This window comes from Populus nigra, chromosome 1, assembly GCF_951802175.1.
Source record: "Populus nigra chromosome 1, ddPopNigr1.1, whole genome shotgun sequence".
In the NCBI taxonomy this organism is placed as follows: Eukaryota; Viridiplantae; Streptophyta; class Magnoliopsida; order Malpighiales; family Salicaceae; genus Populus; species Populus nigra.
Genome location: NC_084852.1, coordinates 25,592,287 through 25,652,273, shown reverse-complemented (window position 1 = coordinate 25,652,273; position 59,987 = coordinate 25,592,287). Strand labels below are relative to the sequence as shown.

The 59,987-nt window shown below is 33.5% G+C and overlaps 4 protein-coding genes across 5 annotated transcripts; 2 read left to right on the top strand and 2 right to left on the bottom strand.

The window, feature by feature from the left end:
- Positions 1-17,410: 17,410 nt before the first annotated feature.
- LOC133697600 (homeobox-leucine zipper protein HOX11-like) lies at positions 17,411-19,254 on the top strand. The gene is made up of 4 exons (XM_062120263.1): positions 17,411-17,879; positions 18,135-18,448; positions 18,548-18,627; positions 18,720-19,254. The coding sequence occupies exons 1-4, from the start codon at positions 17,522-17,524 to the stop codon at positions 19,105-19,107; spliced, it is 1,140 nt and encodes a 379-aa protein (XP_061976247.1). The 5' UTR covers positions 17,411-17,521; the 3' UTR covers positions 19,108-19,254.
- Positions 19,255-26,227: 6,973 nt separating this feature from the next.
- LOC133690116 (uncharacterized) lies at positions 26,228-31,938 on the bottom strand. The gene is made up of 7 exons (XM_062110312.1): positions 31,300-31,938; positions 30,798-30,844; positions 30,642-30,687; positions 29,055-29,132; positions 27,855-27,941; positions 27,599-27,678; positions 26,228-26,780 (listed from the first exon to the last, which is right to left on the bottom strand). Exons 1-7 carry the CDS (start codon positions 31,873-31,875, stop codon positions 26,672-26,674), a joined length of 1,023 nt encoding a protein of 340 aa, XP_061966296.1. The 5' UTR covers positions 31,876-31,938; the 3' UTR covers positions 26,228-26,671.
- Positions 31,939-36,413: 4,475 nt separating this feature from the next.
- Positions 36,414-37,435, top strand: LOC133706254 (protein VACUOLELESS GAMETOPHYTES-like). Its single transcript, XM_062131749.1, has one exon. The coding sequence runs from the start codon at positions 36,467-36,469 to the stop codon at positions 37,277-37,279; it is 813 nt and encodes a 270-aa protein (XP_061987733.1). The 5' UTR covers positions 36,414-36,466; the 3' UTR covers positions 37,280-37,435.
- A 270-nt stretch (positions 37,436-37,705) lies between these two features.
- LOC133706239 (callose synthase 2-like) lies at positions 37,706-57,977 on the bottom strand. 2 transcript variants are annotated; one of them, XM_062131730.1, is made up of 43 exons: positions 57,605-57,977; positions 57,412-57,521; positions 55,937-56,166; positions 55,471-55,571; positions 54,939-55,060; positions 54,747-54,840; positions 54,479-54,589; positions 54,261-54,377; positions 54,092-54,184; positions 53,910-54,001; positions 53,546-53,672; positions 52,288-52,502; positions 52,111-52,204; positions 50,876-50,998; positions 50,648-50,765; positions 49,473-49,807; positions 49,314-49,366; positions 49,154-49,214; positions 47,001-47,082; positions 46,870-46,919; positions 46,701-46,787; positions 45,556-45,696; positions 45,366-45,460; positions 45,189-45,273; positions 44,955-45,115; positions 44,728-44,851; positions 44,548-44,645; positions 44,336-44,462; positions 43,913-44,064; positions 43,192-43,301; positions 42,952-43,077; positions 42,744-42,812; positions 42,467-42,656; positions 42,200-42,359; positions 41,360-41,479; positions 41,159-41,277; positions 40,971-41,054; positions 40,348-40,460; positions 40,028-40,257; positions 39,141-39,938; positions 38,975-39,025; positions 38,415-38,600; positions 37,706-38,310 (listed from the first exon to the last, which is right to left on the bottom strand). In XM_062131730.1, exons 3-43 carry the CDS (start codon positions 56,121-56,123, stop codon positions 38,062-38,064), a joined length of 5,850 nt encoding a protein of 1,949 aa, XP_061987714.1. In that variant the 5' UTR covers positions 56,124-56,166; positions 57,412-57,521; positions 57,605-57,977; the 3' UTR covers positions 37,706-38,061. The 2 variants fall into 2 exon arrangements, with proteins under 2 accessions (XP_061987714.1, XP_061987723.1); XM_062131739.1 differs by lacking the exon at positions 57,412-57,521.
- Between the last annotated feature and the right edge of the window lie 2,010 nt (positions 57,978-59,987).

The window sequence follows — 59,987 nt, the reverse complement described above, 5'->3', positions numbered from 1 at the left end:
TTTGGATTGTTTAAAAAAAACAAAAAAAAACAAAATTTAAGGTTGCTTTGCTAGGAACAATGCGTTATTTTGAATAGTGCAATCCATTAAGACTGTTACTTTTCTGAAAATTGTGATATTTTTCAAGTATGTTCTTGAAAAAGTGCTGGTTTGAAAGAAAGAAAAAAATTAGTCCCTTGTTAATTAAATTACAAGTCAAATCGGACAATTTTGTTAAATTACATTGCAACTCTTGTCTGCCTTAAATCAGACTCTGATTCATTGTGAAATATCCATGATTATCATTTCATGAGATCCTACACAGCTTGTGTGATTAATTTAAGATGTTCAATTCTTGCCGTGCGTTGTCTATAATGAACTATGTAAACCATGATGTGATACATATCATATTCAGCTGCTTGATTATGGTTTGATATTAATCAAGTACTCGTCATTTCGTGAAACCCTAGGCTAGGCTAGGCTAGGCTGCATAGCATGTATGGCTAGGCTGCATAGCAGGTTGCATTTTTGTCCGTGATAGAGCTAGTTTGGTAGTATAGTGGCGCTTTCTAACCGCAAATGTTAATTAATAAATATTTGCAAAAGCACTTTCTAACCGAAAAGAAGAAAGTCCTTGATAATTAATCAAAGGATGGGCTTGCTTACATGTGTAAAATACAATGATTTTGTACAGAAAAGATTAATATTTAGTTTAGACTCGCCATGAATGAGTTGTCTGGTCAAGGATGCCTCTCACTTTTCTTTCATCTTTTACACAAGCAAAAAGAAGGAACAGAACATGAACCCTACAAGCCCTGCCAGTAGGGGAACCACCTTATAATCACAAGAGTTCGAGGTTGCAGTTTCCTCATGAACCTTGTCTGCGTGTCTAGCAACTTGCATATGTGGAACCCAGTAAGAGGCCTCTGGTGACGAGGATGATGATGATGTTGATGATGATGATGTTGATGATGATGATGATGATATGATAGCAATAGCGATAGGGGTATGATAACGATTATAAAAGGAAAAAAAAAGGGGAAAAAAAAGGATTTATCTCCTAAATTCTTAATGATCATTGTACCAGTAAATGGCTATGATTGAACAACACTATAGAAACGTCTGTTTCTTTGAATACATCTCTCCTTGCATGAATAACCATTAAGCTATCACATCGTTACCTCCGTCCCATTTTACAATGTAGAGAAATTTATTTGTATTGATCTTCAGTGTGAACTCGTTTGTGTTTTTGTCCCTACTTGTGTCCAAGTCCTATATCCCTACCTCCTTTTTATATGGGACAGACAGTTCTTCTATTCTTGTTCAGGTCAGTTTACTCTTGTCTAATTTCATCCCCATGCCAGATCGATGCAGGTTATGAATCATAATTTCTTAGATAATTTGGTTATTTAAAGATAAAAGAGACGAGAATCATGTAGATAAAAGAACATGTTTTTCTTGTATTTTCTGTTTTAAAAGAATAAAAATTATAAAAACAGGATTATATTTATTTATATCTCTTCGATCAAAAACCTGTTTCATACATATATCTTAGAGATCTTTTGGGAAGCTAAGGCTCTTGGCTTCTTGTTCTTTTTCTTTTCTTGAATTTCTAGGGGTTTTTTTTTTTTTTTTGGCAAAAACTAGTGAAAAGGGTGGTTGGAAAAATTTAGAAAACTGTTTTGAAAGCCATTTGATAGCTAAAACTCAGAACCCATAAAATGAAGTGTTCGGCAAAGCCTGATCCCGGGCAGTGATTGGAGCAACCTCTCCAATTTATTATGACGAAATGGCTATATAAAATTGTCTTCCTCTTTACTAATTATGCTACAATCTTTAGCCATTTATCTGAATAAGGTTGTAAGTACCAAAAAGAACCAGGGAACGAGGCGGTACTAGGGCGAAAGGTCACCGTGTTCGATGCTTGAAAAGGGAACGTGAATCATGCTGGATCGAGAGCATGCACTCTTGATTAACCGGAGTAAAATTCAGGTGGATGAATATCAATTTTATTTTTTTTTAGTTTAACATGAGTGTCCGGATCAGTGTACATGCACCTCGACTAATCTCACGGGTCCTGAAGTTAATAACCATGTAAATCTCCAGTAGCCATCATATAAATAACTACATGGCTCGAACTTGAAACTATAGAAAAAACAAACATTTTAATCCCAAATTTTTACCAATTAATCACCACCGAAATGGTTATATATCTAGATTCTTATTAAAAAAAACAAGATAATATTATTTTAATTAAAAAAATATAAAGTTAGATTGACAACTCAATTACAACTGCCAAGAACAGGAAATAGCCCCAGCCCAACAAAAATCAACAGCTCTAAAAGCCACATGGATTTTAACGAATGTATCATAGCAACGTTGAAAAAGTGGAGCAAGCAAGATTGAAGATTTCAATGCTATAATGTTCAATGTTTTTGTGCCCCTTTACGAGCTTTGACAAAGCAAGGGAAATGGGTTTTTTTTTCTCTCAAGTCATACCTCATGGATTCTTCAAATTCAAGGGAGTGGAGATTTTCGTTGAGAAATTAATGATTGGTTGGATTCGGAGGTGCACATGCATGCTGAGACCATTTTTTTTCTTTATCGTTTTTCCCTCCCCATGACGCTTTGTACAAACTTTAGTGGAAGAGGTCACATGTTGAAGCTTTTATCTTCCTGACTCTTCAAAGCTTTAATGAGTGGAAAATATAGTTGAGAAATCAATGATTGGTACTTGTTGTTTATCATAAAGTTTATTATGTGACCGTGATGCAAGATTTCAATGTACATAATGAACAATCATGTTATGGTACGGTATATATTTCTTTTTATTATTATTAAGTGATAATCTCTTGATTAAATTACTGATCTTGTTTGTTTCCCAAGTGTGTTTGATTGCTGTTTTAAGAATAAAATATTAACCAAATATGATTTTATTTACTGTGTATCGATCCATCATTCACCCGGTTTTTATACTCTATCCAGTAAAAATACTAGCTAGCTCGGTTATAATTGCCCAGTAATCGTTGTCAAATGAATTTCTTTCTTTCTTTCTTTCTTTCATCAAATATTATATCTGAATTTAGTATAGATTAAATTAAACACAGTGAGCTTATGTTCTGTGCAATTTTTATTTCTTATTTTTTCAGGAATTAGCTCTGCAACCAACAAAGCTAAAAGGAGAGCAGGAGAAATAATGAAAGTGAGAGAAGGGAACGCAATCATGCAGCGATAAGGATTTGACTATGAGCCACATATGCACGCGTTGTAACAGCTGATGGCTGATGCTGACATTGTAAGAAGACCTAACTATTTTATAGACTTTTTTTTCTTTTTTTTATAGCCCTTTCTACCATCTGCGTCAGCCCCAAATGTAGACAGGAAGGTCCCCAGTCCCCACTGCTAGTATTCAAACTGATCACCCAACATTTCTCTCGTCTCTTCATCAAACTGTCACACAGCATAAAAGCATACATGCTGTGTACAATAATATGCTGTTTCTAGATGAGCAAAAGAGATTAAAAAGGGTCCAAGGAAATGTTACTGAGACTATGTGGAGCATAGTTAAGTGTAATACTTGATCTATCCTAGCGGATTGACTCGCACGGGATCAGAATCTAGTGGGGTTCATGAAAAAACCTAGATTTATAAAAAGAAAATATCATTCTAGTTTTTTTTAACGTTGTTTTAAAAGGTTTTTTTTTAATAAAAAAATCCAAATTAACCTAAATCGAGCATGAATTATCAAATTTATTAAATATAACAATGGAGTTGGGATAAAAATTTCATATGTTTTGATGAAGTTTCTCATGAACAAGTGTAACATGTGCATTATTAAGATCAATAGATGGTATTTATATCTTTATATTTGGAGGTATCGTGTTTTAACATCTTTTGTAAAAGAAAACATATACCAAGTTAAGAATGTTTTCTAAATATAGTTGGAAGGAGGAGGAGGATGTTTTCTAAATATAGTTGGGAGGAGGAGGAGGAGGAGAAGGTGACAAGTAATGAGGAGAGGGTAATAAAAGAGGAGGAGAAGGTGACAAGTAATGAGGAGAGGGTAATAAAAGAGGAGGAGAAAGTGACAAGTAATGAGGAGAGGGTAGTAAAAGAGGAGGAGATGATGGTGGTAGATTTCAGAAAAGGATGTAGTCCTCCTACCCAAAACAGGAACAAGGAGGGAGGGAGACAAGGCCAACACCATCACCGTCTTCCATTTATATTTCATACTTGGGATGATCAGTCACATCCAATAATTGTATACTTTAGGGTCCACAAATTATATGATCAAAACAAATAGTAATTCATCATTCAATCCAGCAAGAAAAATACTCTTTCTTTCTTTCTTTCTTTCTTTCTTTCTTTCAATGTGATGCATATTGTTCTCCCATTTTCAAATTAAGGAATTAATGTTAAAATTATAAATCCAAAAAAAAAAAACACTTCAGAAAACTGAATATGTTAGAAAAGAAATCGATATATCCATGAGGATGCGAGTCCTTCTCATTAAAACTATTAATTCATTAATAAAAAAATCAAAATAAATAAATAGTAGTGTCGTTTCTGTATAAAATAAAGGAAAAATCACTTGGAGAGTGGATATAAAATAGGTTATAGGAGGAAGGGAGTGAGAGATATGAAATGTGATGCAGTAGCAGTACTAATGATTGGAAATGTTGGTACTTGTCTCCTTCACATGGGGCACCTGTCCCCTCTCCTTTTGCCGCAAACCCAACCCTCTATAATTGGCCCCATAAACACACAAAATTCATACTATATAAATCTCATCTTTCCATCAATCAAATTAATCTTAGATTTTTTCTTATAAACTCAAGTTTGATTACTGTGATGAATTAACGAAGATTTATATAATTGTTAATTTTAAAATAGATAAGATTAATTAAGATATATATAAACTAACTTGAACATTCATATTAATAATAATAATAAAATAATCTTGATTTGAATGAATAATTAAATTGAGTTCATCGATCTAATTTGATTTTGTACTTATAAAAAAAACTGAACAAGTTTATTTTAATTTATGGGTCTTTTAATTGTGCTTTTTTAATAAGCATTGATTTAATGATTCTTTGATATATAATGAGTTTTTTTCTATCCGTTTTGGTAAACTCAGTACTTATTGATATATACGCTAATGAGTACCAAGGCATATGATTTCAAATGATAGTCTTTAACGATAGATATTTGATTTGGGCTGGTATTTTTTATTTCCCATGTCCGATGCAAACAAAAGCGAATGATTAAGGGATTTATATCAAAACTCTTAAAGACAGATAAAACACCACAAGTATAGAAAGACTTGTTTTTATTTATCCTGTTTTTATTTGCTGAAAGGCTATTATAATTTTTTATATATAAAAAAAAGAATAGAAAACCCTAATAATACTGAATATGAAAAAAAAACTAGAAAAACACTCCTTTCAAAGAGAAAAGAGACTAGAAAAGCATAATAAAAAAAAATAGATAAATATCTATTTTCTAAAAAAATTTCTTGCACCAGTTTAGTTTTCAATTTAAAATTATCTTCTATCAAGAATTTTTTTTTGTGTGTGGAGCACCCCATCATGCATCTTTAATATAATATTTTTATGCTAGTCACCCCATTATTGGTTATTAACATAACACCCTTGTGTAGTTGTCTTATCGTAGGTCTCACCACAAGGATTTCAACTAAAAGCAGCTAACATAAATAGAAACAACACACTGGTTCCTACATGTTTTTTTTCCCGAGAGGAAACCTTCCCATTCATTTCTAAAAAAACATGTTCTATTCTGCAACCTCTTCTAACCATGGTTGTTCTGCAGCACATAATAAAGGTCGTGAAACTCTAGACTTAGGCTCAATTAAGAAACTTAATTCCCAACAAATAAAATGTTGAATGATGAAATTAAAAAAATCAATTTAAAAAAACTTGTCTAGCAAACCCAAACGAACCTCCTAAACATGGGTTAACTTCCCAAACTTGCTACCATAAAATTCTTGATCAAGGCTTAATCAAGAAATTCAATCAATCAATTTAATATTAAATGATGAAATTAAAAAAAAATATCAATTTAAAAAATTTGTCAAAGTAAGAAAAATAACAATAAAAAAATTAAGATCAAATCCGATAGGAAACAAATAGAAGAAGGATGAAATCGTAAAAACATCAAATTTAAAAACCATCTCAAATAAAAAAAAATAGTTATTAAAAGAACAAGAATCAAATGTGACGGATGGAAAAAAAATCAATGGAGGATGAAATTGAAAAGGAATTCCAATTTTATAAATTACTTAAAATAAAACGAATAGTAATAAAAAAAAATGGACCAAATTGAAGGAAAAATAAATGAAATGGTTGCTTTAAAAATTTGAAGGGTCAAATGCATAAATTAAGGAGGGAAGATAAAAGAAAGGGAAAAAAACGAAAAATGTCACATGAGCTAAACCAGAAGTCTGTTGGTCACACTCGCTGCCTAAAGATGGAGGGGTAGCCAAGGCGATTCGAATATCATCTTGGAAGCTACCGTTTGGCGGTCGCAAGCCCTCTTATGCGCCGCTCGAAGGGTGCAGGCTTATCCTACTCACTAACGTGTTCATTACAAATGCCAACCACTTTTTATTTTTTAAATAATATCTTGCATTTATTAAATTATCAAATTGTTTACTAGCCAACTTGATTATAATAAAATAAAAAAAACATGACAATAACACGAAAGAATCCTTGTACTCCAAATAAATAAATTTTACTTTAAAAGGTAAATGAGTCATTTTCTTTTACATCAAAAATAAAAAATACAAAAAAACATCTAGATGTTAATTAATTTATTTTTATTTTTAAAGGTAGTTAAGTTATTTTAATGTACGGATAATTTTATATAATAAGATTATAAGATTTGAAATGAAAATCAAATACGGAATTTTATTGAAAGTCCGAGAGTAGTGGAATATCCTTGATGGAAATAAAATCGGATATAAGAGTTAAAAAAGAAACAGAGGAGGAGAATCCATCTACGAGGACACAACTAATAGCGACAGCCATATTGTATAAAAGGAAGAAAATCACAAATAAAATTACCAAAGGGAGGCTATAAACGGAAGGCTCGGAGTCCCCATCATCCCATGCCTGGTTCACGTGATTGACCCCACCCCCACCCCCACCCCCACCTCTCCCTTTTCTTTGACTTTTTTTTTATTTTATTTTTATGGCACTCGACTTGTCACGTGAACTCCTTGTACGTTCGTGGGAGGGAAATAAAGGCAGACTTTGACAACAAATATTATTTCATTTGAATTACAAAAACCAAAGAAAAATAATAATATATATATATATATATATATATATATATTAAGACAAAAAATAATACATAGTCTATACCATACAGAAAGCCCATTCGAGCGTGTAAAAATATGTGTATATACACACACATATAAGCCACTCTTTTAAAGTTATTAAAAGGTTGTTTTTAGCTATTTGTTAAGGTGTTGTTTTTAGAAAGCTATTAAAATAATATTTTTTTATTAATTTAAATTTTTTAATAAAAAATAAATTGAAACTCTTTCCCAAACTATATCTAAATTTGGTGTGTTTCCAAGTCATAAGTCAATTCAAACTAAAATAATTTCGTTTGAAGATTTTTTTAAAAGTTAAGCTGAATTTGAAATCATGAGTGGATTATATCTTAAGCAAAGTAAATTTGCACTAAATTTATTAAAAAAGAGAAGGGTCTCCTGAGTATTATTGATGCATTAATTGGGAAAACAATTGAAAAAAGGGGACAAAGTCACAGTGATTAAAGGATGATTAGTCAGTCCATGTGGGTTTTGTACCATGTCTAGTCTACTCTACGAATTTAAGTCTTGTAGTTATCTTCCCTCCTTCACCGGTCATTTCTCTTCATCAATCAATTAATTAATTAATAATTCGGTCTTTTCAAAGACTCCCTAGTCCCTCCCTCTACTGGGAAACGCATGCCCTGACATCACACTTGTGCCTTCGCTAGGATTTTACATTGGAGCCCCCTCCCTCCCTCCCTCCTCGAGACTTTTATTTGTGTACAGTTGAAAGGGAAAACTGTGGCAGCTTCGAGCATTGGACGTTAACCTCGATCAAGATTCGCAGAGATACTCTGATTTTGATCTCTTAAATTTAGGTCATCATCGCTTTTAAATCAAGTTGTACAGCTCCCTTTCGTGCAGTTTTCCTGGGTGGCCTTTATAGCTGCACCTGACTCTGTCGGAGTTTATAAAAATATATATAAAAAAATCAGTCCTCCCTTGTTAATTCAAATAGTTATTGATTCTTTTAGACAATTACTTGACCTCTTCATTTTTTCTTCCCTGGAGTGGTGATTAAATTAAAGAGATTAGTTAGGGTGTCTTGTGGAAGAGCAATCACAATAATTAACCCGGGTTGAAAATGAATTAATTTAAAAAAAAAGATTAAAATCAACACATTACATTCAATGACGGTCAAATTGAGATTGATTTTTTTAAAACACGGCGGCTCGAGCGAGTAGCAGGTAAGTTGGAACCAATGCCAGCCCTCCTGGTGGCGGGGCTGGATATAATAGCAGTGTTTTTGTGGCTGAAGTGCTCTCGAAGGTCCCTTTCTTTTCTTTACAGAATACAATCTTCAGACTTCAGAATTCATTCTGGTTCTCTCCTGCACTTGGAAAAATAGAGCTTCGACGTTGGTATAAAATCATTAAAGGCTGTTGCATGAGTTTCAATTATTGCAATGATCCCAAAAGCATGACAAATGTATCCATGCCACCCATATCTACCGTGTAATGCCGGTCATCACCTTTCAATGCTTATCATTAAAGTCTACGTCCTCTGCCCACTGCCTGGCCAGCATGACTTCAATTATTGCTAAGACCCCCCTAAAGCTATCACCTCCTCTCCCTTTTCCACTGTATGCTGCTGCCTCACCTCCATGCCTCATCCACATCAGGAGGTACCTCACCTGACAAGTCTTGTTTGATTCTGCTTTCACACAGTACCCATCTCTCCAAACAATTATTTACGCTTCTTGTATCTTTGGAAGATGCAAGGAGGTTAATGTTTGTCGACACGAGAAGGAAAGACGAGGTCGATGTCGAAGTTTAGTTTTTCATTCAATTAACAGGAAAAAAAAAAAACTCTCTGTTTTCTTAACAACAATAAGCGTATTCCCAACTAGTTTTCATGCATCAAAAGAATTCTTCTTCGTTCAAGTCTTGAACAAATCATCTACGGGATAAACCTGAAAAAAAATATCGAGAGATTTTTCAGATGGCTGTATGAGCACTGTTTGATATCTGTGCGCGCGCGCGCGTTGATTATAGGGTAGCACTAAAACATGTTTAGAACAAAGATTAATACTCAATTAAAAAAAAAAAAAAGGAGATTACTACTGAACGAAAAGGATAACATCAATTACTTTGACTGGGTAGTTGATATATGTATAAGAAATGTCATAGGGGGGGGAGGGGGGCTAAGGAAAGCCAAAGGATTTCTTGGATATGGAAAAAGGGCAAAACCACAGCTTCAAAATCTAGTGGATTTGACAAATGCATGGAGCTGGCCAAGAGGGACCCCGCCATTTGTTCTCAAAACTCCCTCTACCTCTCTTTTTCTCTTGCTCCTGCATTTTCTTCAATGTGCTATAAAGAGACCAGTCCAATCATCTCTTTTCCTTTTTCTTCAACCCGCTAGATTTCAAAACGGACACCCCCTTTTCACCCAACTGATTCACGAAATGTGTCCCTTAGAGGCGAAGGGTGCGTTTTATTAGTTGGCGAGTCAATCTCTCCTTAATCACACTTCAACTCCCTCCTGTATAGTAATTAATCGCTGCGGTTGTGCAGGTATTGGCGCTTGATCATCGTTAAAGACTGTTTAGTTAGTGTTAAATATGAAGAAAATATGATAAAGAATTTAAAAATATATCAATACATAGTATGGTTCTAAGCTTAAGAATTCAAAATATGATAAATATAAATATATTCTTTTTAATACTTAACATTATTGTGTGATGATGGGTTAAGATCTTGATATTTCATTTTCAAAAAAAGGAGAGGGGTATCAAATGCTATCTTCTTTAATTATCAGGCGGTCTCATGAACAATTATGGGGCATTGTTGTGCTGCTAGTGTTCACAAAACATATTTGGTGATGGGTAGTCCTGGCTAGGAGTACTTGGATTATTTACTAATTTTTGTAAAATCATTACTAAATTTTGTAAAATCATAATAATTATGCATTCCACCCTCCAAAATCAGCATGTTTTATCTCAAATCCTGTTTTAATTAGACCTGGCTTTGGATTTATTAATGGAGCTTTTATGATGACATTCTTGTTTAAGAATTTATAATTCATGCATATCCTGCTTCATACGTATTTACCTTTGCTGAAGATATATATATATATATATATATATATATATATATATATATATATATATATATATATATATATATATATATATATATATATATAAACACACACACACACACGTACATCTATCACCAAATTAAGGAGTGTGAATCATATCACTCGCTCTGATTTTGCTTTAAACATTTTACATATTTTCCAGGGGATGAATTGGACAATTAATTTAAACCATATAGGCATGATCCTCGTGAACAAATTTTATAATTTAAATGGATTTTGTACGGGTGTTCAACATGGAAAAAATGAAAAAAAAAAAAACAACCAATTCTCTAAGTCTTGTGGAAGAAAAAACACCCAATTAAGGTCAACTGCATGCATGTAGGGATGATATATGATGGGTATACAGAGGTCAGTTCGATAATATTAATGCTTTATTTATTATTATTTAAGTAAGATTATAATTTAAAAAATATTTATTCATCCGAGTTATATCAAGTTCGAATTTATCAAATTTTAATTAAATTATAATATTTAACAAATGGTTTCTTAACATAGTATCAGAGTCTTGATGACCAAGTGATCACGAGTTCGAATCTCATCATTCCTATTTATTTGATAAAAATTAAGCACAAGGTAATGTGAGCCTGTGCAAGTTTCAAGTTCAAAGGGCTTTCACTTGAGGGATGTGTTACAGAATAATATAAATCATATCTTGAGACCTCACATAATAGCTTAAACTATTAGGTTGAGATGATTTCTTAACATTTATTAAGTTTTAATTAAATTATCATAATTATTTAAAATGTCATAGGCATTGTAAACCATCAACAAAAGTACACCTACAAATTCTTTCAATGTTTAAAATATGATTGGAGAAAATATACTCTCCATAAGTGAGAGCTTGATCAGTTGATCACAATCTACCCTCATTCAAAGAAAAATCAGAATATACAAACCTCGAAAACCTTTTTATTAAAGATGGTTATATATATATATGGTCACGATGATTTCATGTAGGGCACAGGGGGCATGGACATCATGCAACGATCATCGAAATAAGAATAAATAATGGGTAATTATTATGGTAATTAACTATTTGCCATTATATTTTATTGAAGGGGAACAGAATGATTACAGGGAGACATACTGTTTAAATATTATGTAATTATTTCCATGTCGCATCGCATGGCAAAAGGAAAGAAAAACTCTTATAAACCTCATCTTGTGACCAAAAAAATAAAAATAAAAAATCTCTGGAGCAATTCACAAGCTGTATCCAAGCAGAGAGATTTACTGAGAACAGTCAATGAGTTAGGACATCTATGATGGTCCCAATCATGTATGTTTCACGAGGATGCATTGATGATAAAAGCATGATTTAATTAATCATGTTTATCACTAAGCTAAGTGTAATTAATATTACTGTCAGCTTCCATTCTCTAATTAAAATTAAAAAAATGGTGCTAGGATGTGTCTATTGCACTAGCTAGAGCTAATTATACGCCTTAATTCCTCATGATTGCAGAGTGTGATATTGCAATGCTACATGTGTATATTAATTAATTTTCACACCACATGATAGCGTTTGTGATTATAATGCCAAAAGATAGAAGCAAGTGTTGTTATGCTTGTCATTATGTTAATCAAGCCCTGACTGTGGGCTTCCGCAATAATGCCTTTTGAATCAGAAATCCGGAGAAAATGAATTACATTAATGTATGTATTAGGCTGAATATTACCACGGGCTCTACTTGGCTCTCCAGAAAAAAGAAAACTTCATGTACTTGCCTTGGAATACAAACCACACCCGTCGATTTTTCTTATTTATTTTCATGATTCGAATGTATTTATGTATGTATTGTTTGTATTTTGTTTTGTATGTATTTTCTACCATTTTTTACACGAGATGGGTGTCATGTCACGTATAATATAGGATAAATTACAATAACTTTCTCAAAGTATAATATAAAAAATATAATCCAAAGGTTTTAAAATACGACAAAACCCCTCTATGCTTAAGAAAATATTTTTTTTTAAAAAAAAAAGTCCTGTTGAGGTGACAATAGCAGCATAGGGTACTCCGTAATTAATTTAACGAGGTGACAAAACTAACACACACTGGCTTTTTTTTTGTTGTATTTAAATTTCATGATATGTCAACATCATACATATCTATTACAATTTTTGACGAAAATGATATTCAATAAAATAAAAAATTGTTAATATGTTAGTGATATGGATAGGGTCTTGTAAGAAAATTGATATAGAATATTATTAATATCAAGAAATCAGTAATTAATGATGAAAATGATTTAATAACCCATTTGGTTATTAAACATCAATTTAATTATCTACAAAATCAAGACTTAACCAGCCATGTCAAATTTGATATACAATTTTAAGTTTAATGTTTCTTTTATTTTCTGATTAGGTTTAAAAACTTTTTAGGTATGGTTATCCTTATACTTCAATTAAAAGAAAATACAAAAGATTAAACAAGGTTAATATAGTAACTTCATCAAGTCAAAGAATGAAAATAACAGTAGGAGTAGATGATATTTTTTTGCCAGTAATTCCCTTGTCAAAAAAAAAAAAAATCGTATGTAATCCTGTCGGTGAGTTGCAGTAGCATTTGCTGTAATTCCTTTTCAATTTTCTAAAATATACCGATGAAATATGTCCATCGGTAATCTCGTCAGTAATAATTTAAAAATATATTTTTAAAAAAATCTATTGAGCAGAAATGAAAAATAATTAAAAATAAGTAAATTAATATAAAATTTAAATATTTAAAAATCAATTATCTTAATATAAAAATCAAATATTTATTATAAATTTATATGTTCACATACAATGACATTAGAATAGATGCAGCGCTGAAGGAGGAGGAGGCTAGTCGTCCCCAAGACCGTATGGCCAATGAAAGGGTACACATGTACCACCCATCTGTAATTTTATATCTATGACCATTCGACGGAGTTCTTCATAATTCACAGAGAGTCGTTCATGTTTTTCATTAAGATGGGTTGTAAGTTCTTGTATCTAACAAGGCCACGAACTCTAGAAACTGAGTGCTCGGGACCGATTGTGAGCATCAAATGGTTGAAATACTACGAGCAGTTCATAAGTTCTCAGTCGTAGTGTTAAAGAGTCCGTATACCTAATTTTTATCAAGTCCATTGGACAATCCTGCCTCCAACCACAAATTCAGATTAATAAGGAGCGGCAAATAACTCGAATGAATTGAATCCGTCTCTACATAACTCGATTAGGTTCTTCATCTTCGATTGAACATTAACTGACATGACCTTGATTCATTCTCATCACATCCATAACCATATTCCTATAAGGATTATTATTGTCATCCACAACTTCATGGACGTTGCTAGCACTAAAAGTTAACCCAACCATCTTTTCTACCATAATCTCGTGAGGAATATATGGTTCTCCATGTGCATATCAACAAATGTATTGCTTCATGAACCTTTTTCTATGGAAGATGCATCGTTACAACATCTGGACTGAGAAACTTGTTATTTTTACACCTTTTGTATAGATATCTAATATCATCTCTACTAATATTTCTCAGATTAGATATTGCATAATTAATAAAATCTTGAACTCCATTACAATAATTCATCCTCTGCAACTCTTGATGTGAATCTTGATACATTCATGAACGATCATCCATTACTTTATTGAACTTATATAAAATAATTATGACAACATGTATTAATTAACTACGTTAACTAAATAAATTTGCAAAAATATTGGTTTAGCTCAATCTTATTCAATTTATTTTAATACTTCTCTTAATTCATTATCAATTATCGATATAAATACAAATTTGTACACATTTACCGAAAATTACAATTCAGAAATAAAATTGACAAAATATAAAATGGACTAATTAAATAAGCTATTATTTATTTTATTACAAAACACCCAAGTCGGTAATTCGATATAAGTTTCATCAATTTATAAACAAATACAGTTTTACAAAATCTAAAACAAACCTAACATGTATAAATCATAAATCCATACAACAAATTTGTTTGAGGAAAAACTATAAAACAAGTAAACACCCAAACAAAATACATGTACTACAAAAATATGTAAAAAAAATTAACATTTTAAAACTGTGCTCAAATAAAAAAAAAGATAGATTTACATACTTAAGATGGAGAATCTTCAATAAAATTTGAATCGGAACACAGATGCTGACAAACCGAATATTGTGGTGGCTGAAAAAGTTGTGTGAAGTCGAGTTGTGTTGAGATTCAAGAGGGAAGAGGTGGCTATTTTTTGCAGAAAAAAATAAACAAGAAAGATGTTGAAATGAGAGAAGGGAAGAGGAGGGTCGAACGTCATGTCATAAATTAAAATTATCGATAGATTGACCGACAAACATATTCCAATGGTAACTCCGTCGGTAATTCTGTCAATAGAAATGTCACATCACAATACGATTCACCTTCTTGAATTTCACTATAATACCATCCGTAATATTGTTGTTATATAACGATGCAAGTTTTCCTTCGAGATATTCACGGATAACTTTTACCGTCGAGCTTATTCCATCAGTAATGTTGTATATAAAACTTACATGTTATCGTATTGTTTGATTTTTTTTATAAAAAATTTTCACTATAGTACATATTTAGTACATATTGTAAGAATATTTTAATCGATATTTATCAATATATTTATTAACTGAAAAATTTTATCACTGTTTCTATTTGAATATACTAATTTTCTAATTATTACCCCCTCCATGAAAGAGGCTATGCCGCCGTGTGATATATGGCATGGCATGTAAAACACGGATGGCCCGAAACCTTTGGGTACCATCAAATTCAAAATATTTGGATGCCTATGAACATAGTAATTAATCCCGGCTTGTCACGGTAAGTTAATCTAAGCATTTTGGTTGTTAATTAGTAATTTAGTTGACTCCAACAAACTCAATTCAAGCTTGTTTGAGTTAACTCCAACGAGTTTTTTTAAATAAATAAAATAATATTATTTTAATTAAAATAATTATCAGAATCAACCCAACAAAATATGAATTAACATAATCGAGTTTTACATGTTCTAACCTGGAAGTCCAGATATTAGCCTCAAATTCTTTTAATAGTATATCCATCATTCTTAAATTTATAATTATACCAATCACCTCACAATTCTATATAGATTTTACTAATATGATAAGATTAAAAATATATCAGTAATTATTTATTTTTGATATAATAACTAAAAGACAAACAGATAGGACAGTGCTCTACACTATAAATAATATATTACAAATCCTAAGAGCAGCTCAATTGGTTATATATTGAGTTTATTTTTTAATGATTATGAGTTCGAGTTCTTTTAGAATCACTGAAAACTTACATGATCATTAATTTTAGAATTTGTGGGATTAATTAAGATAAACACAAGCTGGTCCGAACATTCATATTAATTTAAAAAATAAATAAAATAATAAATTATACAATACCGTTTAAAATATAACATTGAGCACGAAGATCCACAGTCTTTGCAATTGAAACCAACCGCTTGATGATATGATTTAATTAAAGAACATATAATTTCTTTTGATACTGAAATAATTCTTAAAATCTGTAATGGCCGGATTGATTCATATGATAAAAAAAAGGAGGCTTTTTGAATACGAGGTTTCATATTAAAATCTTGGTATGGGCTATTTAGTCAAGTATGATTAATCCATTTATGGAGATATTGTGAGCTTTAATCCTAACATAAATAAGTGGGGTTCTTTCAAGTATACAAGAGGTTTTGAACTAATTTTATACACTTTAATTTAATTAATAAATAAATTAATCAAGATAAAATTCAATTTATTTTATTTTTTATATCATTCCATCACCTTTATCTTGTTTCTTCAAATATCTATAAATTAAAAACATTGGTAGATAAGTTTTTTTTTAAAACTAATTTTAATATTAATTATTTTTTGAATTGCAAATCAGTAAGGCAAATCTCTAATTTACTTTTTATCATTCGCATTTTTTATATATATAATAATCAAGAGAATATATTAATAAAGCTAGTGTCGGTAAATAGATGCCAATCCAACACTTTTTACCATTTTTTAAATAAATTAAACTTCACTTGAAGTTTAATTTTTAATATTTAAAATAATTTTAAACATAACATTTATTAAAATATCTAAATTAAATTCATTTCAGACAGTTACAAACATGCTATAAATATTTATAAGAAATTTGCCAATCCATTTCTCCTCTTGAAAAGAAAATTATTAATTACATAATGTTAAAAAATCAGTTTAATCCAATAACTTAAGTTGTTAGGTGAGATCCTAAGATATGATTTATATTATTCTCTAACACCCCCTCAAGTGAAAGTTTTTTGGACTTGAAATTTACACAGGTTCACATTACCTTATACTTAATTTTTATCAAATAAATGAGGATGATGAGATTCGATCTCATGCCCGTCTGGTCATCAAGTTTCTGATATCATGTCACAAAATCAATTCAACCTAATAGTTTCAACTATTAGGTGAGGTCTCAAGATATAATTTATATTATTTTCTAACATATAATTTTAAAAGAGAGAAAAAAATGAAATATATTTATAACTTAATTTACAAATTTTACCTGAATGGAATTGATATCACATTCTGAAAGATAAGAAATTATAAAATAGATCTAGAATATTACATCATTCATAGATTAAATTAATAAATATAAAATTACATAAGATGTATACATCATTTTTATTTATAATTTATTAGTGATGTGATATATCAAGTATATCCAAGGATTTCTTGCAATCGAGTGAGGGTGGGGTAGCCCATGGCAAAATGATAAAGAAACTCTCTCATAGTCTCTTTCCCACAGGGTTTTCCACAAGTAATTGTCAACCTGGGATTGTCGGTCAATATGGTTTCTCAATTCTTAAAAGACAGAAAAAATAAATAAAATAAAAACTACTAAATAGTGTTAATTAAAAAAAATAAAAAAACTGTTGGGTCTGCGCTTAAATTATTAAGACAGACGAGGAGGGTAGGAAGACAGAATCTCTCTCTCTCTATAAAGACTCTCACAAGAGCTTTTACTCCCAAGACTTCCCTCTCTCTTCTTCTTCTCCCCTCGTTTTCTCTTCCCTTACATGCAAAATAGAATAGACATGGAGCTTGGATTAAGCTTGGGAGATGCAGCTACTGCTTCAAAGCCATTTGGGTTCATGGAGAAATCTACAAAGCTCACCAACAAAGCCAGTTTAGGGTTTTGCATGGGCTTATCAATTGGTCAAAATCACACACCACAAGAAGATGAAGATAAAGAGAAACACGGCAATAATGATCATAAATCTGACAATACAAACACAACAACAGCAGCAGAAGCCAATAAGAGAAAAAGTCTGACAGTAGACACCACCGATTCACCTATCCAGCTCGATCTTCTCCCTAACACTCCTGTCCCTCGTAACCGAAACAGCTCCCCCACTTATGTGGTCTATGATAATGGTACCAAAACCCCTTCTTTTCTCTGAATATTTGAGATTTTATGTTCATGGTAACATCTCTTAAACCTGTTTTTCAACCCCTCCAAAAAGAGGTCCCCAAACCTTTTGTTTTCTATCTTATTATCTGGTTTTTGAGCCAGACATCCCAACAAACTATCTTATCCACATGACTCTTACTTTCTTTATATAGATGCGTGTATGTGTGTGCTGGTTTTTTAATTTTTTTGTAGGACTAATTGTGAGTTTGGCTCTACAGGTAACATGTCAAGAGGTTTTGATGTGAATAGATTCCCTGCTGTGATGGTTCATGAAGATCAGGCTGATCAAGATGTGGCTGCCCTTTCATCTTCACCACCGAACAGTGCAACCTCTTCTTTTCAAATGGATTTTTGCATGTACAGTAGTAAAGGTAGAAGTGAATCACATAATGAAGCTGATCAAGCTGAAAGAGCTTCTTCAAGAGCCAGTGATGAAGATGAAAATGGTAGCGCTAGAAAGAAACTCAGGCTCTCTAAAGATCAGTCTGCTTTTCTTGAAGAAAGCTTCAAAGAGCACAATACGCTTACTCCTGTAAGAGAATCATGTCTAAAGATTACCCTTTATGGTTAACTTGCTTCTCGATCTTGATTAATTTGCTAATCTTTTTCTCTAATTTATATGATGATGTAGAAACAAAAGCTTGCACTTGCTAAAGAGCTTAATCTCCGTCCTCGCCAAGTAGAAGTCTGGTTTCAAAATAGAAGAGCAAGGTAATTAATTTTTGTTAATTAATGGTTGGCTTGGATTTAATCGAGTAATAAATTGTTTGTTTTAATCCTATATTTAATCTTCAAATTCGCAGGACCAAATTGAAGCAAACTGAAGTGGATTGTGAGTACTTGAAGAGATGTTGTGAGACATTAACAGAAGAGAATAGAAGATTACATAAGGAGCTTCAAGAATTAAGAGCTTTAAAGACTTCAAATCCATTTTACATGCAACTTCCAGCCACAACTCTCACCATGTGCCCCTCTTGTGAGCGAGTTGCCACCACTTCCACCTCCACCGCAGCCACCACCGCCACCGCCACTCCCACAGCAACCACTGCAACCACCACCACCACAACCAATAACCAGAACAACACCGCTGACCCCACATCTAAAACCACAGGGTTGTCGCTTGGTAGTACAAGACCAAGGTTCTATCCATTTTCTCACACACAGACTCACCCCCACCAGCACACAGCATGATTAACGGGGAGAATATTATAGGAAGGCCTTTGTTTTGATATGTACATATATACAAGGCTTCTTGACAGAATCTTGATAGGTTAATTTTGTCTCTTGATTGGATTGTTTTTTCTTCCTTCCTTCTTTCAATTACACTGCGTTTTTTTCTCTGCTTTCTTTCTTGATTTAGTTGTGACGGAATCAGAGAAAAAAGAATACAAGAAAAAAAAGAAAGAAATACATATCTTAGGAGAAGGGTGTTTATCTCTATTTTCTTAGTATAATTAATACTAAAGTAAATTTTGTTTAATTAGCATATATTCCTTTCTTGTTAATTTATTTAATTAAGTGTGTGCTTAGTTGATTGCTTAAATAAGGTATATGGGCGTGGATTAAGGCATGCTTTAAGAAAGGGGAGATTTTGTGTCTGCTACTTTTGATGATTTGATTCAAATCACGTTGATTATTTAGGGGAGGCGTGGGGGGTTGATTGAAAACAAATAAATAAATGTAGGACCAAATTATGATGAGCACAGGGGTGTCTTATTGATGGACATGTCTCTTAAAGTAGGGTACCCTTTTGGAGTCCCAATTATGAGAAGGGAGGGAAGTGTACTCCTTTCCTTCTCATCTGGCTTGCGTATATTTTAATTTCGGAGTGTTTTGGTGTGTTATTTTGAAGTTGTAATATATATATAATTTAAATTTAAAGATAAATTAATTTAAAATTATATAATTTAAATTTTAAATGTAACTAAAAAAATAAGGGTTGAATTTAACTCTAAAAAAATTCAACATAACATTTTTTTAAAAAAATATTTAGATGAAAATATATAAGATCGATTCAGGTCCTGAGTTAGTTTTTTAAATTTGTCATAAGAATATTATAATTCTAAATAAAACAAATTAATAAATTATGAAGTTTAATCTAAAAAAACAATAAAATAACTTAAGGCTATTGGGGTCAATTCATGAAATTCATGATTCCAGTCATGAGACTAAGATAAATTCATAGAAAATAAATCAGAACAAGTGACAGTTTAATTCATAATCAACCAGATGCTGAATATGTTGAATGATTAAACTAAAAAAAAAATGAGTCAATTAAAATAATAACTCGAGTTAGCTAGGTTAGCTCGTGAAACCTGTAACATATATCATAAGATTGAGATAACAACAAAAAAAACCACAATAAATTATAAAGTTACTATTAACCAAGTGTCAGATGATAAAATTAAAAAAAACATAATTTTTTTTTAAAAAAATAAAAGAAAAAAAATCTATTTGACTGGAAAGAAATGACCGGAATAGAACCAGAATGTTCTAGACAGAATTTGGGCTGAATTTTCAAAACAGATGAAATATGTTTCAGTTTGTTCTGTTTTTTAAAATTGAAAGGGATATACCGATTATTTTAAGCAGAACATAACGGAATTAACAACCTTAAATATTAGTACTCATTTTTTTATTTACGCATTAGAAGTCACGTGACTTATCATGAGACGAAACTGTTCTATTTATTACTGTTTTATGCTTATAATAATAACAACAACAGTAATAATTATAATAATTTGATTTTATAGGAAGAGATCGATTAATAGATTAATAGAACAATGAATTATTTCATGTTACTTTTTAATAGAAACTAGGTTTGATTTAGATACGTAAAATTAGAATGTGATGGATTTAATAATTCAATAATTTCATATTACTGTTTAAACATCAATACATAGAACGTGATGAATTTAAGTTATGCCGATGGATAATTAGTACCGTGAGGAAGGGTTGCATGCATCGCACCTGAGATTCTTGAAAAAGAAGGCAAATCCCATAAATATTAAATATCATCCCTTTTCATCTCTATTGATTTTCCACTCGCTTAATATATAGTTTGTATACAAGGAAGTCATAGAATTAAATAAAAAAAAACAATTACATTAAAAAGAAGTACTTGGATTGTTTAGGTGTGGAATTAATGAGTATATATATATATATATATATATATATATATATATATATATATATATATAACTCTCAATCAATAAATACTAAATTAATTCTCACCTATAAATTGTTCATCCATATGATCATTATGCAATTGTTTTTTATTTGACTTTTTCTTACGAGGTCCATCTAATTCCTTAACCACAAAGCAATGTCCAAAACTAATGACTAGGATTCCCCGGTACCTACAAAAAAGTACTCCAATGATAGCGTAGTTTCACTGAATATGGGCACATATTCTTCCTCCCTTCTAATTATCAGGGCATAAAAATAACAAGGGAAATTAAATAGTTTCTTCCCCTGGTTTATGCCATGTCCGACCGCCGGTCCTCTTCTCTCCTCTCCGGTCGCTTTCCTAGCTTTCTTTTTGGTGCTTCATGTTTTGAGCAATATATATATATATATATATATATATATATATATATATATATATATATATGTATGTATGTATGTATGTATGTATATTCCGAAATAGTTTCGATATTATTTTGAAGAATCACACAAAAATCCGGGATGAGTGCTTGAATTTGTCATAGAAAGTGTTTAGTTTTACTGGCCATGCATGAGTACTTTTGTTTTACAATTGATTTAATTAGTCGGCGAGCATCATATGTATGACCAGATGTGTATATTAATTTCATGCATGCCCATGGATAGATAATCGAATGTTGAATTAATTGTGTCTCCCTTGCTTTTGAAGGCAAATTAAGGCATGCCTCCATATATTTAAGAATTAAATAACATAAACAAACAGATGTCTTGTCTATGATTAGGGCAACACAGAATCTAAACAAAACAAGAATTCAATCATCATGCATGCAGGCGAGACACGCCCTGGCTCTACACCCTACGGGAAGTCACGGAACACACCAGCACAGCACAAGAAAACAAAAAACAAAATGCTAAGCAAAGATTATGGGTTTAATTATAGTGTTAAGTAGCCGACCAAGGACCCACTGCCAAATCCTTATTGGGAATTAATTATAGGGCTGAAAAAAAGGACATGACCTAGTCACCTAAATAGAAAGCTCAGGTTCAATTATTATATGTCCTCCAATGATTTGAGCTACGTTTTGTGTCTATCGATCTCACTGATGATTTCATAAGCAATCCCTTGAGAAGAAATTAAAATATATACGTGAAAATGACTAATTATTTTTTCTTCTTTTTTTTTTACCTCCATTCATTTCCATCGGAAACACCCATGATGTATCTTGAAGAGATAACATCCACTCCCATGTCATATTAATCAGCTTTTCGTGGGTGTGATTACTTTATAGACATTTCAAAGATTGCGATTGACCGTTCATCGAAAAAGAAAAAGAAAAAGAAAAGATTGTGATCGACCTACAACTAATGTTGGAGTAGATATGGAGAATATGGTTAGGGTTATGGTTGATCTTTTATATATATATATATATATATATATATATATATATATATACATATATATATATATATATGTATATGTATGTATGTATGTATGTATGGTGGAGGAGGTGAGTAATTTCCTAGGTAAAGTTGCATGAGTGGGGCACTATCTTTTCTTCAACCATTTCAAAGATTAGTATTATGAATTGAAAGGGAAGGAAAACACTGATCACTGGTCTCATCATGTGGGAAACAAACTTAATGAACAAAAACGACTCGGTCATCATGTAGGGTTTGTACGTTCCCCGATAACCACTTGATTTGTGCCCTATCCATGTGATGCATGATATAAAATTAGAGAAGAACTAGCTAGGATGTTAAAAAAATAATTTTAGAATTTGTACCAAGTCGATCTTGTTTCAAGGTCAGTAACTGTCTTTTTTTTAGCAGATTATTTGGTGTCAAATAATTAATTCAATAAAAAAAATTAAGTTTTAGGTGGATTTCAAGATATAATTTGTATTATTTTCTAACATACTTCTTAAAATAAAAGCCTTTCTGTCTTGAAATTTGTACATGTTCATATTATTTTGTGCTTAATTTTTATTAAATAAATAAAGATGATGAGATTTGAATTCGTGACTGCTTAGTAATCAAAACTTTGATATTATATTAAATAATCAATTCAACCCAAAAACTTAAACTTTTAGATGAGATGAGATCCTAAAATATAATTTATATTATTTTTTAATATCTGCTAAGTTAATTTGATCAATGCATTTTTATTCATAAAAACAAAATAACAAAGAAACTAGGAGGTTAAAAAAAACATCAAAACAATATTTGTTAGACACAAGTTATTTTTTTTAAAAAAATTTGATTGAGTTTTATCTTGAATTGATTGGGACGACTCGCTGGCCCATTTTGAATTTAATAATTAGCTAGGTTAATAATCATATCTTACATTAAATAAATAAATTATAGAAAAAATAATATATAAAGTGGAGCATGACCTACCACCATTTAAATGAAACTCAATAATAAAAACTTACCAATTAACAAGTATTCAATTTCACACCCAACAATTTCTCCAAGTATAATTTGCATTTGCTGATTAAAAGAGAGAGAAAGAGAAGCATATTGCTGAATCAATTTTCTTTTTATTTCCATGTTTTTTATGTTCATGAAATGTGAAAACCATGCTCACTCGTGGATGTTCAAAATTTCTTTTCTATCCTATACATTTTAGAATTTCTAAAAGACCAATGATTTATTTCAAGGAGAAATTAAATTAAAATGGAACAGCGGTAGTGCCACCAGAGGCCGCCGCAGGGGCTGGCGCAATGCTTCCATGTTCCATGTTGGACACGCAAAAGGCAATGATATGCGGAATGTTAAAGGCGAAACATGCAAGGCGTTGAAATTTGCAAAAAAGAAAATACTTTTTGACTCTGTGAATCCTTTCAAACCCCTCATTCTTATCCGTCGAACCCCTTCACTTGAAATAAGAATGATTATCTTAAAAGTAATTAAGGTGAAGTAAGAACATAGGTCATTAAAGACTAAACCAATCTTAAGAAAAGATTAATTAATGGTAGTAGTTGGGTGAAGTCATTGTAAGTATGATGATTATTGTTATGATAAGTTTATAATTATTATATTTCATGAAAAGATTGATGGAATTGTCTCGTAGGAATTTTGGTGCGTTTTGTGCTCTGCCTTTTAGGATGGCTCTTGGTGTGGGTTAGTGACTTTTTACCAACTTTGATTCCCATTTGCTTGTTTATCAAAGTTTTCGGGATGGTTCGAGTTAATTAAGGTTGAATAAGGTAAATTAAAATTGATATTATTTTATATATATTAAAAAAATTGAATCGATCAAGTTTTTTAAATTAATTTTTACCTGATTTAATTTAAATTTAATTTTAAAATCACTGATTTAAAAGGATTTTGTGTGTGTATTATATTAAAAAAACTGAATCAATCAGGTTGAATCATGTTTTTTTTACTTAATTTGTTTTTTTTTCGAGTTTTAAAATCTCTAGAATTTTTTCAACACCTTAATAGAATTATTAAAGAAAAAGTTGAATACATAAAACATCTAGAAAGCCATAAATTCAATGACCTTTCAGCCAAAAATACAAAATAAAGATTCGCGAGGGTATTTGTAAACATGAAAAATCCCAAGTTACTCTAGTTGTTAAACAATATTCTGTAATTAATAGCTATATAAACAACCTTAATTTTGAAACTGGTAGATTTTTAATCAACAGTACTCACAGAAAATCTTCCAACCAGCTAAAGTGGCTGATGCTATAGCATCGTCGGTAATGGTTTTAGACCGTGGCTGGATTCCATAAATAATTAAAACAACTAATTAAACCATGAATGGATCGGATTCCATGCTAAAACACTCAGTATCTATGAAAAAAGTGGTGCCTTCAGATTTTTCCAACGATCCATTGAGCCACCTAGTTGCCTAGTTTTTCTTTTTTTAATCAATTAATTTCTCTATGGCTGACGGAGTCTTGAGAGTCAGATTTTTAGTAAAAAGAAATATATCAAGAGTCCAAATGATAGTTTGGTCGGCTAGCTAGTTATGACTCCACAAGACCAAGTTGTAAGAAAATTCAATGGACCGTTCAAATTAGAAAAATACTCATAATCCTTCGAATGACAAAGGAGTAATGACAACAAACAACATGTACATAATTAACTCCTAGCTACTAAGGTCATAATTGCAACGCTATAATGGGAGAGGCCAGAGGGCAGTCGATGATGTTAGTTTCTAGATTTATTCAAAGGGCCAATTACCATGAGATTTGATTATCAAGGTTGGACCAAAATGAGAAGAAATAATGTTTTTAGTTTCAATAATGGAGGTATAACATGTTTGATACACCATGTGTAATGCTCCCCAAGATTCAAAACTTTGGCTATTGACTTGAATTCATGTGGGTTGAATCGTGTTGATTCATCTTTCTTACATGTATTGCATGTAATCATGTTGATTTTGTCAAAACTAATTATGTTCATACAAAATAATTGCAACAAGTCAATTCTTGAGTGCTTAATCTCATGGCCACGAGATCTTTTCTTCTTCCTAGCAATCTGTGTTATTATCTCGTGCAAACATCTTTAAACATGGCTTAAATACAAAAACACACGTTATGATTGTGTGCAAAAAAACATACATGATATTTGTGGTCGACGGCATTAAAATAGCACTTGGAATTATGGTAATTGTTGTATTTTAAAGTATGTTTTTCTTAAAAATATATTAAAATAATATATTTTTTATTTTAAAATTTATTTTTGAGCAATTTAAAAAAAATTAAAAAAAATCAAATTTTTGTGAAATGGGCCACGTTCTTAGGGGATTTCAATGCTATATAATAGTAGTATGATGGCCAATGTATGGGATTTCAATGCTTAGTATATACATACATGCATAGATTTGATTTTGAAAAGTACATACCTCAATGCTTCTACATATTATTAACATATCTTGGATTATCACTTCAAGCGAATTTAACAGCTCCTTTTATGTTACCAGGCCACAGCCACTAATTTTTCGTGGGGGTAGGAGTGCTTGTAGAGGCCCATCGTCCGTCAATGGCTGCGAGACCGAAGGGAACTCAATATTCAACATGGTACTTTTAGTTTTCAGGAGAACAGAGTTTTTGCTAATACAAAACATCAAGAAAAAACACAAGAAAATTTTCAAAATATACACACAAGCCATTATATTTAGTGAAGCATCCCGTATCAAAATCACGATCTCATAGCTTGCAATATTCTTCCAAGTTTTTTCTCTTACAAGGCACAGAGAGATTCATATAGTTCATCAGAAAACTCGTAAGACAGTTGAAGAATATGTTTGTTTTCGTGAAACAAACCACCAAACGCAATTTACAACGATCGATTGGAAATGAGGCAACAATGAATATAACCATTCAGGGGAAATATTACATTTCTGATAACTCTTTCCAGCCCAAGGAGAAATAAAATCCATGTCTTTTTATCTGTCCCAAGGGGATATTGCGTTTCTAAGCTTTTGATATGGCCTTTGCTGGGATCTGGGTCACCGCTCTCCACCACTAAAGTGCTTCAATTTTCCCTTCTCTCAAGAAAACTGTTGTGTATTTACTGAGATTCAATGGGAGGGTGCAATAATATGTAAAATGTCTCGTTGTGCAGTGTGGGTCGGTCAGTTCTCCGCAGGAGTATCGTTTCTAAACTGTTCTACATGTGGAGGGAGGAGTAGAGCAAGCCTACTTTTGTATCTTGCAATTCGTTTTAATCGCCCTTCCCTTAACCTACAACGCAAAAACAGCAAGTGTTTGTCATCATTTGCATAGTATGCTTAAGCAACCACACTGAAAACCTGCTTGCTTGGGAGGATCAGGAAATCCTGAACCATCTTGGAGGAACTAATATACAAAAGGATCCTTCTTAGGGAATATAAAATGCCATAAACGTTGAAATGCTGATTAAACAATTAAAGAAAATGGCAGCCAATGGATGGTATTGGCCAACTTCTGAGAATCTAACCATGGTAAACCAAAGAATATTAAAACTTCCTAGAGAGCAGTCAACTAAAAGATCACTTAAGCCTTTGTTGAGAAAGTTTTAAGTGTTTTTCTTTTCTTCCATCCCTTTTCATATAACTTGCTAAGCAATATAAATGGAAGGGATAATTACAAAAACCCTCTTGTAGTTTGATCTGAATTTCACTTTCCCTATATACTTTTATAAATTACATTTTCCATCTTGTAGTTTACACTTTCAATAACATTTTACATCCTCAACAATGCATTTTGTTTGATCCAGGATATAAAGTGTAATTTATAAAGGCATAGAGGGAAAATGAAATTCCGATCAAACTATAGGAAGTATTTTGTAATTATCCCTAAATGGAACTAAAACTAGGACCCAGCAACCATAATTATTGGTCCATGAACTTAGGATCAAGACAACTTTATTTGGTCGATGTATTAAACAGCTCAAGCTATCAATTTATTTTGGAAGATACGATTTTTCTTTTCAAGCAATGGCATCCTCAGCCTCATACAATAAAAGAATCCAGCAATTCAACAAAGATCAAAGATGGAACAATAAGTTCAGAGGAACTTACCGTGCTCTAACTTTTTTAGCATGCTTAATATGTCTCTTTAGGAGTTCTGCTGCTGATAAATGATCAACAGGTTCCTCATCCTGAAAGTAAACATGGGAAAAAGGAGGAGAAAATAAATGCAAAGATGTCTTGTTTAATGGCCAACTTGATACTATATATTGATAGCAGTGCACAGAAGCCAGTATGACTACAAAAAAACAGCAAGTGAGTAATTAAATGATGTAGTAGATGAGAGATGAGTAATCAGAAGACCAACCTTCTTCTCCTTTTCAACTTCTTCTTCACTTTCCTCCTTTGGCAAAAGAGGTCTTGGAAGAGGCTTTACACTATCTCCATAGTGAACCTACCCAATTCATAACAGAAATAAGAGAAGAATAATCTAAGTCTTCCAGTATAGAATGAAGGGTTTTTATGTAATTATTAGTAATTTAGCTTTTTATATTTAATTAGGAAATTTTATTAGTTTTATAACAAAAAATGATATTTTATTAGGATTCTTGTTTTCTATTTGATTTAGACTGCTAGGGTTTCCTACTGTCTATATCTAAACCTCCTATTGCAATGTATTCAGACTTGGAAGTTGAGTACTGTTTCATTCTACTTTCTTCCAGCTCTCCTCGGTGTTTTCTTTCATATTAGCCCGCTTTGTAGGGATTTACTCTCTTCTATAGGGTTTCCTTTTTCTTTTTTCAATTAATCCCTCTTCTATAGGGAATTCTTCAACTTCTATCAATTATTAAACCCTTGTCCTACATCAGTAAGCATGCACGTGGTCTATGCTTTATAAGACCGACATGGTTCACAAAGTGATAAACAACCACAAGTATGTTTTGAGCATGTATATCAGTATCCTGATTTTGTTTGCAGAGAGAAAAAGACACAAATGAGGATAAAAAACAATTTTGGAATGTGAAGTGCAGAATTTTTAGTCCAACCAGTCATTAGGGTTCATAATTTAAACATCTTCCCATGTCTTCTGTTCTATGTATACCAATGTGGAGTACTATTCATGAGAAACAAATGTCTATACGTGACACATGCTTAAGAAAGAAACTCTTATCAACCAAAAAGAAAGTGATAAGAGAACTGCAAAACTAGCTTCTATCCAGCTCAAAATGGCTTCCATGCAACCAGGTGGTGATAGTTGATGCCACATAAAACTGATTTTGAGGTTCTAACATATAAGACTAGTGAATTTTATTTGACTGTGGATATTATGTATTGTTCTTCATGGTGAAGACCAGGCATAAAGTAAAAGACACACCTAAAGGCACAAAAATAAACGATACACCTACAGCAGCAAAGGAGTTTCTCTTGTCACTGACTCGCAGTAAAACAGCATATTAAAAGTTGTTGGGAATTAATTAACTAAGAGTGTGCTGGAAAAATACTTTAAAAATATGGCATTTTCTCAGCACATGCAAAATGGTAATCCCAACAAAAGTGTAATGCAAACCTCGCTTTCCTCAGGAAATCCATTTCTCAACCATGATCGGCAAAGAGCATAAAGAGGAGCTCCATCAGATATTCTTACCTACAGACAAAACACATCAGTAAGTAACAGCAATATGATATCATTACAAAGATTCGACTTTAGTAGCATAGCACTAATCTACAGAATCTCCACAGACATTCCATAAAGGAAACTACCCTGTCTTGTTAAATAATAATGATCAGTTAAATAATAATGATCAGTTAATATAATTTTCTATTAGTCTGAGGAGCAGGGAGCACCTCCTATTTTGTATAGCAGTAGGAGGTCTAAGCATACCAATTAACATAAAGAATTCATTGTGTACCTAGGACATCTCTAACTCAACAAAGGGAGGTAGAAAAAATTACATTGAGAGAAGGAACTCTGTCAAGAGAACAGGGCCAAGGGCCACCTTGGCAATTCAGAATCATTTTAATGCTGTCTCCTGTATTATATTGGCACCCACTACCTCTAAATGATGGTCCGTGGACCAAATAGTTTTCAAAAATCATTATAGCAAGAAAAACTGATGACTTGTCTTGATGAAAATCCTTATTTTGCTCCATTTTGTATCACAAATATATAGAACCTTACACAAGCAGACAAACTAAAGCTACACTATGATACTTCTACATGTTCTTATGGCCCTCAAATTCAACTTGCAGAAGCTGATGATGCAGGACTAGTTCTATGGGACAGTTTGTAATAGGCAGAAACTAGAGTTTAAGGCTTATAATAGGTGTTTCAGGGCTTTAGACAGGTCTGAAAGAAACAGAAAGTGAAAGAAAAACAGAATATAAACTACTAACCTCAAACCAGTAGGAATCATTCCTTGAATATGAACCTAAGCCTCATCCCTAGGGTTTAACTAATCACTCCTCAATGAAAGGATCACACTCTCCATACATCAAGCAAAAAGGCAGCACTTCCTTCATAATAAATCTGCCATACTGAGATTGAAAGACTACAAGTTTATGTAGGATTGAGTTATTACTAATCCTAAATGGGACTTCGATTCAGATGCCTAAGAAAGACAAACAAGTTCCAGCAATCAGAAAAATTACATAGTTGTCAACTAGAAGCAGCCTCTTCTGAAACTAAAAACAACCTGAAAAACTTAAACCAACTCTCATAACAAATAGTCTAAGCCTTTATTCTACCAAATACAGCTTGGATTGAATATCTCCTTTTGTCCCTTGCTTAAGCATGCACCCAAAGTCAAGTTTAGATCACTAGACTGCATCAGCTAACCCTCAGGTGTGTTCTATAAATAATCAACAATCATTAAATATCTAAAAAATTGCAGCAATTTTAAGGCAATTGCTTTAGGTAATCTAACATTATGAACTTCGAAAAGTAACAAGAACCATGATGTTGATATATGCATTACTTGCTTAACAAACATGCAAATCGTGCTCAGCTAAGAATCAACTAGACTATTTGGAGATGAGAGTGACCTCTCAAATCAATATATGTATATTTGCAAAATATTTATCTGAATTTACACATACAGTAAAGTATTTGTAACAAATGCTCCAAGTTCCATGAAAAGAAATGAGGTTTTCTTACTTTTCGATCTCTAACCACCATAAGATTGTCATCTCTGCTTCTATCCCTGCAAACACAAGAAAAAACTTTAAATGTTACTGCTTGCCCATATGTGCTGTGAAGGGCAAAATGACATAAAGCATAACCCAATAACATTAACTTCACAAAAAGAATCACCTCAAATTTTTATAGCCATTTGAATCGGAAACCGGAGATGGAGCAACCTAAAAGAAATAAAACAAGCAATAAACTAAAGATGCACGATACAATCAATAAGGACAATATCAGGGGAAGCTAAATTTTGGGTCTATACAAGAATAATTTTGACAATCAATAAGTTTCTAGCAAGACATAAATGCAGCAGTTATGCATAAAATCACTCAACACTGCTGTTACGCAAGAAACATAAACAAAAAGATACCAGTCATTCAATTGCATCAAAATCTCGACTCGACGCTTACAAGGTAAAATCCTTCCATTCAAAATTAACCAATTATTGAAATCCCACGTTCTATATCAACAATAATAATCCTACATGTTCACATTAGTGCAAACAATTCGAATTCGAGACCCAGATTAAACTTAAATCTTTAATAATTCTGCAAACGGTGAGCATAAAAATCCAAATAATAGAGAACCCACATCGTTTTTTACCAAACAAAAACATATAAATATAAACCTTGAGTTGGCCGGTGACCGGAATTCCCTTAATAGGAGCAGCAACAGAGCCGACACCGAGACCAAAACCAACATAATTGTGATGCTGCAAGTGAGTAGGGTGCTGCCTGCTCATCATCAAATGCTGCTGCTGCACATTATGAAGATGATGAAGATCCCCCAATTGTTGAGGATTTGGATGAGAACGTGAACTCGGGGACCCAACGACTGTAGTAGGAGTATGGGGCCTGTAAGCAACCCCAGCTCCGCGTGGATGGTACGCGCCTTGGTTTGCAGGGGTCTGATCTTGTTGGGGGCGAACAGGTCTGGGAATGAACCCACGACCGGAGGAGGCAACTGGGTAGAGAACACCTTGATGATTGGGAGGTATTATTGGATTTGGGGTTTGGGTTTGAGGTCTGATTACTGGGTAGATGTGTTGGTGGTGGATTTGGAATGGAGATTGGGGCCTCGGTGGGGTTGTTGTGGTGGGGGTGAAGGGGCGGGTTGTGGCGGCGGCGGCGGCTGAGTTAGGAGTGGTTGTGGCCATGGTGGCGGGGAAATTGGAGGGTTTCTCTGTGTTTTTGGTTGTCGTCATTTTTTTGAAAATTGAAATTGAAAAGGAACGGTGCGCTTCGTTTATTTGTTTAAATTTTAATGAAGAGTTATAGTGTTGGAGAAAAAGAGACTATTCTAATCTTGATTGGTTACTGTGTTTATCTCTATTTTATATTATAATTATCTAATAATTACAGTTTGAACACCATTAAATTTCCTAGAGAGTTATCACTTAGATCTGGGTCTAGAAGCAGGCCCAAATTCCCATATCTTTTTTTTAACCCATATTCATCTGGGCCTAGAGGTCTTTTATAGGGTTTTTGTTTTTTTAATGATGGATTTAAATGCATAAATGTGATTGGAAGGCTAAAATACATTACGATTTATATATATCTAGTGATTATTTTTTAAAATGTATTTTATTTAAAAAGATATATATAAACACTCTTCTGGTATTTATATTTTAATTTATTTTATGAAATCTTATATGATTTGTTTATCTTTTTCACTGAACTTATAAAATGAGTCTTATTTACAGCTTTTTAATTAAGCTTGCACTAATTCACAAGCTTAATTGAGTCATCTGATGGACCCTAATGAGTTAAAGCTTAGCAAAGCTCAAACTCAACTCGTTTAAGCAGCAAGCTTTAAAACAGACTCACAAAACCTCTTTATATTTTAACAAATGAGTTCGATCCGAGCTTTTTGGCGAGCAAGGCTTAGCCGCTACGTTTGCAGCCCTGAACAGAGCTACGAAGATGGAAGAACTTGATGACATGAGCTGCTCGTTTTAAAAGAGAAATCTCTCTTTTTCATTCCACACAATTTGGAAGTAGCTAGAGATCCTTATTTTCTAGCTAGAAATTAAGTGACTTGTTGTTTGTTCTGATATACGAATCAAGATTATACGTGTTCGGATTTAAACTTGATGAGAAATTGTTTCCCTGTTCTGCACTCCATTCACAAATGAAGAAACAACTTCAGAAGCATGCGTGTTCTGTGCACCCAAAAGGCACTTGAATACAGTAATGTTGCAGGTTTTTGGAAAGGATGCAGATATGAAAATACTGCTGTAACCTGAATCTTGCAGTAGAAGCCATAGGAGCAATACATATAACCAGGTGTGCTTGTTAAAGCATTCAAGCAGTACCGTTCCCCACATCAAAATGCGCTGCCAAGATCAATGCCATCAAACTTGCACTCACAGATGGCAATGTCTTCTTCCTTCTCTACGTTATTATTTACTTATTGATGAAAAGCAATAAGAGATCAAATCAACAGAATTCAGTCAACATTTACAAATTCACAATACCATATTTCCAACCTGACTATTCAAAACATGCAAGCAAAGAACTACTGGAAAAGAATCCGGCATGCACCAGAATTCATCTCTCTGTGAACACGAGCTTTCCTTATTGCCTTAGCTGGGATCTGGATCCTTCAATTTTCCCTTCCCTTGAGAAAACTGTCGTGTGTTTACGGAGACTCAACGGGAAAGAAGAGGAACGGTGGAAGATCAGATTCATGTCAAGTACAGTTATAGTGGTACAAGGTGCGTGAGCATGCTGACCCTGTACCCTTCTGAAACTCATTTGAAGTACCAACCAACACCTTGACATTAACGTAGCATCAATTTATAACTTGAGCATAGGATATGTTTCGTCGAAGATGATCAGAGAGAAGTGAAACAAAGAAAGACAACAAAGCTTTTCAAAACAAGGATAAATCAATATACGTGTTTGCAAGAGGCAGCATCTTGCTGCGATGCTTGAAGCTTTACCACCACAAAATTAAGAAACACACCTCCTTACGAATGACAAATTCAAATCCTAAACAGAGTATGAGGCAGCCATCCCAGCCAGTAGACATGCAGAGCATCAGCAACAGAGACTTTGAACAAACTCTAAGATCAGGAACACGAAAAGACTACTCCTTTCTTCTGTGATACACATACGCACAACCAACCCGGACTTGATGCAGTTTTAGATAGTGAAGGAATACAGTATTAAACTTTCAATGGCGCTATGGTAATGCTGTGCTCAATGTCACCGATTTAGCGGGTTGGTTCAGGTTTTATTTTATTTTTAAAATTTTTAGTTTTAATATTAGATTGTTTGATAATTAATTTTATAATTTTATTCAAATTGTTTTTGTTAATGATTTTTTTGATCTTTTAATTTGTTTTTGTTAACGATTGTTTTTACCTTTTATTAGCAAAAATAATTATTTGATTAAACAAAATATCTATTTTAAAAAACAAAATTACTATATATAACCGAGTACAAGACTTGTGTTGCGAAATTTAATGTCTTAATCTTAGTTATATTTTTATTAAATATTAATTTATTTAATTAAATATGTGTATAAGCATTCAGGTTATGATAGAAAACATTTTATAACCAAAAACATATTGAAAAAACATGTATATTTATATTTTTTTCACTGAAAAAATATATAATCTGTAGCAAAGCACGACTCAAATAGCTAGTTAACAAAAAATTAAAAGAGGTGGTGATTTTACCATGCAACATCTCATAAAATACTATTTATTACAATAATATTTTTTTAATCTATATTTTTTAAAAAATTTAATCATTCAACATTTAATTTATTGAAGATCAGCCTTTATGGTTTGTTGCAGTTTGCCTTCCAAGTGGTTATTTCATTCTCATAAACCTTGTTACGGGTTTAGTAGATTGACTCAATTTTTTTTCTTTGTTTTTTATTGGTTTTTTTTTTAACTTCATTCTTCAACATTTTATCGATTAGGAATTAGACTTTATGATTTGTTTTAATTTATTTTCTAAGAGGTTATTTCGATCTCATGATCCGGATCATAAGTTTTGCAAGTTAACAGGGTAGACCCATGACCTGGTTAGAATGAGCTCTTTTATTGTGTCCTTTTTCTATATTGATTTTTTTTCAATTTTATTTTTAAAAAACAAGCTTATTTGGAATTAGGCTTTATAATGTACTTCGATTTGCTTTATATAGAATTATATCAGTTTCATAATTTGGGTTGTGGGTTTGGTAGGTCAGCCGGGGTTGACTTGGATCATTTTTTTACTTACTTTCTATGAGGTTATTCTGGTCTCATGAGTTTCACTTGTTAACCCGAGTTGACTCAAGTCGTTCTTTTGTGTTTTTTTTAATTGATTTTTTTTCAATTCCAACCTCCAATATTGAGTTGTTTGGAAATTAGAATTCATAATTTATTTTAATTTATTTTTTATGCGGTTATCTTGGTCTCACAACCCAAGTTATGAATTTTAGCAGGTTAACTTGGGTTGACTCGCGTTTTTTTTGTTTCAATTACATGCTTCAACATTTGGTTAATTAGGAACTGGACTTCATAATTTGTTTTAGTTTTTCTTTATATGAGATTATCATGATCTCATAGCTCGGGTCGCAAATTTGGCAAGTTATCACGGATGACCTGAGTTAATCCAATACTTTATTGTTTCAATATTAAAAAGAAAATATATCGTCGTGAATTTCTTAGTCAAACTATATTTTTAATAATTATCCAGATTGTCTTAGAACCCGTCAAATTAAATTAATAGGATCAATTGTCAAACAATTTAATTTTTTTTTTTTGCAAGAAAACTTTTAACAACACCTTAATATTTCTTTACATTAAAATCTTTATTGTTTCATTATTAAAAAAAAAATATCATCGTGAATTTTTTAATCAAACTATATTTTTAATAATCATCTAGTTTGTCTTAGAATCTGGCAAGTTAATAAGATTAATTTTTATGTGATTTAATTTTTTTTATATATAAAAACCATTAACAACATTTTAATATTTTTTTACATTAAAAAAAAATATCTGACCTAAAACATAGCACAACGATATAGTTTATACACTAAGAGAAACTTGAATGAAACATATGCGTATCCACTTGAAGAATAATATTGATACTTTCCTCTACTTAGAGAGTCCAAGTAAAATTCTTTATATTTTTTTTGCCTAAGCCTAGGTGTTTTGATTCCTTTCTTGGTCGGTGATCTATAGGAATTAACTTCATTTCTGATCGATTACGCTCTCTTTATTCTCTCATTTGTCAATCTTTGCTCTCTTTTCTCTTTCTCCTTTTCCTTTTGCTTTGTTGGCGCCATATAAATTTCTTGATATTCAATACTAAGTGAAAAGGTGATATATTGGTGTTGCTAAAGAGTTAAATCATTTTAAACATCACTTAATAGATTTTTAAATTAAAATATAATATAGTATGAATTTATGCAAATTTAATTATATCTGGAAACAGTTCTACACAATTAATTATGTAGAGAGGGCAAACATGTTTTTATCCCCCCCTGCGAGATTACTGGATTTAATACATTCTATTTGTTCTCATATGAAGAGAGAGAGAGAGAGAGAGAGAGAGAGAGATGGGATTGCATCAATCTTACTTCCTTTACAAGCAAAAAAGCTGGATTGCAGATCAATACATTGTTCTTTTGAAATAATGGCAGTATTCCAAGATTTCATGATCTTGCATGCATTAAGTTTTGGTCAGATATTCTTGAAGGAACGTGTCTACTGTAAAGGTGCAAGCTCAATTTCAGGGGAGTCAACTCAAAGAAAAATGAAAGCCAGCTAAGAACTTACAAGTTATTATAAACTAATGTTTGAGCCTCAAATTGCTTGGCTTCAAATGGTGGCAGACCTAAAAGGAAAAGGAAAAAAGAAGACTTGGAAATTAAAAAAAGGTGCATCCATTAAAGGGATCTTAAATGTTTGCCTAGAGATCAACAAAGTAAACCGAGAAAGAAATAACTTGCTTACTCTCCTCCAACTACCATATATACATAGGTTTGTGAATGATGGATCATCAGAAGGTAACCTTCAGAAAAGAGGAGATATAATGGCAGCAAAACCATTGATCAGTCGCAAGAATTCTCTGCGTCCATGTGTGAAGCATTTCAGCCATTCACATCCATTACGTCCAGTTGATGTGAGAGAAGAAGAGGAAATTATATGTTCAGGTTGTGAGCTAGACCTTTCAGGTTCTGCTTACAAGTGCACAAAGTCCACATGCGATTTCTTCCTTCACAAGTCCTGCTTTGAATTGCCGCGAGAGCTCGAACACACCTCTCACCCTCAACATTTACTTGCCCTTCTTTCTTCCCCTCCTGGTGATGATTCCAAGTTCACTTGTAATGCTTGTGGTGATTATGGTACTTCTTTTGCTTATCATTGCGCTACTTGCCAATTCAACCTCCATGTTGGGTGTGCTTTCTTGCCCAAAACCATGAAGCATGTAGACCACAATCACCCACTTACTCTTTTGTATTCCACTAATTTTCTGGACAAGGAGGGCCTAGTCTTCACCTGTGATGTCTGCAGGAAAGAAGTTTCTCAGACCAGCTGGGTCTACTATTGTCTAGATTGCGATTATGGTACTGACCTACATTGCACAACTCCGGCTGAGTGTTGAAGAGAAGCCAACAGGAAGCTCTAGATCATGCTTGAAAACTAGAAGCTGCTGCTGCCTCAGCATTTTTGTTGATGTGCTTGGATTGTTCTGTGCTTATCTTTATTAACCCTTTACATATTTGGCTTGATTTATTTTATTTGATTGTTTTTTTCCTTATTTTCTGGCTTCGAATGATGATTTACATTTTGTGGCTTATAATCCAAAGATACACAAAAACCATGTAAAATAAAAATATCCATCCCACAGTCCGCTGATGCCAGTTTAAATTACACTATTACCAGGTACGACTTCCATGACGAATGCATCAATACACTTCTCATCCTCCAGGACCTTCACGCCAGCCCTTATCTAGAGCAGCGGATCTCATATGTGCCATCTGTCCCTCAACCTATGTTGACCATTGCAATGTAATAGTTGAAGAGTAGATTGGGTAACGAAATTTAACAAATGCAATTCACATTATGTTTCAATAATCTTCGTGGTAGGATTTACAACTTTTGACAGAACAAATATAACACTTTTACTACATCTCATGAAAGCTCTATCAGCTCCAAAAGACCCTACGAACAAGACACAAAACACTATAGGCATAATTCTGTACTGTCTTGGTATCTAGCCACACTGATACATACTGCGTATTAATATTTAACAACCATTTCTGATCTACAGTAGAAATGCTAGACAAGACCTATTTGAAATGTAGCATATTTTCTCTTAGATGTGATCATGCAAGTAGTATGGAGATGTAGATACACGTCCGCTGATGAGATCTTAGAGATGCATTACTCCTTGTTTCTAGAAGTGCGGTCTTTTCTCGGCCCACCAAGAATACGGGAGATCTGAAGACCTCGACTGAAAGCTTGGTTGAACAGCATTCGAGTTTGGAACTCGGAAACAAATGGGAACCAAGCCAAGAATGCAACGGGTGTGAATAGAAGCAAACCCATGACTATTTCATAACCACGAGCAAGTGTCCGGACCGATCCCCAAAAGCCAGCGTGCTGTATAAGTGGCTTGCAGGCCTGTGCAATCTGAAATAAAATGATCGACCAAAAAAAGCTGTGAAAAATAAATATCTTTTCCAGAACAGTATCCAACTAAAGCGATTTCTTACAAGGCACCATGATTTACTAACCAGCAGCAGTCCCCATCCAGAAGGCAAGAATGCAAGAATGCAGACTATAACATCCCGTATTGTCATGTGAGGGAGTGCTATCAAGGTGATGAATACGGAAATAAAAGTTATGAATATGAGACCCTTAATGAGCCGAAACAAGAGTTGGAAGTTTGCACTGAGCTGTCTTCTTCCTACAGCTACAGCCTGTAAAATAATTCAACAGAATTATCAGTACTAGCCAGCTCGGGGAATTTAATTTGCTTAATTTTATAGTTAAATGTGAAGCCCTAAACAGAGCCAGTAAAATTGGGGTGCAGTAAATAGAAAAACAAAATCTTTGAATAACCAACGTCCAGCAAACCAACTTTACAATCAACTGCACAACTTATGACGTGCAATTATGATTAGCATCAGGATATTTGGTTCTAACACTGCAGATATTCAAGGCAGAGGATTTGCGCAGACAGGTACCATAGGAAAATGATCCAAGTGAGAAAAAGGACATAATAATAATAATAAAAAAAAAAAAAAGCTATTCTGAGATGCATAATAGCAGGCTGAAGATCTTTGTGACTAACCTTCATTAAAAACAATACTAGAATGATCACAATCCATGAAACACCATAAACCTGTAAGCCAGAGGAAATTTAAGTTCAGAATAATTTTAATTCTTTCTTCTTAAACATCATAATTATATTGAGAACACAGAGACATGAAGAAGAAAAATGATGATAAACAGTATACCAGAAAACTTTTGGTCTTGTCAACAATACTGAGATGGTACACAAGGCCATACTGAAAGATGAAAAAGCGCAGTGACAACAGTATCTCCACAATGATGCCTCGCTTCCCAGAAAAGCGGAGATGCTCCTGCTCCTTTTCCCACCAGGATTCCCAACTTTTATCTGGATGAACACCAATCCCTCCACGGTTATTTATCCACTTATTCCAATCTGTATAGTCATCAAGAATCTTTTGCCACTCAAACCCTGATGGATTGAAAAGGAAAGGAGCAAAAAGCCATGTCCCCACCATGAACCACATTGATATAGTGATTAAAACATATGCAACTACACCTCTGTATGAACGCCCAAATATATGGAATACAAGAAGCAGAATCATCAATTCAATCCCTTTGACGAAATGGCTGCGAGAATACAACCTGTAGTTATCAGCAAACTTAGCATGGAACACTACAAAGCCACGGCCAGTAGCTCTGTATGCTGAACCTCCATGCAGCAATGTCCTTCCATAATAGTGAGTCTTTGTTCCAAGAGAAAATGTGAAAAATACAGGGGCCAATTGTAACTGCATCAATATGAAATCACTTAATGCATTACGAAATCCTTTCTCCAGACCAATTTCCATCATCATAGGCAAAGCCATCAAAAATCCAATTTGCACAAAAGACTGAGAAGCAAGAGCTACTTGAAGAGCCTTGTTGTCTCTAATAGCTCGCTGAGTACTTAAGCCTTTTTCGAGTCCACTGAGAACGAGATATAGGCGGCCATATAGAAACACATAGACAGTGAGTACAGTTAACTGCCAAAGAAGAATCGAGGACTTTTGGATTAGTATAGAGAATGGTAATGCATATACCTAGTGCGAAAGAATGTGCATTTCAGACATACCATAGTACTAAAATAGAAACCAATTGTGGTGAAGTAGCATGACAGCATTCGGAAAAAATCAAATCGATGTCCAAGCCTATATATGTCGCGACTCAATGTCTGCTCACCATTCCCATTGGCTATCTTTGCCTCGAACATAGATATCTGGTTAAGGCCCACATCCCTCCCTTTACCAACTTGGATATATTCATGATGAGTAACATTGCCTTCACGTAATGTAGAATTGAAACCTGATGACAATTGAAAAAAGAAAATAATGGGTTGCAAAGCCAAAAAAACCATATACTCATCAGTGTAAAGTACATAAAATATCACAATGCCTGCAAATATGTCCTCGCTTAAATTGATGACTTTAGAAGCTTTGCTGACACCCCCTCTCGTCAAGTGAAATAGTCTATCAAAAACATCCGGGTGACCATAATGGAACCGTACTCTGGATGAGGAACAGATATTATTAATTATAAAGGTAAGAAACAAAACAGACAGCAAAAGTCATACATACAAGACTAATAGTTATGTATGTAAAGTAATGAAAATAGAGAAACTGTAACACCAGAATGCTATTGCCCTCTCTTTTACAGATGAAATTAAAAATGTGGCACATATAAACACATGCTAGCAGCAGATATCTGCCAGCCTGAAAATTTAGAGCCCAATCATCGCTGTGTTAACAAAGCACAAAGACTGCACCATATCCAACCCAATCTCCCACCAAAAATAAAAATAAAAAAAAAACAAAAAAAAAACCTATTATAGCTCTAGCAATATATATGTTTGGGAGTTAATAATAGGGTGTTTCAGGTACTTCCTTCAAACTGCAAACCATACAGTGGTCAATACACGGATAAAGTTCTTTTGCTGCATTGACATGATATGGTGCATTAATTTAATTAGTATATAAACCATAAACATGAGATTTTCTGAATTGAAGCTGGAATCTTACTTCAAAGGGCTAGCCAACAATCTCTGACCAATAGTCACAAAACTAGTCTCCTGATTTGACATAAACCATGCTAGAGATGAAACACTGCACAGATCAACCAAAACCTTTAGTGAATGCAGAAATTGAATCTTAATATTGCAGCAGCACAGCTACTATAGTTCATTTTCCAAGAAAAAACAGCACAGTACCTGCCAGTGAATATGTGCTCCCTGAGCCCAAGAATTGTCGGATATCTCACACCATCATGCTTTTTAAGAAATTCTTGAAGCAAGTTCCTCACTTTGAAGGCTTCTTCCATGTAGTTATCCTATCGCATGGATACGTATCAATTGAGTTTCTCTACAGATTGACTTTTCCATAATCTATTTGCTTTTCACTGAATGGAGTACCTGGTTCATGTCTATTGTTTGCAAGGCTTCCCCGCGAGTGAAAATAATGGCATGGTTCTGATTTTCTGGCTTTCCCTCACCTAACATTGCTGGCCCTGGAAGTTTTATCCGATAAATTACCTGCAGAATGAAATTCAACAGAGTGATTGCAGGAATCATGCTAATCATAATAAAATGCCTTCAGTTAAATAAAGAAGAATCACATGATTCTCACACTCCACGCCACAAATGTTCATGGACACATACACCAGTTATATGAGTTTTCTTATCGATGAAACTCAAAATGCATGTCATAGTAGGTTTAGTCTTCAAGTGTTTGGGGTGGGGGTGGGGGTGGGGGTGGGGGTGAGAGGAGAAGAAATCATAAAAATCCCCATGTATTAATAGTCCTTTTCAATTAACTTTTAGATCAAACCTTCTGAAAACAGAAGCAGCTTAAATGACTTCAACCGATTAAAGTTCACAATAATACTTGATGAATAGAATAAGACAGGACTTATGAGGATGTAGTAATCCTTTCCCCTTATTATGTTATATTAGACAATCATGTTCAATAAATCAATTGCCAAGAACAGTGCACGGATTTGAAAACATTACTTGCCTCACTGACACTGCATCAAACATTTTTCCGTTTTCTTCCTTGATCATAGAGTTTAGCATACAGTGAATACTTAATCAATAGATAATAGTGTGACAGTAAATCAAATGTCTATCAAGCATTTCATGCATTATTTCATTTAAGAATAAAGCCAGCAGTAACTTTCTCAAACAATTAAATTAAATTAGATTCCTGAATATTATAAAATCCGAACAAGCTGTAAAACACACTAAGACTGGTACCTGGTCTAAATTTTGAATTGGCTCGGAAGAATCAATAGGTTTGGTTGGAGGAGCAACTTTCACGAGAGTTGAATAATAAACCTTCTCAACCATCTTTTTGGATTTATCTTTTCCAGTTTCTTCAACTTCATCGATATAAGCCACGCGAAGTGATGGATATCTGCCTCCAGGAAAACAATGAAATGATACAACCAGTTCCTCACAAATGCCAAAAGAAGTCAAAAGGATAGTGTCAGAAAATAGGCAAAGAAAAATTGGGAAACCTACGTTGTCATGAGCCTCAAAATGTCTTTGGCAAGAGGATGACCTGCACGTTTGTGCTTGCCATATTCTTGGCATGACACGACATATGTAAATTTCAAGTCAGCTATTGCTTGACATTGTTGCCAAGTTGAGTTATCACTCTTGGATGGTCCCTCACTATTTAATTCAGCAGCCTTGTAGCCCTTCATTAGTTCTGATACAAGCAACATTAAATAGGATTTGATTCAATGTAAAAGGGATGACATAATCTGACATTTACAATCAAGCTTTGGCCAAGTACCTTCATCATTTGCCATATCAAGGAATGCTTGAAGTTCCAAAGCTTTTCGGTAATACATCATTCCTCGTACTTATTTGTCAAAGATATCAAGCAGAAAAGCATAGAATGCTTATTGTCAATATATTGTCAAAATAAGAATTCTGCTCTATGATTTCTCAAAAAGATACACAAACGCTGCAGGTCAGGGTGGCAGGAGAGAGGTTCCTACCTGTTTTTGTTAATGTTTGGCTTCTATATGATGCCCACAAACGGAGTTCTTCCTCCAATACATCATTTGCACGGAGTTCTTCCTCGTTGTTACATCCAACCCGCTCGAGGAAGTTTTTCCATTCATCTGTGTGGAATCATAAATACATGATAAAATATATTATTTTTCTGTACAAAATTTTACCAAGGACAATCAGTTGAAAAGGAAATAAGATTAGGAAAAAGAATGGATGATGTTAACCTGGAAAGATCTTTTGCAAGTAAAAAAGGATAGAAACGCCATCATCATTTTGCTTTTCCAGAAGATTTATAGAGTAATTAACCTCTTCGCGGTAATAAGGAGTTAGGACACTAAAACAGAAGAAAAATGTGTCACATTACACATGCAAGTAGTAACAGTCGTCTGCAAGTAACCGTGCAATAATGCAAAGAACAATACAGCAATGGTAAAACTTGGCTCTATAGTGCTTCAGGTTTCACAGCAGGTACCATAGTTAAGAGACCCAGCCAGGCCAAGGAAACCCAAGTCAAAAGCAAAAGGACATTTTAAGTCTTAAACGTCATTGTTTCAAAACAATTTAAAAAACAAAGGTTACAGATGACTTTGTTTTGAATAAAAAAAAAATTCCACGAGTCTCACCTAAGTTTGCCAGGTCATGGATTGACCCATCAGGTCAACTACATAGCTGGTCCAAAAGGAAACCCAGCCCAGACCAAGACCTGGGTCGGCAGGTCACGAAGTCAACCCACCAGGCAAGGTTGGGTTTCATAACAGTGGTAGGTACAAAGTTCATAAAAAAAAATTAAATAAAGAGGGGAAAGAGAAGAAGAAGATTCAGGTAATCACGGTGCCAATCCAAGTCTAGCTAAAACTTTGCATTTGACATTGCTAATGTATATGCGATCATGAAAACAGAAGTTTAATTTATGCTGTAAAGAAGATGGATGTGAAGACAGCTTACGTGAATGAAAGCATATTTCGAACTTTAGGTGCACTAGGCATGTCCATGAACAATGAATTGGAGAAGAAAGAAATGCGCCTTCTAGCTTCCAAGTTAGATGGAACATCCATAGCAGACTCCTTCACAGTAAGCAATAGATGAAGCCTTCTGATCTATTGGAAATATCAAATTATACACATGAGATTAGAATGTCATCTCCAATTGTGCCGCGTAGTCATAGAAAGAGAGAGGAAAAGAAAGGCGGCTCTAGAAGAAAGAGTGAGAAACCATTCAGACAATAATAACACGCTACTATAGTTGACTTGCCAAATTGAAAATGGAAGAAAGGAATTAGGTCAAATGAACCTGAGTGATATTTACAAGCTAAAAACTAGAGAAAACAAGAGCAGCCACATGGTGGACATACTATCAAAAGGGGCTTACTCTTTCTTTCCAATCTTCTGTCTCTGGAACTGGAAACCTGAGTTTGCCGAGAAACGTATGTTGCTGATCAATTGGTGTCATTCCCTCATCATTTCCATAAGATCCACCATGGTTTGAATCCATCAAACTACAGCCGGAAATAATAATTGCATAGCACAATTATACAAAAGTTAACAATGTATAGAAGAAACAGTTGCATTCAAATAATATACCTAGGAATATCATCCTCCAGTATGTCCCTGGTCACGACCTCTAGCATGTCAAGCAAGAGGATGACAACACGATTCTTGTCTTCTTTGTTATTGATTATCTGTAATATATACTGTTTCAGTTAGGAGGGGTATAGCTTGACCCAACAGATATACACACCAGTTTTTGTCAGAAAATGATACCAAAAAGTCAATTAGCTTCACAAATTGTTCATTGAGAATTGGTAGGGCACTCATATTTAATTCTTGTATCAGGGTGTCCTTTTCTATATATTCATCAACTCTGGCGAAGATATCTTCTATAACCCTGAACATAGCAAACAGTTAAGATGATAACCAAATTTATCTTGACTGAAAACACAAGTCCTCCTTCCAATTTTGACTAATAATATACATAGCATTGAACTCACTTTTTTTCCCCATCTCCTTGAACCAAAAACTTGATGATACTTTTAAAAGAAGCATAGCACTCACGAACTGCACAGTGCATATAATTGTCTGAAGCCAACCTATTTTTCAGTTCACGGTCATTTCGATTGCTGTCTTTTGCCATATCCAATGCTATTGGGATCTGTATGGTATGTAGGTTAGATTTATAGGTCTAAGTGAGGCTAGAAAACTAAATAATTCAGGAACAAATGAACCTTGCTAGCAAGCAAAAATGGAGGCCATTGAATGAGGTCTAGTTCACGATCAGCCCAATAGGGAACAAGCATCAAATTCATTTCCCTGCAGATTTGACAGTTATTAGAATCTATAATAACATTCACCCCAATTCTAAGAAGGCAGCAAAATATTCCACTTGCAATTCCTTACGATACCTATTATCTATCAAATCCTCCTCCCAGAAGCTAGTGATTATTTTATTCCACATTTGTGCAAACCTTGCTTCCTCCTTCTCTTTGTTGGATTCGGTCTGAACTAACAAGCCAATTGGTTAAGACTCTAAGATGGGCATTTCAGATAATAAAATGGCAAAAGACATTGAAGATGTGGGTCTCTAGCACCTACAGTCCCAGTATTTGTACGAGAGAAAATGGCTCTCAGTCCTCTCTTCTTGATAGTCTCAACCTTTTCATGAGGAATCAAGCAGGCATTGAAGGCACCTGGTAATGATTCGAATCGAGACCTCAACATTCCTAATGTACGAATCTGCAAATGAAACAGAAACAATAATTATAGAATTTTACTAAAAAGTATGATCAAAGAGTATTTTTCATATATGCTAAACAAATGTTACCGACACCTTTTCTTCATAGTGAACTGACTAAACACCCATGGGATTAAGGCACCATTTGGTATTGCACGTCGGGTGCTTTTGAGAAATGCTTTTCAAAGTGCATTTGGGTTTTAAAGGCATCAATTTCAAGCCTTTTTTTGATGATTTTCAACGATTTGGATGAATGAGAAAGTGACTTCTCTCAGCTCACTTGTTAACATAACCATGCAGTGATAGCTATAGAAGTCAAAATACCTTTTGTTTAGTTGTGTAGGCTAATAAACTATTAAGCATTCCTAATATCAGTTTAAATACCGGTGAATCAATTTATCTACCGATCCATAAGTGCCTATATATTTTCTTTGAGTCAAATTTTCAAACAAACAACATTTGCAGCATGTTTGGAACCCTCTGAATTTAATTAAATTCAGAGGTTTTAATGAAATCTTAGGTTTGGAATCCTTTTGAGTGTTAAGAATTGAATTTCAAATACAAATTAATCTCTAAAAATACTACAAAAGTAAATCAGAGACCAACCCCTCTGATTCACAATTTCAAAGTAGAGAAATTTAATATTAATACTAACTTTCTCAAAATACTCATCTCTTATTTTTAAAGACATTTGAAGAAATAAAATAAAGGTAATGAGTAATATAGAAAATAAAATGAATTGAATTTTATATTTTCCAAACATGTGAATTCAAATTATTTATCAATAGAAATCAAATCAAACACTATAATTGAATTCAACTGCAGTAGATAATTCCTTCCAAACAACCTATTAGAGATAAGATCCCATCAATATGCTTTAAACGGGTATCAAACAATCCTTGCCTTCATGATCAAGAAATAATTTGCTGCACATACTCGGACATAGGCATACAGCCAAAAGTTCAAATATAAATACAATCTATAGAGCAAAGCTATCTTTACCAACCTCTCCAAGACGGCGAAATGCGCCATATATGCCTCCAAATATAGTTGAGTAGATGGCATACCAGATCTGAGTATCCATAAAATAGACCTAAAAAGGAATCACTTAGATCAAACAGTAAGCTTGACAGTTAAAAAACAATTGCAGAGAGATGCCAATGGAACAAACGTACAAGAACAACAGGAGCCCACAAAGAAATCACGACACCAATATTACTGTTGGCTGCATACAGATAATGATGGCATTATAAAACATTTTCATCATACAAGAACTTAGAAGAATGCATTTCACTCATGCTATTACCTCGAGGAAAAAACTCATGCCACTGGTAGTTGCGTATGTGAACCTTCATGACAGCTTTTGTTGGACCAACAAGTGGCTTAATCTGCAAAAAAGAAGGTTTGTTTGTAGAAACCCATTACTTGCCTCCCAAAATTCGTTCTTATCTCTTTCCATTTTTTGTCAAATAGACTTCGTTGCAGGTAGGATAAAAAGCCTATAATTGCAAAAAACAAATATGAATGTTGTTATTTTTGTCTGCGTGCGATGAAATATTTGAAATGGGATTAAAAACCCGGTGTGTATTAGACCAAGATAATCGACCACCATAAAAGTTAATAAACAGAAAAAAAAAGTGTGGCTTGTTTGACCAAACAGGCCAACAATGAATTGGCTGCCTCGTTCAAATTGCGATTTGGTTTATAAAAAGTAACATCACAGTTATTATAGTCTTGTCTAACCCTAGCTTAAATGTGAAATAAAAAACTATCAAAGGATTAAATCAGAAAAAAAAATGAGGCATTGAAATGAAAAGACGACAACACACTATATTGACTTGGATTAACACGTGAAATTTACAACCCAAGTAATAGACATGACCATAATGAGTTAACTTGGTTGAATAATCTGTCTCTTTTTTCCCTTCCTTTATTCTCTTCCCGTTTGAGCCTTAATTGACCACAAATTGGATTAAATATGGAAGTAAATTGAAAAGTTATAAAAGAATAGAAGCTAAAATTTTAAAAAATATCACATTGTATTGACCTCAGTCAACTTGAATTACCGACAAAATTTAGAACCCAAATCAAAACATAATATCAATTAGGCATAATTTTTTAAGCTAAGCGATAAAAAAAGATGTAATTGCATTTTTTATTTTAAGTTAAATAAAAAAAATTCAATGATAACAAATAGTTAAAATGTATTTTAAAAAAAAATAAGGGAAAATGCATTAAAAAAAAACCCTAGATGTTGTGAATTAACCCATTGAATCTGCAATCCATGCCAACAACTCAACCAGGTCTAATAATTTTTTTTCTTAATTTTTTCTTGCACCTAAACAAAGAATAAAAATAATTGAAAAAAATATAAAAAAAACCTACCAAAAGAGCCCAAGCACACGAGCCTGGTGGCCCGGCACATCTGGGTTGCTTAGGCCCACACACCTGGGCCTTATATTTTTTTTTAATCTTTTTAAGGGCTGGACAACAAGTTTTTTTTAAAAAAAAAATCAGACATGTCATTTGTCTGTTAAGATTCCGGCCATCACAGTGGCGGCTGAAAAATCAAGGCATGCCTAATTTTGTCCAAAAATCCCATTTTGTTACCCATTTTAACCAAAAAACAAAACGTCTCATTTTTTTTTTTAAACACCCTCACAACCCCTAAAAACCTGGAAAAAATGCTAAAAAAGGCCCCCAAACACAAAATCAAACCTGATTACATTTTTCTTCTTCAACTCTGATCTATTTTTTAGGTAATATTGAGGTTTAAAACAACCATCATCAAACTCCTTCATTAAATGAACTCATTGACACCAATATCAACTAATTCGGTGGCCGGAATATGCGAAAACGACTCTCTTTATGTCAGAATCTAACGAAACTTTATCTCCTTACAAAATCAGAGACTAAAAATAATAAAAATAAAGTTTTGTATCAAAACTAAATTTAGAAAAATATAAGGAACCAAAAAGGTCTAATTTTCAAAATTGAGGGACTAAATTGTACTTTGTATGCCAACTTTAAACAAACCACCTATTTTTGGTGACTTTTCTAAGTTGGTCCTCTGTCTTTCAATTTTCTCCCTTGTCAACAAATTTGAAGTAATTGGCTATTAATTTTGCAATTAAAGGACACAATTTATGGAAAAAAAAAATTAAAGGGACCAAAAATTAAAAAAAATTAAAAAAAAGCATTGCTCCATTGTTGTGAAGCAATTATTGGTTTTCATCAATTCATTAAGTCCAGATATTAACACTTCTTTTCTTTTGCTTTAGCTTTGTTTTTTAAGAAAGAAATTATTAAGTACACAATAGATGAAAATACTAATGTTGCATTAACTTCAACATTCGATGCTTGCTGGTGAAAATGGCAACCTAGATTCACTTGCTTAAGGAGGTTGATTTAACGTTCATTAAGTAGGATGGAAAAGAGTATAATGAGCAAGAGATGTACCTCTACGAAAAAACTGAATGCTAATTTTGACACTAGTAGGAGAACCCAAAACATGGTGTACCTAGAGAATTAAAGCAAATAAAAGTTCCAGTAAGAGGAGATAATAACTCAGTAGTCATGGAAGCCACAAGCATCCAAAAGTCCAGATATTAACACTTACTTCAACAGTGAAACAGAACTCTCATGCATTCCCCTTCCAACATAAAGCCGAGGCTGCAAGAAATCAGATTACATGCAAGTGGTTGCAGGTATGTTCGTATATGTAAAACTTCCATAGAATGCAATTATCAAGGAAGTTTTAAAGCAAGATTTTGCATACCTGTGACCACCACATCAGGAACAACACAATCTTATTGTTTGAACGTTCAAGAACCCTCCGAATTAATGGGAACACAAACAATAACACAGAGAGGATATTTGGAGACAAGTAAATTAGGATAGCCATGATGAACAAAGAAGGCGAACTTGGACTACTGCCAAACCATTTCTTAATGGTCTGTCCAAGTCCAGGAGGATTTTTCCAACTATACGCATAAGTTACTGGTAGAACTATGACCCATGCTGCAGCTGAAAGAACCTTTAAAACATATCTTATTTTCACGTAAAATGGCATAGTCTTCCTTGCCTTCCACATCAGAATGATATCAATGACAGCTGAAAATAAAATAGAATCGTCAATTTGAATTGATAAATGCATAAGTGCATGGTACAGAATGTAGCAGTGTTTTCTGATTACCATGAAATTATAAGCTACAATCTTTAATCAAAAAGGCTATGTATTGACTAGTAGCACCAGATGCTTAAACTCTTGGAATTCGCAAAATTAAGGCACATACCGTCAACATGGTCTAGATGGCTTATCATTCAAGGACAGAAAGAGTTGGGAAAAACTCTGTTACTGGCTTTCATTTTTATTCTTCTTTCTAAACATCATTATAACTCTTTTCAACCTGTATTTAATATTTTGCTTATATGATTTTTAGTTTTATGTTTTCATCAGAAAAAACAGAGGTTTCAAAAAGGAGGTTTCCACAATATGGATACGAGGAAAGTGTGAGTTCACAACTCTGCAAGACAAGCTTCTATATAAATGTCTAGATCATCACATTTACCTCTAAGAAACTTGCTCAAAATTTTAACTGTGCCATCCAAATTGGAATCAAATGACCAATTGAACTTTCACGGAAAACTGTCAAACCTTCAACCAGTATGCAGTCATATTAAATATTCTGTGTAACTCGTGCTATTCATCAATCTGGTATTTCAAATTGGGGTAGTGTGACAGCTTCCAAAGAGAATTAGAATTGGTGAATGGTGATATATAAGCTATACTTAAAACTAACTGGACATGCCAATGAGCTTCTAGCTCAATTGGCACCAATGCCTCTGTTTCTGTAACTAATTGGACATGAGATAAATGTAAAGGTCTGTAAGCTCAACAAAATAATGAGCAATGCTCAAACACGAAGTCTTTAAGAGAACTTTTTTCTCTACCTTGTCCAAAATTTAGTATCGTAGAAGTGATGAAGATGCTCAAAACTTTCTTGAAAACATCACCCTCAAATATAGAACTCAATTTTCCTGATCCATTCCAAGCAATGATGATCATCGCCTTAATTGAAGGGAACATGCCAAAAAAAATCATTTGTTCAATATATCATCAGAAAAGAAAAGTCTAAAAATATTCATTATATAGCGCAGCCAAAAAGCAGAGAGGTTTACCTGTAAAGACAGAATAAAGAAGCTCCACATTCTATCAAAACTTCTGAAAATATGCCAAAATGATCTTATTTCAACAAAATTAACTTTTCCAATCCATCGATCCCCTGTAACTGGTTTCTTAACCTGATAATCAGAAGTGGAGAAATACCAACCATGAGAAGTGATATATCAGGACCAAAATTTTTCTGACATGGCAATATCCATTATGTTTGCAAAGTTTTAATTTGTAAGAGATAATTTCTTTGAATCACAAATTCAAGACAAATATGCTCCACTTTCAGAATGCTGCCAAGGATTGACTTTTTGAAGTGAAAGAATGCGGTATATCCAATGAATTGAGCTAATCAGTAATTAAGTGCTTAGAACCTAGAATATAGTTCAACAAGACAGTCTAGGTATATGTAATTTTAGAAGAGAGAGAAAGGAATCAAAGAGTAAATATAACTTCAAAAATCTGTCCATCCAAGGATATATGTCATAAATGGGTGTCAGCACTCAGAGACACATACTCTACTGTTCTTCGCATTCCCGATCTCTCATCCATGTTACTCCTCTCAGAGGCTAGACCAGAGATGCAAATCATGCTCCTCAAAGATGCGGGAGCTTTCAACAAAAAAAAATAGAAGAAGAAGAAGAAGAAGAGCCAAATTGGATATTCTGAAGCTTATTTAGCCTACTGTCTCTCCATCATAGCCTTACCAATGAGGTTTGCCAGCTGTGACCTCCCCCATCATGAAGGATAAAGAAAGGGAAAACATCTCGGAGGCACATGCGGCATAGATGGTTGTTAAATCATTACAATTTGCCTTTTGCACAATCGTGTCTAAGAATGACGCCAAGTCAGATGAAATTGCTACCAATATGCAAACTGCATCTCTCGGTGTTGATAATGGATAATATGTAAAGCATGTTCAAGTGTTGCAGATTTCAAGTATTAGACGAAACATAACTCATGGGCGTGCACCACATACCAAGCCCTGAAATTGAAGCTAGAGGCATTGTGTTGAAACGCACATTAGGCAAGGCTCAAGCCCTAAAGGTTTAAATGGTGGTGGCCAAACATATGGATCATTTCACCATCTTTAATTGTAAAGTGCTAACATGAAGAAGGAATATGGGTTACCAAATTGCAGAGCTAATCCCACAGTATTTACTGCAGTCATGAATTGAAAGCAGGGGAGATGAAGAAAGGCAAGCAAACAAACAAAAAACATAGGCCCAAAATTATAGCCTACCTCATCTTTTTCAGCTCGAAGCCCCAATGCAGAGGGGCAAAAAAAATCAGCATCAGCACGCATGGGCCATCCTAATCGGAAACAATCAGCTGACCTACAATTCCAAACCAGCTCACAATTTACAGCTTACAGCATTCACAGATTGGAAAGCCTGAGCAAGAGAATAAAGCATTATACCAAAAGTATTCATTCAAATCATCATAGTTTCTCCATTGAGAATGCTTTGAACTTCCATCTTTGCTCATTTTTGCTTCCCTTGCTATTGTGTCATATATCGGTTTTACTACTTTCCTTAGAAAAGCCTCATTTTCACCACCATAGGCTGGCTTTATATGCTCACCCGTCATTGGACTGACACTCCCAGCCAACATTCCATACAGTTCAAATGCCATCTATAAATATTGAGTTCAATAAGTCAAAGCATCCTTAACCTTTAAATATTCCACTATTCAAAAAGAAAATCAAAACTCATAAAAGAAAAATCAAGTATAAAGAATCAAAATATATTCACAAATCAATGAGAAATACTGTTTGTCTCCAAATGCACATCAAATCATGAAAATTTGCTATCTACTCAATCTACTTGTCATGTTGTTGAGCCTTACAATGTTTTTTTATTACTTTTACTACATGAATACCCGAAAGAAGAAATCCCTTTTTGATTAATATTTGTTACTTCAATTAACTGCAAATTGAAGAACTCTTATAGTCACATAAAAAATGCATTGAATAGGTATCTCTATCTAGCACCTTCCAGCTTCCCCAAAACTCAAAAACAGAGAACAAAGCAACAAATTGATAAGTTTCTTCTGCCTTCATTATCTCTTTATCTGTAGTCTATACAAGTCTTGAAAAGTACATTATTTTCTGATTATAACTCTTCCAGCTTCTCATGATTTGCCAATGAGAATATTTCCTAAACTGAAGAAACTGTCTAAAAGATTAATCTTTTAAGTAACACTGCAGGAAATAAATAGATAAATACATTGCATGCAAACATTCTACATTCTTCTTCACATGTAAATAGGATTTCCAATGAAAGTATAATAAGAAGATTGTACTGCCTATTCTGACACATCCCTCATCTATGGATGTACGCTTGTAATCTCTAAACAAGTCAAATCCTTGAAACCTATTTATTGCTTCTTATCTCAGCAACACAATCAGCATTCCAAGCAAATATTAAGACTGTTCTTGAGAGAACCTGGTTATTATACAAAATATAGGTGATCTAGGATAACTTCTTTTTTTGCCAACTTCACATCCAGTAGCTTGCAAACTGAATAAAAAATAGCCTAACAGGGAAAATTTAGGGAGCTGTTTAGGTCTGACAGGTTTAAAAAAGAAAATCAAACATGAAATAGAAAAATATACTGAAACATTCTTCATTTAGGTGTGTCATCATAAGAAGTTGAAAGCCAAATCTCTTGCATACATGATGATATATATAGCAAAGGCATTCTGGCATGAATCTCAAGTTTGCTGCTTCTCCCCATATAAGAAGATACAGACCCATATAGAGTAGTTTTCTCTGTTGCACTTCTTGTTGAATAGTCGGCAGCCTACCATTTAAAATAGCAGCACAACTAATGAAAACGGTATGAATGAAAATGAAAGTAAGAACAAAAGAGAACATAAGAATGAGGTGCTCTGCACTTCCTGTAAGTGAACTGAAGAAAAAAATAAGAGCACCAAATCCATACTGGTTATATAAGAAGACTTCAATTTCCCACTCAGCATTTCTAGAATAATGATGATAATGAAAATAAATTATGTGATTTTAAAGGTGGAAAGCTCACCAAAGGCTACTTTTGCGTCCTAAATACTTGCACCATTTTTTGTAGTTCTTAAACAGTTTCTTCATAATATCTGTCACGGCCATGTCATCCAACTAACAAGAAAAAAACGTACAGAAAGTTGATTGATGCATGAGAATATTTCCAAAGTAAGGAAAATAAACCTTAAATGAGAAGTAAACAACCTTGGGTTGCTGATCAGGCTTTGGAAATTGCCGTATATGCACATTCGCAAGCAACAGAATCAAGTGCTCCCTTTGATTTTCCACATTATCTTTCTACATATCATCACTTTATTACAGCCAACCAAAGAACTCTTGGATATAACAGGAAGCAACCAAGTTAGTCACTCACCTGAAAGCCAAACATAGCCTGAAGCCAATCTAAAATGTCTTCATTTACTCTCTTCTTGTGCCCCTTTGGCCATGGAAGACCCCTGGTGTTTCGAAGTGCAATAACAGTAGCTTTAATCTGTAAGTTACATAACCAACCAAGAGTTTTCATCAGTACTCAAAAAAGAGTAGCAGAAAAATATAAAACAAAAGATTTCAGACAAGGAAGATGGAATTGACCTCAGGATATCTCATGATAACTTGATGTTCACTTTCAGGATCAAGAGGAAGAATATTATAGGGTACATAAATTCGGTTCTTTTCTTCAACTTCAGTCTGAGCTTCCAAAACCTACAATAGAAAACAAGGAAAGAAGAGAGCCCTTATACAAAATTTCCAATATATGATACAACTATTCAATAAATGAATGTTTCCAGATTCAAGTATATTTTTCTAAAAAAGATGGACGGGTATTAAATGCCTCATAAGGAAAAATTATCAGCCTAACCTCATCATCTACTTTCACAGACTCTGTCTGGTTGACAGCCCTCAAAACCTCAAATAGGACAGCAGCAGTTTGATAAGCTTTTGTAAGTTGGGCACTGAACTAGGAAGGTGAACTTGATATGAGAAATCAAAAAAAGTACATCCAAGGCAAGTTAATTTACCAATAAATCAGGTCTGTACCAAAAAAACTTACCGATCAGCTTTATCAGCGGCATCTCGTAAAGCTTGTATATACTTCTGATAGTAATCTAGATAAAATCTCTGCATTTCTCGAGCATCACTTATCGTCTTTCCTTGCATGGTGGTGTCATTTTCCTGTTAGACCAAAAGCATAAATATAATTTCAAGTAATTCCAAATGGATCCTTCACAAAATATCAAAATGGTGTAAATTTAAAAAGCAGTTGGAAGGCTCCAAATTAGGGAGGATGGCATGGAGATGAAAGACCACAAACAATGGCTGCTGGAAACATTAATAAATCTTTTTGAATCAATAGGAACACTTTCAAATAAAGCAAACCAAGAATTGTAAACTGTAACTTGAAGTCCATGTGACAAAAGAAATCTACAAGGTGCTTGGTTGAGAGAAATCTGTCTTGATATTACATACATGCTCAAGGAATTGTCCTTCACAAGATTACATTTCTTATCCTTAGGAGGAAAATACTAAGCCAAATCTGTCTTAATGAAAATTAGACCTGATAAGCATGTGAAATGAGAGTTTACCCTTTCCAAACGTTGTAGAAGTGCAGTTTTAAACTGCCGAACACCACGCCCACTAGATGTGGGATCTAGTCTGTGAGCTTTCTCAAAGGCATAGAACCGACCTATTAAAAAATGATAAACGGTATATGAGTAAATAACACTACTTATCTACCTAGTACCAAATATATACATATACGTGTGTGAATAAGGAAATGTTGAAAAGCCAGAACTCTAAGGGAACTTGTTAACTCTATTCAATATGAAGTTCTCATTTCCTTCTTTAAACACATCCACATTTTGAAGCTTCTATTTCACAAATATGTCTACAGAATCATTAGAAGAAAAACAAAAAGAAAATCCTCCAGTTGGATAAAAGATCCTATACGAACAAGAGGATTCCAGTGATGAGAGATGATTTTATTCATGCTTAAAACGCAAATGAGCATGCTAACATGCACCAAACAAAAATAATAATTAATTAACTTACAGAGATAAGCAACTCTAGGGTTGCTTCCCTCAACTTGATTAGCAACACGGAGAATTGGAGCAATCTCAACCAGAGAAGAAGGCACCACCTCACTATCCAACATGGACTCTCCTAGATTACCAGCAGTCTGAGTCCGCAGAATCTGCCTCTGCGGTGGTTGCCGATCAGACCCCCTTCTAGTTGACATCTCTGATGCGTAGTAAAGATCAACTTAAAATGTCTTTGCTTACCTGCCATAACCCATCAAACATCAACAAGAGGAGGGGAGAGAAGGAGAGAAAGGGGGCTAAAACAGCTCACCCTGTTTGGTTTCTTTGTTACTTGCCAAAATCAAAACTTTGAACCTAGGAAATTCCATCATTCACATAAAACTTAATTCAATTATAGACTTGGCTAAATATGTTTTACGTTTCCCTTTCTAAAACAAGAAAATAAGAGACAATGCCCACAGTTTTGCTTTATTCCTTTTCCGTTCATCTGTTTATCTAGCAAATTATCATTATCTTTTGATAAGCCAGATTGAATTAGACAAAAGCATTATGAGACCAGTAGACCAGTATGGAGAAAGGAAACAAATATAACAGACAGATAATGCCAGAAACAAACAAAGAAAAAGCAAAAGGTAGGACATGAAGAAATCTTCAGACCAGCCTGATTACATCAGCATAAGCATAAGCATCCCCAAAGCAGCACCATATCAACCAAAATCACAGGATAGTGCAAATCTCCATAGAAAAGCATAAAAATGTTTAGCACCGAATGAGAGCAACGATAAATAAAACATCAGAGATACCAAAAACAGAGGACCCCCTACCACAGACTCGAACAATCAAGAATCCCTCCCAAGTTCACCGAGCCTGGAACCAAACTAACTAAACAAATCAGATCCACCAAATACTAACTAAAACCACCACACAACACCACCCACAACCCAACACCCACCAAGTGTTATGTTTAGCTAAATAGGAATCCAGTCAATTCCTTGTTACTTGTTCTACTTTTGCAGCAATCGAACCATATACAATGAGAAAGTTGTTAAAAAAAAAAAAAAACTCTTTCCTAACCATAGATATGGTTTCACCCCGGCAAAATCAAGCCGGCCCTCTACGTAGTTGGTGATAAAACCAAGAAAATTCAAATACAGATGAGTGAAGCATAGGCTGAATTGGGAATCAGTTTTCTTCTCTATTCGTGTCTGTTGTAAAATATGCAATTTATAAAGCATGAGATGCTAAGTAAAACCCAACCAGCCCAACAGAACAAACAAAACAAGAAATGAATTCTTGTTCTTGAAAGTAAAGAAAGAACAACAAAAGCAGATAAAGATTACCACTTTAAATATGTTTGAAGAACCAGAAGCAGGGAAAGAAAAACAACAAAAGAAACAAGAACTTCAATAGCTCTACTCCTTCCAAGAACAAGTTCCTTGCTAGGCAGTAAAAGAAACAAGAAAATCAGAGAAAGAGAAAGATTACCACTTTATTAACAGAAAGAACCAAGAACCTCAGCAAGTCTACTTGATGATCATCAAGCCAAAGATCTCACTCTCTTTGACCTTCTTGACTTTTCCAAGAAATCCAACCCACTAGAGCAAAAAATAATAATTTCACAACAACTAGATACTGGGCAGTAAAAGAAACAAGAAAGGGAAAGAAAGGGAAAGATTACCATAAAGAACCAAAAAACACTTCAAGAATTCTGCATGATCATCAACCCCAGGACTTCATTTTCTTAAACTGATTGCTTTACAAACACGTATATGTATCTGCACAGAACAGTCCAGCAAGAAAAAGAAAAGGAAGGATAGAAACTGCAGCAAAATATTAAGTTATGACAGAGAGTTGGAAACTACGAACGTGGGAGGGATAAGGGTAGAAGAGAAGAAGAAAGAAAGCAACTGCAACAAGTCGAGTGACTTTAGTCTACGGTACAGGCACTTTTTTTCTACTTTCTTTTTCCAATAAGAAAATGCCACCCCGCCATTTCTCTAGCTATCTTCTCTCTTTCACTAAAGAGTGAAATCGACTTGATCATAATTTAGAAAAAGAAAGACGTGAGAAGAATAAAATAATACAAGCAGCCGGTAGAGAATTGCTGTTTTTAAGTTTCGGTGGGTTAAACGTGAGATTTGTCCCTGTAATATTGTTTTGGCTGGATCTTATCTCTGTACTAATTTATTTCTCTATCTAGTCCTTTTTTTTTTTGGCTTAGTTTTATTTAGCTATGCTTTTAAATTTTAATTTTTTTTGTTTCCTAAAAATCTCTTACACGTTTCTGCGAATATGTCAAGGCTTGAATCACTAACTACACTGCATAGGGAGGAACCCTTTTAAATACTAACAAAAGAAGAACAGGGTGTACAGGGATGGCATTGAAAATTAAGTTGATGCAAGGACTACATTAAAAAAAAAGTATAGGGATGAATCCACCCAAGTTTTGTCTTAAAGTCTGATTTTTATTGGTGTTACGGTTGAAACTGTATTTATTTTAAAAAAAATATTAAATAATAGTATTTTAATGATTTTTAATATTTTAAAAAAATAATTATTATTATGATTTATTGGTGTTATGGTTCAAACTGCGTTTTAAAAGTATATTTATTTAAAAAAAATATTAAATAATATTTTTTTAGTAATTTTTAATATTTTAAAAAATAACATAAAAAATATTCTGATATATTTTAAAAAAACTGGCTTTGCTTATTTTATTGTGAGACTGAATGCATATGATTATACCTTCCAAGTCAAGCGTGTGTGTACGCGTGTGAGTGTTCTCTTGGTAATGCTGTACCGTGCAAGTATTATAAGTTATGATTATTATATTATTATAAATTAAAAAACATACTAAAAAGCGTGGGTGAAATATTACTCTCAACACCGCTGTCCACACAGTGTTCAACATGAAATTTTTTTTAATATTAACACATTAAAAATATATATAAAAATAAATTTAAATAAAAATAAATAAAATTTAGGGAAATATTAGCTTGAAGACAGTTCCAAATATCCGCAATGTACCCTACCTGTAGCCGATCCTCCATCTCACAAGCACAACCAACATATATGCATAGGTAACCATAGTTTTTCTCTTATACTACTTATTTTTTGTCCTAAATAATTTTATCCATGGCTTTACGTGGCGTTACCTTAGCAATATATAAATCCCATGCTGTTCTCATACCCTCAATAATTCAAGGCAAGACTGATTGGACAGCTCCGAACGAAGACAAGAGTAGCTGGCAAATTGGAATTTATCAAAGACGACGACTGGAGAGCACTGAGAAGACGACAACACATTCTTGATGTAATAAACTACACTTATTTTCCAAGTGCTGTCACCTCTCTTTAAAGCAAAGCAAAGCAAGAGACGGAAAGGAGGGTAGCTGAGGAATATTTTTTAACTGGTTTAATTAAAAAAAATTAGTTAATTTTAAAGCATGTAAAAATAATTAAGATATACATAAATTAATTTAGATATTTATTTTAATTGAAAAAACAAAAAGAAAAAGAAAAAGAAAGAAGAGGCTGGACAGAAATACCCAGGTAAGAAAGTTAGGTTTAATGCTACATCAAGGTTCAATTACATCAATAACTTCATCTGTTCACAGCCGAATGTGAAAGCTATCTTCTCCCATGAGGGGAAAAAAAATTAATATCGTGTAACAAAAAAAAAGGTTTCAATGTCAAGGCCGGTATTGAGCTTTAATCTTACAAGATTTAACTTGGAGGTAGATTATTTATCCCCTACTTATTTAGTTTGATCAATGTTGTTTTTGGATCGGTTTACGCATGGATCCAAACAAAATATTATTAAAAAAGATTTTTAAAAAAAATAAATACATCTTTCATATTGTTTTTTTCTATTATTTTCATGCATTTAAATAAAAAAATATCTCCCGTCTTATCTCTCACTACATTCACAAGTTGATCGATGGAGAACAAAAACATTGGAGAACAAAAACAACAGGGGTTCCGAACAGAAAATAAAAGGGTGGAACCGGTGGGAAAGAAGAAAAGGCAAAGGGCCCAGCACAGCACGAGGATAACAAAGT

Coding starts and splice junctions, on each gene's coding strand:
- LOC133706254 (XM_062131749.1), top strand. CDS start 36,467: ATGTTTGAGCCTCAAATTGCTTGGCTTCAAATGGTGGCAGACCTAAAA.
- LOC133690116 (XM_062110312.1), bottom strand. CDS start 31,875: ATGACGACAACCAAAAACACAGAGAAACCCTCCAATTTCCCCGCCACC. Junction 27,679..27,854: donor AAGTTGAAAAGGAGAAGAAG/GTTGGTCTTCTG, acceptor GTTTACTTTCAG/GATGAGGAACCTGTTGATCA. Junction 26,781..27,598: donor GCTAAAAAAGTTAGAGCACG/GTAAGTTCCTCT, acceptor TTTGCGTTGTAG/GTTAAGGGAAGGGCGATTAA.
- LOC133706239 (XM_062131730.1), bottom strand. CDS start 56,123: ATGTCAACTAGAAGGGGGTCTGATCGGCAACCACCGCAGAGGCAGATT. Junction 46,788..46,869: donor TGTGGGCTCCTGTTGTTCTT/GTACGTTTGTTC, acceptor ATTCCTTTTTAG/GTCTATTTTATGGATACTCA. Junction 40,461..40,970: donor TTGTTGGCTAGCCCTTTGAA/GTAAGATTCCAG, acceptor TTCCTCATCCAG/AGTACGGTTCCATTATGGTC.
- LOC133697600 (XM_062120263.1), top strand. CDS start 17,522: ATGCAAAATAGAATAGACATGGAGCTTGGATTAAGCTTGGGAGATGCA. Junction 17,880..18,134: donor TTATGTGGTCTATGATAATG/GTACCAAAACCC, acceptor TTGGCTCTACAG/GTAACATGTCAAGAGGTTTT. Junction 18,449..18,547: donor AGCACAATACGCTTACTCCT/GTAAGAGAATCA, acceptor ATGATGATGTAG/AAACAAAAGCTTGCACTTGC.